The sequence below is a fragment of the Pseudoliparis swirei genome, chromosome 22 (assembly GCF_029220125.1).
Source record: "Pseudoliparis swirei isolate HS2019 ecotype Mariana Trench chromosome 22, NWPU_hadal_v1, whole genome shotgun sequence".
In the NCBI taxonomy this organism is placed as follows: domain Eukaryota; kingdom Metazoa; phylum Chordata; class Actinopteri; order Perciformes; family Liparidae; genus Pseudoliparis; species Pseudoliparis swirei.
The window spans coordinates 5,761,127-5,833,215 of NC_079409.1; the positions used below are offsets into that span (position 1 = coordinate 5,761,127).

Here is a 72,089-nt window from a genome sequence, read left to right on the forward strand (position 1 = left end):
GGGCATCCGTGTCTAAAATGAAATGTTTCATATATATGAAATCTCAGGGCTCTGATATAATGCGACATTTAAACCAACACGACCAGAACGAGGACGCCATTGAGCGTCGGCCTCTCTCGTGTCTCTGAGTGAGGCCGCCGCCGCCAGTCGCCTCGCTTTTCATGCAACATTCTCACCGCTTTCACATCATAACAACGTTAAATCACTCCCTGATTTTCAGTTTCACTTACAATACTGTTGTAAAGTTTGGGGTCACTGAGAAATTTCCTTATTTTTCAAAGTAAAACACTGTTTTTATCAATGAAGATAACATTAAATGAATCATAAATACTCTCTACATAGTTAATGTGTACATGACTATTCTCTGGTGTTGAATGAAGTCTCTCCAGAGGTGTGTAGAGGCCCATCTCCAGTGTTCTAATGGTACATTGTGTTATCGCCTTAGAAGACTAGCGGAGGGGTAGAAAACCCTTGAAAACCCTTTTTATGTGAGCGCAGCTGAAAACAGTTATGCTGGTGAGAGAAGCTATACAACTGGCCTTCCTTTGAGCGACAAGAAGAACAACATTAATATTTACTTTAAAAATCATTATTTATAACCTCGTCAATATTATATATTCATTTAAAATTTATTTGATGAATAATTGTGTGAGTTTTCATGGAAAACACCAAATTGTCCGGGTGACCCCAAACTTTTGAACGCTCGTGTGTCTTTAGATCCCGGCGTCCACCACTTCTCACACTTCTAAAAAGCTAGCCGGGCTTTTGTTCGCAGGTTACTGCCGCGCCGCCGCCGCTCAGCACCTGTGCTCATGTTCAAAAAGCCCGGACGTGTTATCCACTCACACGCCTCACCGCCTCCACTTCTTGTCTCCGCATGAGGAAGTTGTCCCCCTTAAAAAAAAAAAAAAAAGGCCCGTTCACTCGGCATCAGATCCTTTACGGGCCTTTCATGCTTCGCTGTAGTTTTCTTTTCTTTTTGTGTGTGTGGACACGGCAACGGGATCATGAAAGAGCGCAAACGAGTCATTGATGGATCGGATGGAGCAGGCTAAGCGTGAGGCTTGACCCCGCCCCCCCTTCTCCCACTCCCAGGGCCTGTTCCAGAATCTCAGGCCTTTTAATAGAGGGCAACTCATTCCTCCGCTCCGCATCTTTGATGCTGAGCCCGTTTAACAATGCGTCCTTTCTGTTGCCGGGTAAGAATTGGCCAGCAGGGTTCCTGCGAGAGGGGAAAATGTAAACAGGGGGGATTAGCCGGACTAATGGCCTCCGACTTGTCGTTGATGTTAATTAGCGTTAATTAGGACCTCCCTTCATTTAGCAGGTTGAAGGACTGAAAGGCTTCGGAGGCGGGCCCCGCTGGTGTGTGTGTGTGTTTTTTTAACAAATGTCCCCGGCTTTTCATGTTTACGCACACAAATTCTCACGCACATGTTTTCACGCTGGCACGCACAAGCCGGTGGGGGGGGGGGGCCTCCTCGTTAATTTTCCCGCATCTCGTTGGCTCCGCTCGCACTCATCCGCCGGGCGGCTTCCCTCTGTTTGCTCGCCGCTCGTTGGCGGAGGCCGTTTGCTCTCGCCACAATGACTCCCTTTCACCGGGGTTGATCTCTGCGGCGAGTCCGCCTCCTTTTTTCTTTTTCTTCTTTTTTTCGAGTGGTCAAGAGAAGAAGAAGAAGAAGAAGAAGAAGAAGAAGAAGAAGAAGAAGAAAACCACCATTCCACCTCCACTCTTTGCACAGCCCCCCCCCCTCTCCCCCCCCCCCTCCTCCTCCTCCACTGATCCAGGGGGATGACAGCGGTAGGATTTGGGATCTTATTTTTTGTTTTGCTTCCAAGGTTCCTCCACTGAGACGTAATCGGCCACTTTGTCGGGTCGGTTAACCCCGTATTGTCCCGGAGGCCCCTCAGAGCTCCGATGCCATTCAGCATGATAGTACCCCCCCCCCCCCCTGCCTGTGGTGGCAACTTTCTGTGCACCATGTACATGTGCAAACACACATGCATTTAGGAAACAGGGGGGGGTCCTGCATGCTACCTGAGGCTTGTTTTTACACCCCTTCAAACTCGCTCCCTCTCAGGTTGGACGTCCCGGCAGGATTCGGTGGTGTGAAATGGGGGGGCACAGCTTTCTGCTGGTGGGAGTTAAGAGAGAAGACATGAGGGAGGGGGGGACGCTTCTCTCTGGCCCAACACCTGGTATCACTTTATTAACCCTCGGCTGTCTTGACCCCTGGGAGCCGAGGAACAGCAGGGCCAAAGGGGGCCGCGAGGCAGTGAGAGGGGAGGGGGCTCAAGGGTGCAAGGGGGTGTATGGACGTCACCGCGCGGCCTTTGAAGGGGGAAGCAGAAGCCCCCCGCGTCGGAGCCCCTGCGATGACTTTACCAGTACTGTGACCCCCCTTGACCCTGACTCCCCCTCTCTTCTGCCCAAACCCCCCCCCCCCCAAAACGACCCTCCTCTCTCTCTCTCTCTCTCTCTCTCTCTCTCTCCCCGCGCAGCTGCTGGTTCCCATTGGCCCGCCGTGGGGATGGTGGACAAGGAGAGCGAAGGAAAAGAAGGGGGGAGCGGCAGCGAGGAGGGGGCTATATGCAAAAGGTCAACTGTTGGTCAGAGGTTTTTTATTGGGAGGGAGGGAGGGAGGGAGTGGGAGTATGCGTTAAAGACCACCGTCTGAGATTTTAACTGCAGGGAGGGGAATGTGGCCTTTTTCCACCCCTACACACGGTGGAGCAGCCAGAGGACGGGCTCCGGGGGCCGGCGGACAGGTCGCCCAAGTCCACAGGATGTGTGTGTGAGAGGCCCCGGGGCCCCGCGGCGTCATGGCCGACACGCCGCACGGTGACCGGCACCGTGGAGGGAACGCACTCGGCTCATTCAGGGTGTCGGAGATCTCTCGGGTCGCGTGATTACCGTCGGGTGGCAGAAGCCGGCGGACATTCCACCGGAGGGACGTCACTCTGGAGGATTAGCCCTGATCCAATCAGAGGCTCCGATCGGTGTGAGGCAACTCTGAAAAAAACAAACAGATGATCCTCTGATTAGTGGCTGGCACGGCGGATCCGGGATTCACCGCCGCAAATAGAAGCTGTAGGAACAAGTTAGCCCCTCTGACCTTTCCTCAACATCACCATCAAGACGGCCGGCAGCCTCACCTGAGCTGCAGAGAAGTCAGGGTTCTTAAGGGTTCTTCAGAAGGCTGTGTGGTTCTACGAGGAACCGTCACCTACTGAAGAACCATTTATTCATTTGAGGGACCTTTAAAGGTTCTTTGAAGAACTATTAAAGAAATTGGTTCTTTAGAGAACCCTGGTTTGAAAGGTTCTTTGTGGAACCATAAATGGTGCCTTAAAGAACCAAATTATAAAGGTTCTTTGAGACACCTTTAGAGGTTATTTGAAGAGCTCTTTAAAAAAAAGGGTCTTTTGAGAACCCTGGTTTGAAAGGTTCTTTGAGGAACCAGAAATAGTGCCTTAAAGAACCATTCTTTGAAGGTTTCATTGAGACACCTTTAGAGGTTCTTTTATTAACTATTTAAGGAAATGGTTCCTTAATGAACTCTAGTTTAAAAAGGTTCTTTGAGGAACCAGGAATGGTGCCTTAAAAAAACATTTTTGAAGGTTATTTGAGACCTTTAGGTTCTTTGAAGATTTTTTAATAGAAATGGTTCTTTAAAGAACCCTGGTTTGAAAGGTTCTCTGTGGAACCAGAAATGGTGCCTTAAAGAACCATATTCTGAAGGTTCTTTGAGAAACCTTTATAGGTCCTTTAAGGAAATGGCTCTGTAAAGAACCCTGGTTTAAAAGGTTCTTTGCAGAACCAGAAAGGGTTCTTCTATGACATCACTCTGAAGAACCATTTTCGGTTCCCCATGGTTCCTCCGTGGTTCTGTGTGTGGTCAGAGGACAGTAGGGCTGCAGCGTAGAACATGAATTGATGGTGAAATGTTTCCAGCGTGATCCAGTTACTACACAACGACGTCTCAAAGTGTCCACCAGGGGTTCTGAGAGCGAGCCTCTTTCTCATTGGTCGGTTTCTGTCAACCAGAGCTTGAGAGGTTCAATGTCCAATTGTAATTTTGTGACATTCCCAACCAGCTTGTGAGCAAACGGCGGCTCAGCGTGCAACTCACACACGAGTGAAACCTGCAGGGCCCGAGACATCGCATGTGCAACCGTTGGTTTAGATTCTTGTTCACCGATTTCTACCTGGATACACAGCTGTTTATTAATGAGGGAACACCAGTAGATGTTTTGTTGTTTTTTAAGTTTAATGAGTTATTGTGGAATAAAAAAATAAAAAAGTTTCCCCTAATGTCTTCAAAAGAGTCTTTAATGCAGTGGGTAGGAAAAGTACTCAGACCCCTTTTAAATGTTCACTCTTTGTTTCATTACAGCCATTTGCTAAAATCAAAAAAGTTCATTTTATTTCTCCTTATTGTTCACCCAGCACCCCATCTGGACAAAAAAAAACAGAAATGTAGAAATGTTTGTGAATTTAAAAAAAAGAAAAACTGAAATAAATTGAACTTTTTTTAATTTTATCAAATGGCTGCAATGAAACAAAGAGTGAACATTTCAAAGGAGTCTGAATACTTTCCGTACCCACTGTATGTTTTATTTAACCATTTAACTTCATTAGAATTTGATTAACAAATAGATTGACATCTAGTCATCTGTCCATCCTGGAGAGAGGGATCCTCCTCTCTTGCTCTCCTGAAGGGGTCTTCACTTATTTCCCCCTGAAAGGTTTTTTTCTATTTGTGGGGGGGAGTTTTCCTCATATGATGTGAAAGGTCAAAGGTCAGGGATGTCGTATGTGTACAGATTGTAAAGGCAAATTCGTATTTTTTATATTGGACTACACAAAATAAACTGAATTGAATTGAATGAACGAATTAGTTCTCGATTCCTCGATATTATTCATTTTTTTTAAAGAATTACGTTTATTTTGATTTAGTTGAATCCTCCAGATTTCTGCAGGTTGTATGATCAAAAACACTCAGCGGGCAGAGCTGCAGATCGTTGGACTCGCTCCGGAGTCCAATCAGAACCGCCCCCTCTATCTGCGGTCGCTCTTCCCTGTCGCCTAATTTGCTTTCCTTCTCCCCGGCTCCTTATCACGACCCGACCCGACGCGAGTTCTCCGACCCGACGCGAGTTCTCCGAGCCGCGCAGACGGCCGCCGCCGTGTCGAGCCGCCCTTCTTCTCCTCGCAGAGTGAAGATGGCGTGCCCCGGGTCGCGCCGGGCTTTCATCCAGACTCTCCTCCACCAAGACGTCGTGGAAGAAAGGAGAAAAAGAGCGTGGTTATCTCCTGACTCGACGCCTGCGGTGCAGAGTCAACACTGTCCTGCTGCAGCCCGGCGAGTCACGAGGGCGCGGGCCTCCAGCCGGGGGTCCGGAGGTCAACTTCGTGCCTTGATCGCGTGACCGCGGTTTGGAGTAAAAGAAGGCCAGTCAGTAAACGTTGCATCGTGACGGTGGAGGAAGGGCGGAGGAGCAGAGTCTGCTTGGTTAAGGGCGTCGGTCACTGACGGTTTACCAACACCACGACTGACCAGAGGGGGCGCTGTGTGTCTCTGCTGCGGCGTTCAATGGAGGTGAACTTTGAGGTTTTTTTCTTCAGATGGACGGATGGACGGAGAGATGGAGAGATAGAGCTGTTCCTATGTGTTCTTTCATCCTTCTTTCTCTGTAGGCGTCTTTTTATGGAACTGACATTCCTGGAGTGGTCGAAACAGAAGCCCTTGTTTAGAGGCGAAACCCTCCCACCCTATCCCCTTTTTTCATCTTCCTAGTTTTGGAGCCCGGGGGGTCAAAGGTCGGGACCCCCTCCAGCTTCAGAGACATGTCAGGTCATGCAAGCCACATAGCATTCCCTGTATAGCCCCCCCCCCCCGCCCCCTCCCTCCCCCTGCCCCGGCAAAAGGCCCGCTGCCTCTTAACAGCGACCCCCCCCCCCGCTTACACAAGAGGTGTGAGGGTATGTGCGGCTGAGCAAGCATGTGTGTGACATTTTGAGAGATAGTGAGTACTAGCAGTCACTTGAGGATTTTATTTTACGCTGTTGAACGTAAATTCTGAGACTCTAAATTCATTTATATACGTACACTACCGTTCAAAAGTTTGGGGTCACTTAGAAATGTCCTTATTTTTCAAAATAAAGCACTGTTAGTTTCAATGAAGATAACATTAAATGAATCATAAACACTCTCTCTACATAGTTAATGTGTAAATGACTATTCTCTGGTGTGTAATGAAGTCTCCACAGAGGTGTGTAGAGGCCCATCTCCAGTGTTCAAGTGTTACATTGTGTTATCGCCTTAGAAGACTAGCGGAGGGGTAGAAACCCCTTGAAAACCCTTTTGATGTGAGCGCAGCTGAAAACAGTTATGCTGGTGAGAGAAGCTATAAAACGGGCCTTCCTTTGAGCCACAAGAAGAACTACATTCATATTTACAATAAAAATCATTATTTATAACCTCGTCAAGGTCTTGACTAGATTTTATATTCATTTTGCAGTTTAATTGATCAATAAAAGTGTGAGTTTTCATGGAAAACACCACATTTTCTGGGTGACTCCAAACTTTTGAACGGTAGTGTATATAAATACATATATGTACATATATGTACACATTTATATACATTTATAAAAGTCAAATGGAAATGGGTTTCCTATCCAGTCCGACTGGAACCCGATCAACCCGTTCCTCAGAGTTCTGACACGGCGATGAATCTAAAGGCAAAAGTAAATAAACACGAGACGCCGGATGATTTGTATTCATGATGTTTTCCTCTTTTTCTATGTGGGAAGGTTGTACATGTTCCTGTGTGAAATGATGAACTCCAGTTGGTTCATCTTGTCAACAGAGCCTCCATTACTCTCTTTGTGAAGCACACGGAAACACTTTCATGAAATAATGCACAAATAGGAAATAAAAAGGCCGTAAATTAAAGCGCGGCTGAATTAAAACTGTCAGGGAAGTAATTAGGAAAACACCATCATTCCTCCAAACGGGGGCCAGAGTTGAACAGAAAATACGCGTGAAATGAAAATAACCGTACGCATCGCATGCCAGATATCAAAGGTCACGAGACTCGCCGGGGCCTTCTCCTCCGCTCGCGTCCTCTCCGCTGAGTCAGCGAACCGATCCCACCGGGAACGCCGACATGAGAAATGAGGTTTTTGAGATGCACAAACAGGGGCGGAGATGTAGTGTGACCCCCCCTTCCCCGACGGATAAACAAATAACTAAATAAATCCTGGGGACGCTGGGGGTGAGGGAAGCTCCCCCCCCCACCACCCCCCCACCCGAGGGGTCAGAACAGGAACAGATAAATCTCCCTTAAAGACGCCGATGCCTCTCCACAGTTAACCTCTTAATCAACCCCAATCGGACGGCGGAAATGGAGCTGACTCGACGAAAACTGTCATCTGCGTGCGTGTGTGTGTGCGTGTGTGCGTGTGTGCGTGTGTGCGTGTGTGTGTGTGTGTAGTTATGTGGGGTCTTTCACTCCTGCGTTTATAACAGCGAACAGGAAGGAAATCTCCCGATGTCGACCATCAGATTCACGTCATATTTAGCATTGACTCAAGCGGAGAGTGTTGCATTGTGGGTTTTGTTTTGTTGTCAGGCCGTCCATAAATTATCAGGCCAAGCGTTGATGGCTGCCACATTTCCTCTGCAGGCCGTTCGGTGGCGGTCGTGTTTACCACCCTTTGCCCCCCCCCTTCTGGAGTGATGTTGCACGGTTTGATATGATTAGAGAATTCAAGCTGAATCTTTCCCAGAAAAAGATGCTAAATACCCGTGTGCAGCGGCCATTTGTCCAATAAATCTAAATAATACTGCCACTGGCGCTTCGTGAGTTTGTGGTTTACGCAAACAACAGAAAGTTTTGTCCACTCAGGATTCAGTTATTCTGATTATTTATTAACTAAACAAGCAAACAAACAAACAAAATAAGAAAGGAACTCCTAACGCTGGTAAAAAAACAACAACCATAGGCCCACCCAGGTGCATGCTGGTCCTGTACCTGCCTTCTCCTACATAAAAAAACAGTGTTACCCAATTAGCGAACAAATGAACAATCAAAAGACTAAATATATCAACAACGAATGAAACTAAACTAAAAACTATCACAAGAAAAATATATTCTTATACATCAAAACAACCTAAATAGGAAAACAACCTGATTAAACAAGTATACTTGTCATTAATATAACTAAATACTAATATTAAATAAAACAAAGTTCCGGTGCTCGGTGTTTGTTTGACTTTTGAAAGTTCTTTTGAAAAACACATCGACATCTTTAAAAACTGTTTTATGACAAAACACTCACATCTTTTTTTAAACCTATCTTTTAAATAAAAAGAGGAAGCTCACTCTGCTCAATGGAACTGGTTCTGGTCGCGTTTTGGCCAAGAAGAGGATACTGGCCCTTTAATAGACTTCAAATATATATTAACCTATCTCTTAAAGCACAGGTGTCAAACACGAGGCCCGCGGGCCGAATCCGGCCCACCGCGTCATTCTTTGTGGCCCCTGACGACATGAAAGACACCTGATCACCTTTTCTTTGAGAAATTTAAGAAAATGATCCCGTGCTTTTATTTTGAAGGTTTCAAATTTAAATGGTTTGTGTTGTAATATTAGAGAAATGTTCATATGTACAATTTTTCTACACTGAAATAAACAAAAATCAAATGCAAAGAGAGTTATTGAATGATATATTTGAGTAGTTTATAAGTTTATATTAATGAGTAACTGACAACGTTTACTGAAGTACTTTATCGAGTATTTGTACTTCACTTGAAGTATTTTCATTGTGTGCAATACTTCTCCTCCATTGCATTTGTCCGACAGCTTTATTTACTTTTCAGGTCACAACGTATCTCTCCAAAGTGGGTTTATTCTGTGAGAGAAGAAGAGTTTATTTAAGTATAATATATATTATATAAGAATAGGAATATGATCATACTTCTTGAGCCAGATCACATCTTTGTTTAGAGACATACAAACATATTATTATCTTTTAGAAATAGTTGCATTGCTGTGGATTAAATTACCAGAGTTAATATAAAGTAGTCAAATTTAGCACAACTTTAAACATCATTGGCAAATAAAATCCAGAAACATCATATGACATTGAGAGGAACATCTATGACAACTTTAAAGAACATTTAGCTGATAATGCACATTTTTACTGAAGTAAATAATCTGAATTATTCTTCCACCACTGAACAGAACCAGCTACACAGTGGTCCAATACTTAATATGTAATGAAATAAATACATGAATAAATAAATAAAACGTAATGTCGTAAAGAAGGAGTGACACAAACACAGTGCTGTCTTCATTAATGTGTGGACATCACATACATCACTAACCCTGCGGTTGATCCTCATTTAATTAACCCCTTACTGGTCAAATGCATCATAAGCCTCAGCTGTATAGAATTACACTCTAATTATGACCCCCCCCCCCCCCCATCTCTCTCTCTCTCTCTCTCTCTCTCTCTCTCTCTCTCTCTCTCTCTCTCTCTCTCTCTCTCTCTCTCTCTCTCTCTCCCCCCAGACCCTGAGGTGCCCTTGGCCACTGCCTACAGCTCGTGGAATCTCCTAATAGCGACTCACGGGGCTAATTGGGAGACAGGTAAGGTTACATGTGACAGCAATTAAGCCGCGCGGGGCCAACCCCGCGGCCCCGGGCAGCAGCAGCGGCCCGCCTCACCGCGGAGCCTCACTGGGGGGGGGGGGGGGGGGGGGAATAGCAGTTCCCTTATTTCTCTCTTATATATATATATATATATTATTTTTTAAAGTATATATAAATATATTAAACGTATATGTATCAATATTTATATAAAAATATTGATATGGAAATATATAAATATGTATGTTTAAAAATTATTATATTATTCTTATTAATAATACTCGTTTGTGTGTGTGAGTGGGTGTGTGTGTGTGCGCGTGCGTGCGTGTGTGCGTGTGGTTTAGTGGCAAAACATACACCGTGCATACATCCGTCGTGAAGTTTGGTTATCGGCCTATACCTACCAGAAATAGATCGATATAGATAAATCGATAGATGTGTGTGATGATCTATTTCGCAAGTTTATTGAAATAATTGACATGATGTAATTAATGTTAACTACATTCATGACATATATACATATAAATATATAGTCTGCGATGTGCACCGTGTCTGTGCTTTAAGGGTTAAAGCTCGGCGGAGGGATACCACGGTGAGGTGACTCGCGCTTTGGTGTTCGGGTTAAATTGTCCAGATGACATTTAAAGTGGGTCTATAAATTATGGTGGAGACGCGGTCCCTCGTGATCTTGTTTTAAACCCACGTCCCGAAAGTTTTAATCCAGACATAAATATAGACATATAAACATACATATAAACATACATACTGTGTAAGTTTATATGTATGTTTATATGCATGTTTATATGTATGTATGTATGTTTATATGTATGTGTATGATACACATATACACATACATATACACATACATATAAACATACATATAAACATTCATACGATGTAAGTTTATATGTATGTTTATATGCATGTTTATATGTATGTTTATATGTTTGTGTATGATACACATACATATAAACATACATATACACATACATATAAACATACATAATACGCATACTTTTAAACATACATATAAACATACATATTCACATACATATACACATACATTTAAACATACATATAAACATAAATATAAACACATGTGTTATAGATCCGTGCCGTGGAGAGGGGAGGTGTGAGAGCGTGTCTAAACACATTATCACTTTTCCAATCCTCGGTCCACAAGGGGGGGCGGTGGGACCCGCGACCCCCCTGACAGCGGTGTTGCGTTCACGTGACAAATCAAGACCCAATCTGGGGGACTTAATCAGGTCCCCGCTGCTCTCGGCGTGAGAAAAAAAGGAAAAAAAGAAAGAATCCCCATTAGAGAACAACACGCCACCGTTAATTACGCGCACTGGCCTTTTGTGCGTCACGGCGCAGGGACACAGCACACCGGCAGGAGCAACACTTTCCCCTCTGGTAAACGGTTTAGGGTGTTTAGAGTGTTTTATGGCCTCTTGGTGACGAGTTTGGCGACTTGTTTTGGGACTTGTTCGATTATTGTTCGACACGGTTTGATCGTGGCTCGGTTTGAAGTTGTTCACTATGTTAAAAGTCTGGATGCATGCTCGTGTGGATGATACATCATTGCGCATGTACCGGGACAGCTGAGATGAGATTGATGGCATGAGAGATACACAACTGTTGGTCAACTGTGACCTTCAGTCGTGGATCAGAGGGCAACACAATAAACAACATGGCATTATAATATGTCATGTCGTGAAGTAATAAATACCTGAGAGCCAGACGCTCTGGCCAGCATGCACACATCATGTCATATATAGAGAGATATATAGAGAGAGATGCTTTTAAATGTACTCTGGTTGGAATAATATTTTGCATTTAAAGGCAACTCGTGTTTTCTCTGCACAACAACGTTAAAAACAAGTTGAAGTCCTTCGTTTGAAACTTCCTCCTCCTCTTCTTCACTGAAAGGTCCTGTGTAGGATATGAAAATGCAAATAATGATCAGTTCGAAACGTTTCTTCTTATAGGAATAAGCTGCATGGTGTCCCACAAGTATCCTCCAAACTAGTCAAAGAAACATGAGATTTAAGGAGAGAGGAGCCCCCCACCCCACACACACACACACACACACACACACACACACACACACACATCTCCAGATGAACGTTAAATAAATAACCTTTATCATTCTGCAAACTGAGGGTCAAACATTTAAATAAAGCATCACAGAGGAACTTTAAATCCTTATTATGAAGATATATAAGAGGTAAAGCCCATGTAAAAGTTTTAAAAAAAATAGATGCAGCACCAATTGTTTTTAAAAGTTATTTCTAATGTCATGCTCACATGTTGTGTAGGTGTGTGTGGACGCACAGCGCGCCCCTCTCATCCTCTCCGGGACCCTGACGTCGCCACTTTAAAGTACTTGTACGACAACAAACGCTCCTGTCAGTCAACCGCGTCCCTCGTCGCCCGCCGTCCAATCAGAAAGCTCCTTACTTCTTCTTTTTTTAACAGACTTTAGGGGGCCAATCACGGACGGCCCTGCGTGTCTCCCCCTCTCCCGCCGAGGGGAGGGCAAATGACCTTATTTGGCCACCATGACCTTATATGGGTCGCCGCCAGGGGGCCCGCGGAACGAGGCGAGCCTGCCGGTGACACTTTCCCCCAAATTGTAGCTTTGCCTCTCGGAGATGTGGCGGACAGTCGGAGGGTGAAGCGAGACCACGAGAGCGGCAGCAACCGATTTGTCGTGCGCGGTTAACGGTCTCCCGGCTGGAGCTTCTGCTTCTGGATATTTAGAGTGCGCGTGTCCGGTAAACGTTTCAAGATCAGAACCTGAGTGCGACAAGAAGAACCCGGCTGGGGGGGGGGGATCGCACCGGGAACTGCGCTTCAACACTGTCTCCAAGAGCTCCACCGGGACTAAATAAAAACCCGTCACGGGACGACATGCAATGCGGTCGCTCGGGAGGCAGAACTGATCTCGCGCGAACCCGAACGCGGTAGGCAGAGCGGCGGAGAGGCGAACCGGTGCGGTCGGTTGTGTTCCGCCGTGTTTCCACATTCTAGAAGACGAAGAAGATATCGATTTATTGTTATTATTATCTCTCTCTCTATATATATATATATTATTTGTTGACGTCTCACCTAACTGGACTGACTTCCCCACGAGGTTCCACTCTTGAAGAACAACGTGTTTATGGATCGCTGCGCAGCGAGGCTCACCGGGAGTTGTAGGCTTCGCTCTCCTTCTGCATCGATCATGTTGATACCTCGCTGCTGCTGTGAACTTTGGTAGCTGTTTGCACACCGAGCCGCAGTGTAGCGCACCGATCCGCGTTATAAACAAAATACACGACCAACACACGCAGCTTGACCCCTGCAGAGGAAGCGGGAAGCGCCTTTTTTTCTTCTTCTTCTCGCCCTCCTCTTGTTTTCCTCTCCCCAAGAGGTCGGGACGGATCTCTACCTATCTCACTCTCTCTCTTCCTTCTGTGATTTTTTAAAAACAAAGACCAAAGTGTTTGGGGATAGCATGGCAATGGTAGTAAACCAGTGGCCAGAGAACATTTCTGCAGATCCGGGGTCCCAGCTCCAGATATGCGGCCAGGAGCCCGGCGGGGCGCCGGGAACCCCCAACGGCTCCACCCCGGGGAACGACGCACTTTCCGGGGACAAGATCCCCAACGTGGACTGCATGGTGTGCGGGGACAAGTCCAGTGGGAAACATTACGGCCAGTTCACCTGCGAGGGATGCAAAAGCTTCTTTAAGCGCTCGGTGAGGCGGAACCTCTCGTACACCTGCCGGGGGAACCGGGACTGTCCCATCGACCAGCACCACCGGAACCAGTGCCAGTACTGCCGGCTGAAGAAGTGCCTCAAAGTCGGCATGCGAAGAGAGGGTAAGACCATAGGTGTGTTACGGATGTCCGCGTAAAGTTGTGGCACATTTGTTTACTAATTTGTGTGTGTGTGTGTGTGTGAGACCTAATGTGCCTCAGTGTAAAATATCCATCTTAACAGGCCATTAAAGTCTCGCGCTCCGCCGTAAAATATTTTACTGTCTCAAAAAAATAAGCAACCAACTTCTTCACATCGCCGCTGCTTTACACGTGCAGCAAGAACACACGTGACACATGTTAGAGGACACACTTTATTTTTGTTTTATCATGACACATTTAAACTGAACCCACATGCGTTTGGACTCAACGTGTCCATCTGAATAAGCGCGCGTAATAGTTTGTGCGTAAAATACGCGCCACGTTCCGCGGCGCCTGTTGATCCTATAACGTGTCACACAGTTTGTATCCACTGTTGCTATTATGGGTAAATAATCAGCCACCACCTGCGGCAACGACACAATGCTTACTTCACATTCTTTTTACCAAATCCCAGCGCCATTCACGCTGGTGGCTGCGCTCTGTGAAATCCCTCCTTTGTCCCCCCCCTCCTCCCCTCCCCTCCCCTCCTCTCACCCCTGTTTTAATTATGCTGTTTGCTCACCGACACCCAGAGCCGCTAGAAGAGGATGCCGCTGCATTTGTTGTATTGTGTTGGATTAACAACGGGTCAGTTAGCCGCAAAGGGGAGCGCCGGCGACCTGTCTGCGCAGAGGAGCGCTTCCCTTATTGAGTATCACTCCGCAGCGTCGTGCCTTTCACTCTGGAGATGGACATGGGGAATATGTATTTATTCCTTCTTTTTTTTAATGTTCCAAACCCCCAAATGGGGCCGAAACATCTGTGCGTTCCGCATCATGCGTTCGTTTTTCTTTTGTTGGTGCATTTTGGATTAGAGGAGCTCGTGATTTAGAGGCGACCTATTTTATGATTTAAAAAAAGGGAGAGAATTAGTTGTTTTTGTTTTTGTTGTTGTTGTTTGTTGGTGTTGGGAATTGATGGAAATGCACAAAAGCAACGCCACACACCTTCACGCAGGTGGATCGTAGGCAACAATTTTTTTAAAGAAAAGAAAAAGTCCGTTCACGCTTCTCCTCAAAGTCTTTATCGAAGATGTCCCTTCGCGCCCCGTTTGTTTTCTCTCAAGAGGACAGAATGGGGTCAGCAGCAGCATCCCAGTGAGCCATCTTGCTCAAGGACACTTCGGCAGGGCATGTTTTAAAGACTCAGAGTGTCTCCGCGACCCCTGCGCCCTTTGTTCTGCGCCCTGAGCCCACATGTAAACACAGCAGAGACGGTCCCTCGAGGGTTCCCCGCGTGTGCACTGCTGTGCCTCTCGATGCGCGCGCACGTGTGTGTATACTGTATATACTGTACACACACACACACACACACACACACACACACACACACACACACACACACTCATCTCGTGTAAAATGCCCGCAAGCAACGCCAACACGTTGGGGCTGCTTTCCCCTGAATGAACCCGAGCAGCATGTTTTTTGCAAACACACACACACACACACACACACACACACACACACACACACACACACACACACACACACACACACACACACACACACACACACACACACACACACACACGCGCACACATGAATTCATCACACTTAAAATGAAAGTTCAACTCACCAGCAGAAATTATATCATTTGAAAATCAATTTATTCCTCCTATTTATTGGAGGTGAAAGCTATTTTTAATGCAGATTATGATTGTAGACCTTATATTGCATCAAAGTTATCACTTTTCTTTTTTCTCGCATGTTCCTTGAACGCATCATATAGTCTACGAGTCACGAGGTTTCTCATATTAAGAATAACGATGCTTATTATCATATTTTAATCATTTAGCCTCTTAAATAATTTTTAATTAGGACTTCTTCTACTTGGCAGACAATATTTATATATATTCAATTTGTGATAATCCCACAATAAAAACAACAACAACAAAGTGCATTGAAAGGCCAGAAATTCTTCAATTGGAAAGAAAACCTTTTGTCTTCATTTTTAGAAATAATAAGGTTTAAAAGTCCTTATCTGCTCATTAGCTTTTTCCTTTTTTTTCTGCAGCTGGTTTAGAGTTCCGTTAAAGGCTTAAACGCAGAGCAGGTCAACTTCCATTGGCGGAGCTCATATGGTGCATTCGAGGTCAGAGGGATTAAACCGTGTCCTTAAATCCTCTTTTGTGGGCTGACTTCTGTTCTTCAGCGATCATTTGTCTATTTAGGACCTCGGCTGGCAATTTGGAAAAAAAAGGGAGAGAATCCCCCCAAAAAAGAGAGATTAACGACATGAAAAGGTTCCATTGGGATAAACGTGAAGAAGTGATCATAATTCATTAGAAATATTGAGCATGAATTAAGTGAATCACCAGTCATCCAATTGACCCTTTAGCGATTTAATCCAGACTCCCATTGTTCCCCCTGAAGTGAGTCACAACCAACACATCTGAATATGTGTGTACTCATTAATATAAATTATTCATGAAAGTGTGAAACCAAATCTTCATTGTTTCATCGTTACATCTTCAGTGATTTAAACGCTGCTTCCTTAAATCCCCACTGAAACTGTAGCACCCCCCCCCCCCCCCCCCTGAGGACACAAGGCATGTTTCCTCTCCATTATTGAACAGGTTCACGGCAGGCTGTGTGTGTGTGTGTGTGTGTGTGTGTGGGGGGTCATGTTTATGCTCAGTTTGGAGCGTCAAAGTAAAGGCGACCCGATAGCGGAGGTGTCTGTTTGATGGATAAAGAGTTTTTAATCATTTAACCCTCCTGTTGCCTTCGGGGTCAATCTGACCTCGTTCAATGTTCAACGTCTCAAAATATATGATTGGCATCATGGTTTTTTTGCTTCATATGTCAGGTCTTTTTCATAATTTACACGCGTTTAGTTTGGGTTGTCTTGGATGATGTTGAGGTCACGATATCACATATATAATCTTCAAAAATCTTTAGGGCCGACATCACCATGTCGTTCTCTGATGGTTCACACGTGGGGGAGGGGACATATGGTTCCCATGAAGATATAGTTCACACAACATGGACAACAGCCTTCTAAACACTTATTGTTATTTATTTAAAGGGCTATAACACACGTAAAGTACCCGACACTTACATTTGGGAAATCATTTGATTTATGGTCATTATCTGGTGGTTTGAATTGATGGAGTCACAGGTAAACGATGATAGAACATTTGAAGGTAACAGAAGAGTTACATCTATTTTTTATGTACTGGTATCATATTGTCCACACTGTACCCCCCCCCCCCTCACAGCATCACTGAAACATGACTTTGCTGTTTTCATATAATATTTAGCTGAGGGTTTGGCGAGTGGGCCGCCGCTCTGAGAGACGCCGGGTAGAGCTGCTTGTTCTTTTTGCTTCTCTCCTCCGGAGGAAGACGTCTGACCTCCCTCTGCAGGCGTGCTGCGAGGAACATCGTATCAATTGTAGGGAGACTTCAAATTGATGCCCCGAGGCAGCAGACACATTTCTGTGTTGGCCTCAGTGGGAATCAAACCCCCACCCTCCCAAAACACTCATTTCTCACCACTGACCCTCGTCTGGTTTCTCTGCTTCTACGTTGAAGCGGAGAGGAAAAGAGAATCGGACTGAAGGATTGCTTCTCCAACCGGAGTGAATGTTTTAATGTTTGAAGCGGCAGCTGAGGACAGAGAGGGAGAGAGAGGGAGAGGGAGGGAGAATGTGGGAGGGAGGGAGAGAGGGAGAGGAAAAGTGGGAGAGGGAGGGAGAGAGAGAGAGACTGTGATAGAGGGAGAGAGAGAGGGAGAAAGTGGGAGGGGGAGAGGAAGAGAGGCAGAGGAAAAGGGGGAGAGAGGGGGAGAAGGGGGGGAAAGAGGGAGAGAGAGAGAGAGAGGGAGGGAGAACGTGGGAGGGAGGGGGGGGAGAGGAAGAGAGGGAGAGGAAAAGGGAAGGAGACTGGGGGAGAGAGAGATAGAGAGAGGGGGGTGAGCGGGAGAGGTGAAAGGGAGAGAAAGAGGGGGAGAGAGAGAGAGACACAGTAGTAGTGGTAGTTTCTTTACAGCTCTGATGAATGCACCGCCATGAGAATGTCCCCTTGTCGGCCCGTATGTGTGTGTCTGTGTTTCTGTGTGTGTGTGTGTGTGTGTGTGCGCGCCCTGTATCGTGCCCCAGCTGTGAGCTACACGCCGACACGCCGAGTCAGTGATAGTAAATAGTCTGAACATCGTTGTCAGGAGTCGGTATCGGTGAAGGATGTAGGTCACCGCCAACACACAAACAACACACAGCAGGGTCCAAATGTCTCTCTCTCTCTCTCTCTCTCTGTCCAGTGAGTAAACAGTGACTAATCTAGTCGTTCCCAAACTCTGGCTCGGGACCCCGCAGGAGGGTCCCAGGGGATCTCCTGAGGGTCGCAGAGTTAAATTTACTTATTTATTTTTTAACATTTGAGCCCGAATGTTCGATTTCCTCCCGATCGGGACGAGGTCAGGCCGTCATCCCGCTCACGCTCTCCTGTTGCCTTTTCCGCTGTTACCAAGCAACCACACGGAATAGGAAGAAATGATATCTGCCAGCTGTGATTGGTTCATGTGGTCCCCCCACCCCCCCCCCCCTTTTCCAAAAAGTTACGAAAGTTAAAACTATTTTTATCTCGGATCTCGGGGAGCAGCTGCCGCGTCCTTTAAAAAAAAGAAGAAGAAGAAGCACTCGTCGAGATATCACGCCACTACACGTTTAAAAATGTTAATTCATGATCTATAAATCCTGATAAGAGACAATTTGTTAATTTAGTTTCTCATTTTTCACGAGTGAGTCCCTGAAAGACACTTTCTTACTCCCTCGGCTCTGAAAACCTTCACTTTACTTTATCTATGAACACATTTAAACACTTGACCCTCGCCACTGTAGTCGTCGTTACCCGTAAACGACTCCATTCACGAATCTTTCATAATCACGAGGTACCACACGGGAGCCTCGCTACCATCTCCAAGGCCTTTTAATATTACACAATAGATGATTCATGATGTTTGGGATTTATTCAAGCGAGACGACGTCCTCTGGAAGGTAAACGCTTCCTGCTCACATTCCGATGTCACGTGACCCTCTCAGGTGCTTCAGTCCATCAACTCCAGCAAACGGACCGACTCCCGACTGGTGAGACGCTTTGAGTGGCTCACCCTGTTTTTTTGTGGCGTGACACTTGGGTCTCTTGTCATAACACACACACACACACACACACACACACACACACACACACACAGAGAGAGACACACACACAGAATCTGTCGGGAACATTTAACCCCAACGAGGCTTCTCTCTCCTTCAGTCTGCTACTCATTCATCCTCTATTAACGGGCGGTGGGGGAATCTGTGTGCATTCATATTTGAGGTATTTAGTTTGTACATATCTGGAAAAGTATTTTTTTAAACATTTAAATGCATGTGGATATTGACCAGTCATGTCTCTTTCAATGAGGCTCCTCTCTGACCACAGTTATAGTATCAAAGAGTCCTTTTTCCCTTTCTGGCCGTGCAGATATACGATAGTTTTGGTCTCACAGAATGCCAAGAAAACGTGAAAATATGTTGTTGTTGTTGTTGTTGTAGTTTGTGGGAACTTTTGTTGCCCCAAAATAAAACGATTCATTCGTTCTCAATAGCAAACGCCTCTGAAGCAGCTCGCCGTGAAGCTAACGCAGCTCGCCGTGGAGCTAACGCAGCTCGCCATGAAGCTAACGCAGCTCGAAGTGAAGCTAACGCAGCTCGAAGTGAAGCTAACGCAGCTCGCCGTGAAGCTAACGCAGCTCGCCGATGACTCACGTCTCCCTTTCGAGTGGATGGTTTTTGGGAGCTGAGCTCCGTAAACAAAAACCCACTATCTCTGTATCTCAGTGGCAGATATCTCATATCTAGCAAAAATATAATAAAAAAATGGGCTGTTTACCACTTGAGATGGATGGGAGTAGATGTTTTGGGTGCACTGGCCCTTTAAATGTAAAAGAAAACAAAAGCTTCAACACTAAAATTGGCTTTTTTAAACTCACTCTTTAATTTTTTTTACTGTCTGATGATAACAACAACAACGCGTGGGCGTAGCCCTGCTGTTGGAGAAAGAGAGGGGGGGGGAATTGTGTGTTCAGTATAAATAAGGACAGTGTGAGTCACTGAGTTTGGGGTGAATTTGCTTCGCTAATTAATTCAGGAACTGAATCATCAAAGTCTGAGAGAGAAGGACTGAGGCGAAGAAACCAAACCTCCTTCCTGGAGAGCTCCTATGTCTCTCTCTCTCTCTCTCTCCCACTGTTTGCCCTCTCCGGTTCTTCTCTCTGCCACATACCTCTTCTCTGTTCCTTCATGCTTCGACTCACGACTGAGGACCGAGTCCGACCCGTTTCCAGCGTGCCGACGGCCAGTGAGGTCACCTGGTCGCTAACGGCAACCCTTTAATACAAACACACTATCGTGTCGCTTTTGCTCTATTTCTTTTATTTGTGGGAGGCAATAACACTTTTTCAGAGGTCCCATCTACACCGAGGTACGACCTGCGTACCATTAAACAACGTATTAAACGCTTCAATACTTTTTGTTACCACTAGGGGGCTGTGGAAACGAGCTGTAAACACAACACTGACATATTACCACTTTAAAAACATTGATGCACACGTCGGAGCGGTCAGTAAAGACAACGCCCTCTTTAGCCGATGTGTCACTTCAAACGTTCCTTTATTTGCAGAGCAGCAACAGAAACATGAATTAAACAGAAAAACCCTCGCTTTGTCTTAAATGCAGTTCTTAATATGTGGTTAAATGCGGTTCTTATTTTGTGGTTCTTAAATGCGGTTCTCTGATTTGATTCTAAATATCCAGATTCTTAAATGTGGTTCTTATTCGTGGTTCTCTAATGCGGTTCTTAATATCCGGTTCTTAAATGCGGTTCTTAATATGCGGTTCTTAGATGAAGTTCTTTAATGCGGTTCTTAGATGAAGTTCTTTAATGCGGTTCTTAGATGAAGTTCTCTTATGCGGTTCTTAGAGGAAGTTCTCTAATGCGGTTCTTAGATGAAGTTCTCTAATGCGGTTCTTAGATGAAGTTCTTTAATGCGGTTCTTAGATGAAGTTCTCTAATGCGATTCTTAGAGGAAGTTCTCTAATGCGGTTCTTAGAGGAAGTTCTCTAATGCGGTTCTTAGAGGAAGTTCTCTTAAGCGGTTCTTAGATGAAGTTCTCTAATGCGGTTCTTAGATGAAGTTCTTTAATGCGGTTCTTAGATGAAGTTCTTTAATGCGGTTCTTAGAGGAAGTTCTCTAATGCGGTTCTTAGATGAAGTTCTCTAATGCGGTTCTTAGAGGAAGTTCTCTAATGCGGTTCTTAGATGAAGTTCTTTAATGCGGTTCTTAGATGAAGTTCTTTAATGCGGTTCTTAGATGAAGTTCTCTAATGCGGTTCTTAGATAAAGTTCTCTAATGCGGTTCTTAGATAAAGTTCTCTAATGAGGTTCTTATACGCGGTTCTGGTTGAAAAATAGAGCTTAAATCACAGCGGTAAAGTTTATTGTTTAAAAATAAATAAAATAAAATTGTAAAATGTCAAAATGAATTATAAAGTCGTGGTGATCGTTTTTAAATGTGTGATAAAGATGACATCGTCTTTCCTGGAGAACCCTGCTGACCCTCTCTCTCTCTCTGGAGCGTGAACTCTTTGTTTCCACTAACTGAACTCGCTCTTGCGGAACAAGACGGGGCGAACTCCGTGGCCCGTGGACTCCACCGGCCGCCGTGTGGTCTCTTAGCAACCAGCAGAACGTAACGCATCCCGCCGCTACCTCTCGCCTCCCGAGGAGCAGCTCGAAGCATCGATGGAGTTCGAATCCTCAAATTATATCTGAGGAACCATTCAAAGACAGATAGTGTGTAAACAAGTCTTTATCTCCGCAGCGCTCCTGGTTTACACATTAGCTCCTCTCGGCCCGCTATCTGATCCTCCGGGAGCTTTGCCCTGCTGCGGCGCAGTGACCTGCAAGTCAAAGGTCAGGGCCGCAATAAACCCCGCCCTCTGAGCGGGATCCCCCTCATGCGCTCACAGGCAGGCGGGTACAACTAATGTTTTTTTTCCACTTTTACGGTCGTGTGTTTTTGATATTCAGAGTTCGTACGGCTATGGCAAACCTGGAAAAGTCCTGGAATTTTAAGATGTTTATTTCCAGGCTTGGGGAAAAAAATGATCCCAAAAGTTTTAAAAAAGTCATGTAAATGTGTTATATTCACATATGTGCATTTACGCTGAGTTTTAAATAATTAATGTGCTTTTAAAAGAATGATGCTCAAAATATAAGCCGGCGTACAGACGCTCTCTTTCATACTCGCACATTTTCCTCACTGCAAGTGAACGCACCGTAACTGAAAAGACATACTTGTTTATTCTTTTAATCTAAACTATCGTCTCTTATTCATTTGAGTCATTTAAGGTTATTTACTGTATGCTTTTTCATGTGATTTCACAAAATGTTTGATCATGTAAATTCGGGTTGACGTCCTGGCCACTCATTGGTCCTCACGTGCATGACCCCTGTGTATTGTATTGATTGCAGAGGTCACACGGGTTCATGTTCTCCGATGGCGGCTTTACAAATGTACAAAATCTACATATAGAAGCGCCGCCGTCGGACCGAGCTGATCCATAGAGCGCCGGCGTGGCCCCGGCTGCACCGTGACCTTTCGGCCCGGCGTTGACGGGCCGTAATTGTATTTATCCGATGTAATTCCACTAACAGTCCGCCACCCCCCGAGGCTAATCCGGGGCAGCCGGGCGGCGAGCGGCGAGCCGTGCACTCACCATTTGCTGAAGTGGCGTTTTGAGGGGGAAAAAAAGAGTCGCCGCTGTAAATGTCCCACGGTGCCTCCTGTGCCTGCACTCCCCCCCCCCCGCCCCCCTCCCCCCTACATACATGGGGTGATGGTTTTTTTGTTTTTGGTCTTTTATTTAGTGATTTTTTTTGGGTATCCGAATAATTTCATTCGCCGGAAAGAATGACTGTACGTCGAGATTTTCCTTCGTCCGCCGACGAACTCGCCGCATGGAGCTGAGCCACAGAGAACCAATTAAAAAGCAGGAATCGGCTTATGGCAGACACCCAAATCTGACTCTACCCCCCCCCCCCCCTCCTGTTATTCTCGATCTCTCTGACCCTGCTTTCCTTTTTTGTGGTCTTATCCTCAGGCATCTGCTTCTCTCTAATGTCATTTCTCTCTCTCTCTCTCTCTCTCTCGCTGCTCTCCTCCATGTCAAGATACTCCATCTCTCTGCACGTCTGTCTGCATCTCTTTCTCTCTCCATTCTTTTGGATCTTTCCATTATCACTCCTTGCTCCCTTTCTGCACTCTTTCTCTCTCTTTTTCTCTCTCTCCCTCTCTCCTCTCTCTCCCCCTCTCTCTCTCCCGCTCTCCTCTCTCTCCTCTCTCTCTCTCCCCCGATCTCCATCTCTCTCTCTATCCCCCTCTCGCCATCACTCTCTCTTCCTCTCCCCCTCTCCCTCTCCCCCTCCCACCAGCTTCTCCTATCCCCATCTCTCTCCCTCTCTCTCTCTTGCCCTCTCCATCTCTCTCCCTCTCTCCCTCCCTCCCTCTCATCCAGTCAGCTGTAGGCGAGGAACAGAAACACAGAGTGATGTGCCTCGGTCCTCAAGTGCTCCGCCTCCCTCTCTCTCCCTCTCTCTCTCTCTCTATCTCTCCCTCTCTCTCTCCCTCACAAGTGCTCCGCCTCTCGGCCCCGAGTGACCCTCACAATGAGGCTTTTGAGAAGTCAAGTGGATCGAGCCTCCCGCAGGATTAATCGCCAATCGATTTGAAAGCAGATTTAATGGCTGTTAAATTTGCATATCGGCGTCATGAGAGGCAAAGAGGGGGGGGGGGGGGGAAGCGGGTCGCGGGGGCACGTCATTGAATCTGGGAGAATGTTAAGCCCCTCCCCTCCCCCCCCCACCCCCGGTGAAGGTCAGGGACCGCGTGTTTCACGGCTGTGTCGACGCATGAGCGAGGAGCCCAAAAGAAGGTCGTAGAGGTCATCGAGGTCGTAGAGGTCGCGTGGAGCAGATTCTTTGGTTTTCCAGCTGACGTTAACGAGCCGGAGCAGAGTGACAGTTTGGGGTTATGGACTCGGAGACGTGGACCAGCTGGGACAGACGGGGTTTTTATGTCCTCTCGGGGAACACGACAGAAGCGTTGCTCTAAAGTGACACGTGCTGCAGTTCACCCCCCCCCCCCCCTCCCCTCCTCGATGTGATGACCGCTGCCCCCTCGTGAGCGCAAGAGGAAGTCGGGCGATGTTGTTGAAGACGAGGTCAGGGTCGCACCCCGTTTCCTGTTTCCTCCCCGACGGTCAACGTTATTTTCTCTGGACCACGACCGCGCCGAAACTCAACCCCACGCATGAAATGACATCACACGCCATCCAGCCGACGCCATTCATGTGACATTCACACACTGTGCGTCTTGCTCAAGGACACGTCGACTAGGGCGGGGGATTGAACCGCCGACCCCCAGATTGAAAGACGAACATGCTCACGATGAAACTGGTTTATTTTTCTATTTTTCTTCGTCATGCTTAAAGGGATTCCCTGTGTGTTTAAAGAAGCTAACGCACACGTAGGTCTTGTGGTTTGTGAAAACCGCCCGGCGACAAAGACACGGGCGAGAGACGCTGCCGCGGTGACGAGGAATGTCCCATTGCGCAACACCTCTCCACGGCCTGTTTGCGAAGGGAGGACGCGGGTTGACACAAGTTCGAGGGGGGGTGGTGAGGGGCGGGGGGGATTGAGGAGGTGACAGGTTCTGGAACTTTGAACACCTTCTTTTTTTTGTGCTTGAAGTATATATATTTTTCCTGGCCTTCTTTTTTTCGCCCTCGAGTGATTTGACCTCTCGGTGCGTTCGCTCGACACGGCGTGCGAGGTGACGGGTGATGCTCCTCCTCCTCCTCCTCCTCCCTTTTCGTTTCACCCCTCTCTCCTCCTCCTCCTCCTCCACCTGTCTCTTTATGTAAACCACGGCTCTCTATCTGAAGCCTCATCTCAGATTATATTCAAATCCGGTGAACTCTGCACCTTCTCTCTCTTTAAACTCCCCTTTCTCAACTTATCACCTCTCCACCTTATCTCCACATTTCACCCTTTTACCTAATTTCTCAGCCCCCCCCCTCACACCCCTCCCTCTCTGCATTCTCATGCCCCCCCACCAGCACCCCCACCCCACCCCTCTCTAATGAGTCAGACAGTGGGGATGATTGAACAGGTGTTTTCCAAATAATCCTTTTGAACACTCGCTGCATCATCACCACACGAGGGGGGGCAGGGGGGGGGGGCTCTGCGTGCCCTTTTCTCCTCAGGCTGAGCCATTTGCTAGGAGAGGGGAGGGGAGGGTGTGGGGGGGTTACCCATTCATGTGTGGTGCGTGCGTGTGTATGTGTAACACATGTACGGTGTGAAGAAGTGGTTGTCATTACTCATTGAAGAACAGCAGTGGGGGACGACGACGGTCTTTCCACTGGTCCGCTGACATATTTAGGAGTCAGAGAAATGTTCCACACTTTTTTTTGCCTCTTTGACCTCATTCTGCACCCCCCCCACACACACACACACCCCTCCCACTAACACATTTGACATGCCCAATTTTACTCTTCGCCCTCCTCTTCCTTCTGTTTTCCGCTGCAGGCCTTTTGGTTTCACTCCATTTTACATGCAGGCCGGTTTGGATGTAGACCAAGTTTTGTGTGTTTCTCATTTTAAAGCTCCTAAATAAGAACATGTTCAAACTAGAACGGGCACTCGGTAGAGCGCATACCTTCGCATATCACAAGATTGGGCATTGGATTATGAACATTTTGGCATTAGTTGCATGCCAATTGGATAAAAATTGACCGCGCTATGGTAAATAGAAGATTTTGACCTTTTCATGACCTTGACCTTTGACCCGATCGATCCCAAAATCTAATCAAATGGTCCCCGGATAATAACCAATCATCCCACCGAATTTCATGCGATTCGGTTTAATACTTTTTGTGTTATGCTAATAACACGCATACAAATAAATAAATAAATAAATACACGGCGATCAAAACATTACCTTCCTCATTTTCAATGCGAAGGTAATAAAGTGCGCTTTTTCGAAAGACATCGATGAAGACGAACACAGTTTGGGGTGACTTAGAAATGTTCTTATTTCTCAAAGAAAAGTGTTTTTATCATTGAAGATAACATTAAATGAACTAGAACGGGCACTCGGTAGAGAGCATACCTTCGCATATCACAAGATTGAGCATTGAATTATGAACATTTTGGCATTAGTTGCATGCCAATTGGATAAAAATTGACGCTATGGTAAAAAGAAGATTTTAACCCTTTCATGACCTTGACCTTTGACCCGATCGATCCCAAAATCTAATCAAATGGTCCCCGGATAATAACCAATCATCCCACCAAATTTCATGCGATTCGGTTTAAAACTTTTTTTGTTATGCGAATAACACGCATACAAATAAATAAATAAATAAATACACGGCGATCAAAACATAACCTTCCACATTTTCAATGCAAAGGTAATCATAAATACTCTCTACATAGTTAATGTGTAAATGACTATTCTCTGGTGTGTAATGAAGTCTCTACAGAGGTGTGTAGAGGCCCATCTCCAGTGTTCTAGTGGTACATTGTGTTATCGCCTTAGAAGACTAGCAGAGGGGTAGAAAACCCTTGAAACCCCTTTTTATGTGAGCGCAGCTGAAAACAGTTATGCTGGTGAGAGAAGCTATAAAACTGGCCTTCCTTTGAGCCACAAGAAGAACTACATTAATATTTACAATAAAAATCATTATTTATAACCTCGTCAATGTCTTGACTAGATTTTATATTCATTTGAAAAATAAAAATGAGAGTTTTCATGGAAAACACCAAATTATGTGGGTGAACCCAAACTTTTGAAGCGTAGCGTAGATGAAGACGTTCGCAAAGCGAGAAGAAAACAGAAACACATTCACATATTCATGGTTTGAAATTCTAATCTTGACCCCCCCCCCTCCGCGTCTTGTTCTCCATCAGCTGTTCAACGAGGACGCACATCGAACTCCCAGAGCAGCCCGGGCCAGTACCTGACCAACGGCACCGACCCGTACAACGGCCAGCCCTACCTGTCCGGCTTCATCTCCCTGCTGCTGCGCGCCGAGCCCTACCCCACGTCCCGCTACGGGGCCCAGTGCATGCAGGGAAACAACCTGATGGGCATCGAGAACATCTGCGAGCTGGCCGCCCGGCTGCTGTTCAGCGCCGTGGAGTGGGCCAAGAACATTCCCTTCTTCCCCGATCTGCAGCTCATGGACCAGGTGAGACTTTGACGACTATATTCACATCTGAATATCCAGATCTGAAGGTTCATGTTTAATATTTTGGGGGTTTTATCGCTCTTATAGTTCGATCAGAAGATGGAAACCACTCGTGCGTCGGCGTGAGCTAGCGGCTCGTTAGCGTAGCTTAGCATACGTTCTGGAAACGGCTGAACTGGCTCTCTCCAAAGATAACAGCATCGGACCCCGTTACAACTTCATGATTCATGATCGTCTTGTTGTATCTTATTAATTGGATGAGGATAAGTTAATTTAAAAAAACATACAATGAAATTAACCTTTTATAGGGCGCTCATCGACATACTTTGAAATTCAAAGTGCTCTTGGAGGACATAACAATATACTTTTTACGGTTGTGAGGTAATATTTTTGTTATGGTTTTTAGGTAGAATATGAACTTATTTGGTTCCTTGTCCGTTTGTGATCAAATTAAATAAGTTACCATATATGGTTCCTCCGCCCGATAAAGGGGTTACGTTGGCGACTCGTCAGTCGAACGGTTTCTTTATGGCATCTCGCCCTCTCATCACACTTAATTCTTATTCTAAATATAATTTTTTCTTTTCATTTATTTAGAATCATCGTCACTCGGTGGCATATAAAAAAATAAATGTTGTTGCGTTATTATATATTTATTAACCGGATATCGAGGCTGCATGTGTGGATTCATCCCAGCTGTAAAGTCTTGAACCCGACCTTTAATTATTCACGTGCACTTCGACACATCACAGATATGTCACACTCTGCACCCTGTACACCGCTAACGTCACGCTAACGTCACGCTAACGTCACGCGTGTTGTCTGTTTTCTATAATCCCCCTTTTTAAAATTATTATTTTAAACTACCGCTTTCAAACCACTCTGTTTACACCTGACATCAACACACATCTTAACCTTTTAATTAACCATAATTTTTTATTTATTTAAAATGTTACTTTGTTGTTGTTTCTGTGTGTCTTGATTACTCAGTGTGGACAAAATAATGTGAACGCCTATAAAAAAGAGAATTTGCACCGATTATTTTAAATGCTGCTACACAGGGGAGTCAGATTCCCATTGCAGGCTGTCAACCACCTGTTTATATGTAAAACATATACAAATCAGCATTTTCTGAAGCAATTATGCCTTTCAAAACCTTATAATATTGTTTTTTTTAACCTACGACCGCTAATTTGCGTGAATGATTTGAACTCTGTGGCGTTTTCCTGTTGTGACCGCGTCACACCCGTCACTATGCGGCCGTATCGTACATGAAAAGCACATTTCCTCCTCCTGGTGCCGTTACACAGCTTCCCACAGCCTCGAGTCATATTCATGACCTTTTGAGAAGCTGCAAACGTTTCATCGCATTAATTCTTCTTCTCTCCGTCGGTTCATGAAGGTGCTCCCTGTGAGCCGTGAGCCGGCTCCTCCTTCAGTGAATGAATATATTGTGTTGGGGAGATGTGTGTGAATGGTTCTACTGTCTCCAGATGGAGTCTCTGTTTAGTCTTTTTATAATGTGACTACATTATGACCGTTTCCACTGGATGCTCGATGGAATGTGTTGTTGAAACACAGTTTGATTTGACCTTTGATCTTCTCAAACATGCCGTCACATTTTTAAGCATCATGTGACACGTTTTAATTTAATAATCTGTAAACATGCATTAAGTATTTTTTTTATATAAATTGCGATGTTTTATTTATTTTACATTTAGCTGACGCTTTTATCCAAAGCGACTTATAAACATGTTATAGACGCAGCTACAGGGAGCAACTCAGGGTTACGTGTCTTGCTCAAGGGCACATCGACTAGGGCAGGGATTGAACCACCAACCCTCTGATTGAACTTCGGACCTGCTAACCACTTCCTTCCTTCCTTCCTTCCATATAATGCGTTATTTCTGTCTCAGTTGGCCTCCTAAAATCTCCTTCCTTCCTTCCTTCCTTCCCTTACATTTAGCATTTAGCTAACGCTTTTATCCAAAGCGACTTACAGTCTCGTGACATTCACACACCGTAGACTCAGCTACAGGAGCAACTCAGGGTTACGTGTCTTGCTCCAGGACACATCGACATAAATTTCACATATTAACCACTCGACGCCGCCCGTTTCCTCCCTAGGTGGCGCTGTTGCGCATGTCGTGGAGCGAGCTCTTCGTCCTGAACGCCGCCCAGTGCTCCATGCCGCTCCACGTGGCGCCCCTGCTGGCGGCCGCGGGCCTGCACGCCTCGCCCATGTCGGCGGAGCGCGTGGTGGCCTTCATGGACCACATCCGGGTCTTCCAGGAGCAGGTGGAGAAGCTGAAGGCCCTCCAGGTGGACACGGCCGAGTACTCCTGCCTCAAGTCCATCGTGCTCTTCACGTCCGGTGAGTCTGAAAACGAAGCGCGCGACGCGTGAGGCGGACGCAGGACTCGAGGAGCGCCGGATGGCTGCGGACCATCGAAAGTTTAGGAGTAATTAGAAATCCTAGGATAAACTTTTTTAAATATGTGTTATCACCAGTGGTGTATATTTTTTTGTACTTAAGTATCAAAAGTAATTTTCTGATCACAAGGTCAGAATTTTGAGAATTATTAACACTTCCTAACATGTCACTGTCAACACTTCTTCAGCTCATTAATAATTGTCTCATTTACATAACAGTGTTATCACTGCTCTCTAAGATCTCTGTGAGAACAAGAAACAACTTGGAAATCTTTTTAAAAAATCATATTGGAGAAACCGTAAGCCGCGTTCACTCGGGTGAGTTTACTCGCAAGGGGCGGGGCTTATCTCCATGGAAACAGTTATAATTTCATTCATCCAGCATGGAAGAAGTAACCGCTAGTTCTGCTTTATACGTGTTGAGGACATCCCACAAACGTCTGAACAATGCCCTCGTGTTTGGGTTCATAATAATAATATATATATTTTTATATATATATTTATTTTTATATATATATTTATATTTATATATATATTTATATATATATATTTTTAATATATACATATTTATATATATATATGATATATTTATACATATATCATATATATTTATATAATTATACGTATATATTTATACATATATATTTGTATAAATGTATACATATATATATATATGTATATATATAAATATAAGGAGAGGAAGAATTAAAAAGCATCCTGCCAGACAGTTCAAGGGATGCAGTTTATAATGTGACAGTACTTTAAGTTAAATCAAATATTAGTCCACTTTATTCATAATTTTCAACAGAAAACAGTTCTCCCACTTGATCTTTATCCTCGACTCCCAAAGGATTCTGGGTAGATTCCGGTGCCTGTGTCCTGTGAGTAACTTCACTATTGCTCTGGCAGATGGGGGGGGGGATTCCCCGGCGGGTGAGCTGACTTCCGCTGGCGGGAGGGTTCAGCTAACAGGGTTATTCACGTTGACAGGGACACTTAATCACGGGGTATCAAAGCACATGTAAACGGCTTAACCTGAATTTAAGAACCGGCCAATAGGAGCGCTCGCTCTGTGATTTCAAAAATAGCTTGATGAGAATGAACCATTTAATGTAAATAACTATGTGTTGAACATTTATCACGAGGTTAGAAGTTCAAAGGGAACTTTACAATTTTACATTATGTCCTCAGGTCAGTTTGTTTACGTACAGTCTGAACTATAAAAAATAAGAAGGAGGAGGAGGAGGAGGAGAAGAAGAAGAAGAATGAGGAGGAGGAGGAGGAGGAGGGAAACAATAAGAGATGTAGAAGGAGGAGGACAAAAAGGAAGGTGGAGAAGAAGAAGAAGAGGAGGAGAAGGAGAAAAAATAAGAATGAGTAGGAGGAGAAGAAGGAGGAGAAGAGGAGGAGGAGAAAGAAGGAGAAGAAGGAGAAAAAGAAGGTGAGAAGAAGGAGGAGGAGGAGAGGAAGAAGAGGAGGAGGAGGGAGAACAAAGATGAAGAAACATCTCTTCCCTCTGCTGCGTTCAAATTCAGTTTGAGACTCACGCGCTTATATTATATATATATATATATATTATATATATATATTATATATATATAATATATATATTATATTAATACATAAACACCCTGTCACCTTTTCACCTCCGCCGAGGCCGACCTCTGCGTGACCTCTACCTCTGCAGCAGATCGTGTCTCATTGGCTGCGTATGCAAATGTTCCGGTCCTCCCCCGGTCCCCCCCCCCCCCCCCGCCTCCAGCTGCCTGTCATGTGACCCACAGAAGAGTAGCGGCCTCTTTAACAGCTTCACTGAAATCACGTCAGGAATATATATATATATAAATATATATGTTCTTTTATTCTTTTCTTTTTTTAGTTTACGGATTAAACTGTAAGATTTTCACTTGAATCTTTGACGTCACTTTTCGTCGAAGTTGAGATACATATGATTTTTTTTATTAACATTGCACCAAAATAAAGTTCAAATAGAGACGGATACATTATATACAGAGAGAAATAATAATAATGTAATCCGAACCGACCAATCCATCTCCTAAAAATAAAAAAATGGACGCCATGTGCTAAAACAGCTTCCTCGTGAAATCTCGCCATCCCTTTCTGTAATCTTATATTATTGATGATGACGTAACTTCTCGCCTCAGATGGACAAAGAAAGCACAGACGTGGCTATTCATAGCCTAAAAACATGCCCTGAGCTTCACGCCTCCTCCCCGCGCGGCGCCGTGTTCTCCCCGCCGCGCACGCCATCTATTCAAAATATGCTGCTGCGGCCTCCGGAGGATGAGATGAGGATGAGATGAGGATGAGATGAGGTCTCGCTGCGGCTCGGACCCAGTTGAGCTTCATCCCAGCCGTCACCGGCTCCACCGCGCTGTCACATCCGGGACGCTTCACACGGGGATCATTGCGCTGCGACCCGGGGGGAAGGAGCCGCCGCCGAGATGCGTCTCGCCGCCTGTTGTTTATTTCCTCTCCGTTTATTGCGTTCCTTCTCTTCCGCTCCCGTGCGCGGCTCGTCGGCTTCGCTCGCCGTGTTCCTCTCCTCTCCTGCATGCCATCTATTATTGAAACCAGTCATCCACCCCTCCTCCCTGTACGCTCCCCAAACCCCAGACCCAGAAACCCCCCCCCCCCCCCACCACAGGAGTTAAATTATGCATGCTGGTTTTCGGTGAGGATTCTCAAAACGTGGCCCGGCCCGTGACCTACATCACCCCTGCTGCCCCGGGCGTCCCATGTGACTCCAGATGGACCCGTGTGGACGCACTGCGCAACAACAACAAAACTGCAGATGCCAAAAGAAGACGATAGGAACACAGACATGTGAATTTAATAGAGACAAGACGTGCTCTCTCACACACACACACACACACACACACACACACTAGGGAGACCCCGTTAGTAAACCTGGCTCCGTCTCTCGCCTCCCTCCGTGTCCCATCAGGACGCATCAGAGACCCGGGCATCTCAGCGCTGCCGCCCTGATCCTTCACCCCGCTGTGTGTGTGTGTGTGTGTGTGTGTGCGCGCGCCCGAGGATCAGACAAAGGAAACACGGCGTGTAAGAGCGGCGCCCACTGAGCTGTGGCTTCGGCACGCTGTGTGTGTTTCTAGCTTTACTGATCCCAACCGGGACGCCTTGACACGCAGGAGCCAAAATGGCGGCCCCCAACAAAAAAAAACTACCCCCCCCCCCTCCCACCCACACCACGAGTGGAAGGGAAATACAGCTGAAGCGGGAGCATTTATTCACTCGTGACGATGAGAATGGCGGCCGCTGAGGGAGGGGAGGGGTCGACACATAGTTTTTTTTCTTCTTAAAGATGGCGTGAATTACATTTTGTTTGTTGTTGTTGTTGTTGTTGTTGTTGTGTGGAGCCCAGCAGGATTTACGCAGGGGACGGGTCAACGTGTAAGTCGACAAAGGTGTCGGGTTAAAAAAACGCTTTCAGATCGTCCTCATCGGAAAGCTGTCCCTCAAAGGAGAGGGTTCACCGGGGGGTCGAGAGCCCCCCCCCCCACCCCCATGTACAGCAGGAGCGCCGTCGCTCCGTCTGGAGTTCACACGTCTCTGACCCCCTTTCGCTAAACCCCCCGAGCCTCCCCTCTGCACACGGAGGGTGCAAAAAGTATCGCGCTATCGTGTGTGTGTGTGTGTGTGTGTGTGTGTGTGTGTGTGTGTGTGTGTGTGTGTGTGTGTGTGTGTGTGTGTGTGTGTGTGTGTGTGTGTGTGTGTGTGTGGGGCGGGGCGGGGGGGGTTATGTGTGAGGAGGCAGGCAGAACATGACCTCCGAACGTGGCGGTGGAGACGCATCTCTGCAGTGACGACCTGGATTTACTCAAGTTTACATATATATATTTTTTTAAAGAAGCTTTTAATTATATTTTATTATCTGCTTCCATCGAGATGAGATTGAAAGCATCTGGTCAACCTCACGTCGGGGTTATTGTCACATTTAAAAATAAAATAATACTTCATCAAAATATCTAAAAAGGCACAAAATAAATAGATACAAACAAAAAATCAAATATAAAGCAAAGAATTATGAGAATAATTAACCTTGAAGAAAAATAATGCTGCTTTTCCGAACTAAATCATGTTTAATCTTAAATTTAAAGCCAATGAAAAGAACTCTTGTGATTATTAAAATGTGAATTTGTTGTCGTTTGTAAAAGATAAATAACTTAAAATCCGACGCAAAACGACTTTAAGTTCCCCAAAAATAAAGAAGCAGTCAATAATGTTATTGGTAAAATAAAATAATCAAAATTCCCATGTAACTCCGTAACGCTTCATTCTGGTCACATGACGTCTCTTCACCTGTCCTCCCCTGTTGCTCTCCTGAAGGGTTCTTACCTTCTTTTACCCCTAAAAGGGTTTTTACTATTTTCCTGATCTGATGTGAGAGGTCAAAGGTCAGGGATGTCGTATGTGTCCAGACTGTAAAGCCCTCTGAGGCACATTCATAATTTGTAATATTTGGCTTTGTAAAATAAACTGAATGATGATGATTACATTTAACAACCCCTAAATCTGTTAATTAATCATATAGTTTAATTAAAGGAATACATATTTATATAAATGTTTCTTCTTTTAATCAAACTGTGAAAATAAACATATGAATATAACAAATTTCCATGACTTTTCCAAAACTTTTGAGATTTAACTATTTTTCCAAGGATTTCTCCGGGCCTGGAAAACTATTTTATGATTCCAGAACTTTTCCAGGTTTTCAATGACCGTACGAACCCTGAATTTCATTATTGTGCTTTATTTGGTGTTCACACTCAACATGGATCTCCTCCAGCCGAGACATGAAGCGCTTATAAGAAAACTGTCTCTAAAGCCCTCTGAGGCACATTCATCATTTGTGATATTTGGCTTTATAAAATAAACTAAATGATGATGATTATCAGGGTTCGTACGGTCATGGAAAACCTGGAAACGTCATGGAATTTTTTTATGTTAATTTCCAGGCCTGGAAAAGTCATGGAAATGAGTTATAATCACATGTTCTTCTCTCCCTCCCGCTCCCTCTTGCTCAGTGTGTCTCATGTATAGTTATCCCCCTGCCTCCCTTAATGATAACGAATACCACAAGTGTAGTTTTTTTAGGTTGCCAGGTTGAGGCAGGTAATGGGGGGTTCACGGCCATTTGTTCGCAAGCTCAAGCAGCCAGCTAGCGCCCCGCCTCGGCGCCTCTCTCGGGCGCGAGTTACAGTCAGTTGCAGTAGTTCTCGGCGCCCGCGGTGCAGCCAACTGGCATGGTTGGGGTTCTGTACAGTGCTACAGCAGTACACACCAGCACGCCAACCACACCACACGTCCCAGTCGAACCCAGTTTGCTGCTGCCCCATTAACACCCGGCGGAGCCGGATCGGGGAACACCCCCGTTATCGGGCGGCGACCAGTCAGACGTACAGGCCGGGCGAGAGCGGGGGGGTCGAGCGGGCGCTCCTTGCCACGCGGTTGAAGCTGCTGGGCTAAGGATCCAAGGATAAGCGGATGACTGTACATTGACGCCGAATGACCTTCGAGCCGAAGTCACACGAAGTCACTAAAAATAATTAATCTATGTTGTGTTGGCTTTGGTTTATCAATCGGTCGTACGCAATTTCTTCGGGCCCTCTTAAATTTGCAGAGAGACTAATTGTACAGTCGAATGTCGCTCTTCAACCGCTGGCTGGTGGTGCCCAGCTAAGCTAAGGTGGTGGGGGACACGAGACAACAACTGGAAAGAAAACTGGATCTGATTCTGGGAGGATGGACGATCCGCATTTGAGATGCATTGGACCTGGATGCTGCACTTTAATATAATATGACCACCACCGGACCCGGAACGAACAACTGAGGGTTCAGATCAGACGGAGCAGAGTAGACAGAGCACACCCTTCCTCTGAATCTTATCTCTTCCCATTTCTGACTTTAGACTTTAGAGTACTTTTCTGTTAGTCCCCACTTCACTTAACAAAACAAACAAAAGTAAAACTGCAACACAGAAACTACAATAGTACACCAAGATAAGTCGTTAACATAACACATTCAAACAAATACCCTCTATTAAATATGGTCCTTAAATATCTCCCTCATATTCGTTCTACTGAATTAAGTTGTGTTTGTGAATCAGATAATATAATTACTTTAATGATTTTTGTTTGAAACATGAAACCTAAACTGTCCTGAAAGTTGACTGAACTGTCTCACTGAATCAACACTCCCTCCAAGTTAATAGACCGGTCGAGGTCACCAATCGGCCGAGGAGGTGGAGGTGCACTTTGAAAATCGCTCAACCAAAAATACACTCCACAACATTTGAAACACCTCATTTGAAAGTCTTGCCTCTTTTCAGTCATCACACTACAATTAAAACACTACACTAATTCCAATTTATAGATTCTGTACCACCAGGTCATAATATCTGGTTATTATCTGAATTCTCAGAATTTATATATTTGGTTTATATCTTTTTCTTAAAGTTTTATTTGTATTTTGTTTATAAATTGCGATAATAATGATTGTGTTAGTAATGCATGCTTCTCTTGTGGATTGTTGACAGTCTGTTGTCTCATAGGCTTTGTGGCCACTCACTTGAACCACTTCACCACAGAACTTCTCATTTAGCTTTCTTTGTGACATTGGAGTACTTTTTCATTGACCCATCTCCTCTTCTGCCTCTCTCGACAGACACCTGTCTTTTATACCAAGTTTACCTACCTGCGTACTAAATAGTCAGGTTTTCTAACTACAAATGCTAACTTTCCTAGATGTCTAAATTTAAATTCCTCTGTATATTCTTTAATTGATTCGATCTGTATTTCCCAACCCAACACGACGGTCTGTTCAGTCGGAGTCCTGTGGAGATCATTTTGTCCGTGATGAATCATCTTGTTGTCTGAGAACAGGGGAACCTGCCCCTGAACCTCTGAAGAGACTGAGAAGAGGAGGTTTGCCAGGACCCTGGTATAAGACCCCTCAGCTTATTCTCAAGAATCAAAAGCGAGCAACATACGCAACGCTTGAAAACTAATCTCAAGAACTCGCTTCCCGAATAGAGATAGTCTTAAACAGATAAGACATAATAGAAAAAGAATAGCTCCGTATATACTCATCAATAACTGAAAAATAAATAAACCTCAGGTTCTTCAGCACTGTAGCCAGGCTGGACAGAGAGTCACAGCTCTGACAGAGCAAAGCATTTTAAAGCCTAGTTATAACTATTGACTTTAGTTTAAATGACTTTGAAAAGATTAGATTGAAGATTTTAAAGATTAGATTAATAATGCCCATCTTGCCCAATGATCTGGTGCTCCTGTCGCTGGCCAATCTGGCGTCGTATGCTGGCTTATTAAATTTGGAGTATGCTTCCTATTTTTCCTGTCTTCAATTATTTTACACACCGTCATGTTTAATCGCCTACCTGTTCCTTGTCAAGGTCCCTTAAGGTATACCTTCCTCGTAAAGCTCTTGCTTTTAGCGCCTCTATGTTATTAGACCAATGTGTCAACCACGCTCCACACTCCTTCCCATCCAAAGGTGGCTGGCATTACTCTTGAATTGAAGAAGCTCACTCCAAGTATTGGGTATTGCAACACTGACCCTATCCTCCCACTTCCTCTCCAAGAAGATCCTGAGAAAGTACGCAATCAGTTTAAACACTTTCTACATCATAATAGTTTATTTGAGAAATTTCAATCAGGATTTAGAAAACCAAGCAGCATTCAGGCACTCTCTGAAAAATTACTGTTACACTTAATGGCAGCAGATAAAGGATCTCCTCTCTGGTGGGTCTTCATAGACCTTAGTGCATTGTTAGACCAATTACTACTATATCCTTTGTATTGTTACACTGAGCACATCGAATTGGCATTTGTAAGTAATTTTAATTTGTCTATTTATCATTTTATTCTCAGTTTCTATTTTTAAAATTGTAAATCAGCACAACTTCATTTTCACTCATAATTACGGTTCTCCACAAGGCTATGACTACAAACTTATTCAGATTTACATACCTAATTCCCTTTATCTTATCAGATCGTGAAATTACCTCAACCTTGCGCAAATGAACCTGTCAACATCTTATCGATAAAACCAAGATGAGACAACGGCAACTGTAAATTCAAGCGTTACCTTAAAAACATAAAGCATGTCTTAAATCCAAATCTGCTGATTTAAACTCCAACTCAAACATGACCGGCTAATTTTTGACCACCCTGAGCAGATCATTTAAGAATTATCTGGTCATGGTATTGCTTTATCTCCAACCGATCTGTCCAGAATCTGTGTAATGAATCTTTAACTTGTGGCATCGGCTTAAGCATGAAGCAACCTCATGCTTTATTTCATCTAACTTTCATTTCAAAATCAGGCAATAATAACTCAAAAAACCCAACAGAAAAATCTCAAAAATTGCATCAAAATTGACCCACGTCATTAGATTTTCAAGACTGGTTTCAGCAGCTCGTATTAGCAGGCTGCTCTAATAAAGTCTTAGCCCTCCAGTTTTAGGAAGTCTGCACTGCCTCCTCCTAAAAAAAGAGATCACATCACAAATTTCTCTCTTGCTCACTAAGGCTCCTGCTTTCTCCAAAGAATCACTTCACTTTACTTTTCCTCTTAACCCTCCTGATTGGTGAGACGCCCATCATATCTTTGGAGAGCTTCACGGGATATCTTAAGCTCACTAGAGAGCTACGCCAGCTAAATGCGACTGCTCTTGTGTTAGAGAGCAGCTTCTAGAACCAGAGCCAGAGGAGCCTTAGTTATCAAGCTCCTCTTTATGGGACCTTCTTCCATTTCAGTTAGGCAGACACAGTCACCCTGCTCGCTTAGTACCCTTAAGACCTTCCTCTTGACAGAGTTTTATAGCTTTAGGGGATCATTTTTGATGCACCAGCCTCCTTTTTTGCTTGCCTGCTGCTAGGCTTATTTCTCCTTTAGAACCACTATGTGCCTATCTCCTTTTTCCCGATCCTGACGCTTTTTTGCTCAATCACATCGCTACTAATCTCACTTTCTCTAAGATCCTTTCCTCGATTATTGCCCATCTGTACGTTGACCCGGGTCATCGGACCAGATCCCTGTCATAGACTGGCCGCCTATGATCGGGAATGATGCCATGACCCTGCCTGATCCTACGCCTGACCCGTGGACTCCTCCTCCCCACTCCCATCTGCCATACTGATCGTGGGACTGCGGATCTCCTCCTGGACGTGGATATGAACTATGGATAACTATTGTCTCATTCACTCAATGTATTTGACTCTAAATCTACTTGAATGTACCTTCTACATTTATTGCATCTGTCCATCCTGTATCTGAGAGGTTGCTCTGCCTGTTTTCCTTTTTCCAGGTGGTTATCCCCTTTAGATCCTGAAGCATTATTTGGCCTTTTCCTATGTTTGTGAGTCTTTGATTGTAATGGAGAGTTTTTGATTTAATTTGAATTTACGCCGAGTTTTAAATAATGAATATTTAGAAAGAAAGACGCTCAAAATATCAGCCGGCATACGCTCTCATACTGGCCGCGCAATTTTTATATATATTTTGTTTGCGTTTAATTTAATGTATTGTTTAAATACTAAATGTTCTCACTTTTTCATGTATAAATCGATATTTCAGTTAGAAATTTGGTTTAAAGTCCTGGAAAAATCCTGGAACTCCATTGGTCAGAATGTGTAAGAACCCTGGTATGAATGTTAGCTACTGAATGGGTGAATGATGACAAGTACAGGGTTCGTACGGTCATGGAAAACCTGGAAAAGTCCTGGAACTCCATTGGTCAGAATGTGTAAGAACCCTGGATTATATTTAACAACCCCTAATCTCTCCCTGCAGATGCCATGGGTCTGTCAGACGTCACCCACGTGGAGAGCATCCAGGAGAAGTCCCAGTGCGCCCTGGAGGAGTACGTGAGGAACCAGTACCCCAGCCAGCCCAACCGCTTCGGCCGCCTGCTCCTCCGCCTGCCCTCCCTGCGCATCGTGTCCTCGCCGGTCATCGAGCAGCTGTTCTTCGTCCGCCTGGTGGGCAAGACGCCCATCGAGACGCTGCTGCGCGACATGCTGCTGTCGGGCTCCAGCTACAACTGGCCCTACATGCCCACCGTGCAGCGCGACCGGCCCATCTCCCTCCACTACAACGAAAACGGGCCCTGAGGGTCGGCCGAGACCACGGCGACGAAGAGGAGGAGGAGAATATGCACGAGGCTGAACGTCCGTCTCACTTCTCACCCCCCCACCCCACCCATTATTCACTTCAACTCCTCCCTCGCTCATTCCCAGCTCAACACCCCCCCCTCCTGCTCCCCCCCCCCCCCCCCCACAACACAAGCCAGCCCCGATCATCCAGCCGCCGCAGAAGAAGAGAGCCCCCTGGAGGCTCGTCGCGGTACGTCGGCCACGGCGTACGCGCGGTCCGTGGGTTATTGCGCAATCGTTCACCAGCAGGTCTGTTGGACTCCCTTCAGATGTCAGTCTCAAAAAAAAAAAAAAAAAAAAAAAAAGACAACTGGGGGTTAGGGGGGGGGGGGGGGGTGGCAGAAGAAGACAAAAACAGTGGTTTCGTTGTTGGTGCTACATTCACAGAGGCTGCCGACGAGCTTCTCGGCGTGTGTGACGAACACACCGAGCGAGGGCTTTGTGCCGATGGGGACTCTGACAACCGAGAGAACAACCCCCCCCCCCCCCCACCCTGTATGATATTCACTTTTTGGGGGGGGGGGCGGAGAGAAAGACAGAAGCCATTAAAAGAAGACAAAATGCCCCAAAAAATGTCTTGGACGTTTGCAGAGGACGTGTTTCAATGTGTTTGTATTAGCACTGTTTATATGGAGAGGAGTCATGATTGTGTCCATATGTACAGTATATTGTTGATTCATAGGCATCTATAGCATATTAGGGTTCAATGGGAAAAGCTCAGGTTCAAAGGGTGAGACAGACAGACAGACAGACACACGTTCAGTTCTCAGCAGCCGGTGCCAAAGCTGAACAAGAAGAAGCGTATCGTTTGGATATGTTTGTGGTCGTGTTGGTTAAATGAAAATTGTGCGTCTATAATTTGACTATATACTTGTTTTCGGGTCTCAGGGGCAGAGAAGGAGTTTGTAAAAAAAAGATAAATGAAAACGATAAAGCCTAGGCACTTGCATTGTAAAGTAGTCAGACTTACACTTACATGGAACCACAGCACTGGTGGGTTGTTGCTGCCCTTTAGACATGTTCATCCATCTTCACTTATTAAAAAGGCCCGTTAAAATGTGTTTGTTTTCACAGTGAGTGACACAACGCATCCTAATTTGGGGGGGGGGGGGGGAGTTATCGTCTCGATTGTCAACATTGGACCTTATGAATTGGGAGAAGGGGGAAGGGGGGGGGGAGCATTTTACAAAACTAGCTGTACTTGCCTTAGAACAAAGATTTTGTCACTGAGCATTTATCTTATGACTGTGCCATAATCTCTCGTTACCTGTTATAACAGGTACTTATGTCCCGTCGGGAGAGGAAATGAACTCACGCCATGTTTAGAGGATTCATGCGCACGAAAAGTCTTCAGAAAAGTGACGCTGACTATATGGAAATCGAAAAAAATTTAATCCATCGACATATTTCTGCTTTGACATCTGCAGCACTTTCAATTTTTTTTAGACTTCATGCGAGTTCTCTTCCACTTCCTGGTGATGGTCATGTAGGGAAACCCCGCTGACTCATCATTTGAGCTTATCGTACCGATATCTATAGAGAAGAGCACCACTAACCTCTAAGAAACCTCAGCCTCTGTTACAATGCGATCCCAGTCGGACTCATGACTGTGACTTTTAGTTTAGGACTATTTTAAGTTGTTGTTGTTGTTTTTTGTTTCTTCCCCTCGGTGGAAGCTCGTCTCACATTTCCAACATGGCACTGTGGTATCGACGTTGGCATTGGAAGAGCCGTCTGGGACCTTTTGTAGAAAGCCGTCTGTTTATGAATGAGTTCACGGAAAGCTCCTATGAGTTTGTTTTTATCCCCTCTTCTTTTGTTTGGAAAAATATGGATTATCCATTAATTGAAATAAAAAATTCTGTTGTTCACAGTTTGTTTTCTGCTGTCTTTTAACTGACGTGTGATTTCAACCCGTAATGGCAAAGCAGAGCTCACTCAATGAGTTTCAGTATTTAGTCTCTGATGTAATGTTTATTATCGACTCGGAAGTCTTATCTTCTACACACATTTGACAATTAATCAAAACAACTATATATTTGTTCTGATATAATGTAGTTTTCTGATAAGTGCTTCATGTCTCAGCTGTAGGAGATCCATGTTGTGCATACCAAAAAAAGCACAATACAAAAAAAATACCAAGAAAAGCACAATAATGAAATTCAGGGTTCGTACGATAATGGAAAACCTGGAAAAGTTCTGGAATCTAAAAAAAGTTATTGGAAAAAGAACTCAATCCCAAAAGTTTTGGAAAAGTCATGGACATTTGTTATATACATATGTTTATTTACACAGTTTTATTAAAAGAATAAACATTTATATAAATATTTATTCTTTTAATCAAACTATATAATTCATTTGTGTTATTTAAGGTATTTACTCATTTATACACAGAGATTTCACAAAATGTTTGGTCATGGAAATTTGGTTTAAAGTCCAGGAAAGGTCATGGAAATGTATGTATATATATATGTGTATATATATATGTATGTATATATATAATATATATGTATATGTGTATATATATATGTATATATGTATGTATATATACACATATTTATATATACATATATATACATGTATATATATACATATATCATATATATATATATATATATTTAGTAATAAATAAATAAAAGTTACGAGGTTCATTTGAGAAGGTTGAAATCAGGGACTTCCGGCACCACCCGGCTGACACCAGAAGTGACCCGAATCAAACACACCTAAGGATGTGCGAAAAAAACAAGGTGCATGCTGGGTGTAGCTCCTTAGCTAGCATGCTCGTGGAGCTGGATTCCCTCAGGTGTCTTCAGCACTTTAAAAACACGACTACTGAATCATGCTGTGAAGAAAGAAGGAGCGAGGGAACGTTTTACCGGAAGCAGACGGCGGAGGACTTAGCGGTGCACGCGATGACGTCACACAACGACGTTCAGACAGGTGAGTCCAACAACGAACGATCGAGGACGTCAACGTGACTGTGTGTATGTGTGTGTGCTCGTGCATGTGCAGACTGCAACAATGCCTACACAATGAATGTATTGTTATTTTTGCATTAAACACAGGAACTTTTAAGCTTTGTTAAACCACCAATAAACATTTATTATTAATCCTAAATTACTCGTTAAGAGTACAGATTAATAAAACTAGTCGAAAAATACAAATAAAGACTTAAAATGTATCGAAAAATACAAATAAAGACTTAAAATGTATCGAAAAATATAAATAAAAACATAAAATTAATCGGAAAATATAAATAAAGACATAAAATGTATCGAAAAATACAAATAAAGACATATTGTTATGTACATTATTATAGGTTAAGCAACACATTGATGCAAGATATTATTCTTAAAGCCCCATAATGTGGTTTTTCGCTTTTAGCGCCCCCTTCAGTTTTTGAGATATTTAACGTTTACTTCAGTGTCGTAAATACCCAGTTACGATAGATGCAGCCTCGCATACACTTGTATTGATGACCAGACGAAGTCAGAAACCAAGAAATGATGTCAACCGATAAGGTAAGAATATTCAAAGATTTTACATAAATATGACTGCATAGTTTTATTCATTGTGATATCGGAGATGAATGCTAACATAACCAAAAGAATGACAACATTTAGTTTAGATGAAATACCGATCGCATTTTCAGCCTATATACGTTGTTTTCTAAATGTTTGAATGTGGAGTACGTGTGATCGAATACAATATTGTTGATTTACACCAAAAGCTACATATTCATAATTTACATTGGAACGTGTAATTCATGACAAGAGACTTCGCTTGCTTCGCCCTTATACTGTAGCTGCGAGCGTGGACTGGCACTATATGACATTGCGTAATCACGAAGTACATCCGCCCCAGAGCGGGCGGCTCCAGAATCTTACATAGCGGAGTTATTTCCCCACAGACCCCCGATGGCAATGGCGGAGGCGCAAATCGCCATATTAAAAGTCATTGTAGCAGCACCATTTTTTTCAAGCTGTTATTTTAAGGTACAATTGTTGCATAATGTTACTTTAAATGGCTATTCTGCATAATGAGCCATTTTACTTTTATATTTAAAATTATATCAAGACACTTGTAGCAGAGTATTTTTACTCTGCAGTATTGCTACTTGCACCATGGGTCGGGCAGTGTGATGTTGTTTACCTGTTTACAAAAGTACCACAGTGACGTTTACCCAGGATGCATTAGTATTTTTTTGTTGTTGTTGACACTTTAAGTACATTTACTTGAGTAAACTAGACATCAGAGCCACTGGAGACTTTAAAGTCACCTGAGGAATGCCCACTTTCTAAATGGCTCATAGGTTATGAGAGTGTTCTATTCCACCATTATTATTCATTTGTTGTTTTCGATGTGGACGACTCTCGAAGGCCAGAACCGAGACGTCCTGGTCAACGCGGTGAGTGGCGCTCTGAGATCTGTGGGCTGCAGAGTTCAGGGATGCTCGGTCCATGTGGAGTACGCTTCTTCTTCTGCTGTTTCCCTTGCGGAGGTTTCTGTGGTTGCCATGGCCACACACACACACACACCGCTTCGCCTTCTTCTCCTGGTTCTGATGCGTCCCGTGTGATGACCGTGGGCTCGTCTTCTTCAGCACATTTGCTCATCTGTCCGTGGCGTCTTTGTTATTTCTCAGATTCCGTCGACATCATCATCATCATCATCATCATCATCATCAAGGATAAATAATAATGCTGCCGCTCGCTGTCGGTATGTCTTTGTCCAGAGGAGCAATTTGATTTCAATGAGGGGGCGTGTGTGTGTATGTGTGTGTGTGTGTGTGGGGGGGGGGGGGGGGTCAATGCCGTGGATCGGTCAATGATTTTAAAGCAAGTGGGGGCCGCCCCCCCCCACCGCACTCACACTGGGATGCAACCCAAATGTTGATACAGGCCTGCTCGGTGCGTGACAGAAAGTAAGCAAACACCACGACCCTGTGTGTGTGTGTGTGTGTGTGTGTGTGTGTGTGTGTGTGTGTGTGTGGGAGAGGAGGGGGGAGGGGGAGACACGGCGAGAGAAAGAACACACATGGTCTTTGACCTTTGGGTTCAGAGTGTGTGTGTGTGTGTGTGTGTGTGTGTGTGTGTGTGTGTGTGTGTGTGTGTGTGTGTGTGTGTGTGTGTGTGTGTGTGTGTGTGTGTGTGTGTGTGTGTGTGTGTGTGTGTGTGTGTGTGTGTGTGTGTGTGTGTGTGTGTGTGTGTGTGTGTTTGGCGGTAGTCTGAGCGAGTCCACGAAGAAAGACGGGGACATAGACGAGTACAGGTTTGTGCATTTTGACTCTGAGACCTTAAATGTAATGTGTTACCTCCCCTTCTCACCACACACACACACACACACACTCCCACACACACTCCCCCCACATGGTAACCTTGTGCCCCTTACACCCAACTCTCCCCTCCTCCAACTACCTCCCCCAATCCCCACCCTCCACCCTCCCACTGACATCCCTCCTCCCTGTGTGTGTGTGTGCATGTGTGTGCGTGTGTGTGTGTGTGCATGTGTGTGTGTATGAAGAGTAGCCGATTGACTTATGCCTTCATTTCGGAGCTGTCACTCCTGGCCAAACACCATGACCCCTCAACCTCCATTTTGGAGGCGCACTTCTCTTTTTTTTCCTCTTCACAATATGAATAAAAACACATGTGGCCCAAAGGTGTGTGTGTGTGTGTGTGTGTGTTTATGTGTACAGGTAAATCATACCGACACGGCTCCTTTGAATGGCAGGAGCCGAATTACTTTTGCACTTCAATTTTGCACACCTGCCAAATGGCCGACGCCGGCCAGCATGAACCATAAAAACACCGAATATGTCGAGATACAAATCAACGGCGTGAGATCAGAACCAGGCGTCACAACCGCAGCTTATTTCTTTGTGGTATGAATTACTTTGCATTTATTACACATTTTACTACATTTTTGCACTAATATATGGGAATTTGGTGCTTTTAGTCCAGATGTTTTGCTTTGTTGGAACAACTCGTGTTTATTTTGATTCATAAAAAACATGGACGGATGAAAAAAAACAATAATTTGATAGAATAGGTGAATGTTGTTGTTTTAATGGCATCATTTGCATGTTAAGAGATTAAATGATTATTCTAGCTTCACCATTTCTTTTAGACTTATTTAGAAGAATTCACCTGCGTAAACATTATTAATCAGTTATAAAACTCATTAATGTGTAATATGGTGAAAGTCAAACCCCCCCAAAAAACATTAAGTACCCTCAAAATGTTATATAATGTCCGAGAGCTCAACATCGATATATAAAAAAATATGTTTTTATAAAATGTTGAACAATATATCTCGAAAAACCAAAGTGATGTTCAAAGACGACGCCCACGCCTGCGATGCTGCCGATGGAGCGCGGCGGCCATGTTTGTTTCTAAACGGGTGACTCGTGTTGACGTGAGGGTCAATACGACGGCGCTCAACATTCCCGCGACAACGAGGCGTCCTGAAGGCGTCGGCGACCACCGCCGCCGATCGGCTCGCAACCAGAGGTCGACATGACAGACGCATCTGATGCATCAGCCGGCGGGCGCAGACAGTAATTGTCCTGGGTCCATGTCACAGCCCCCCCCCCCCCCCCCCATGAAGAAACACGAGGGATGCTCTTTTGACGGCGATGACATGGGCGCCAGTCACTTGCATTTAAGGCCGCCGCCGCCGCCTCGATTTGATTTGACACACTTTCAATTTGGCGAAAAAATGGCCCCGGCGAAGACGAGCAGAGGGAGGAGGGAGGCCCGCGAGAGCAGCTCGCCGCGTGGGTGTCATCTCGAGGAGGCGAGATTTTTTGTTTAATAATAATAAAAGACATTTTCAAGGCGTGTTTTTGTTTCTAGACGTGCACCTCCGAGGGGGGATGCGGCGCCCTCAGATCGATAGGTGGGATGTCGGAGTGAATTGAGGTCATTCTTTTGTCTCCCGCTTACTGGGAACACCATGGAGATGCAGCGGGGCTTTAAGGGAAAGGGGGGGGGGGGGGGGCAGTCGTCACGGTGACCCTCGTCATGTCCAACGTGTTCCTCCTGTCCTGAGAGACGGCGGCGAGGGATCAATAACCTGATATGATGAGGCTGTTGTTGCATAATTCCATCTAAATGTTAAGCAGACGGACGGCGGAGCCTCTTTTCTGTTCTCTGCTCCGCTGAACACGCAACAAAAAAATGCATATTTTGGCGGGAGTGAATATTGTTGCCGCGGTAACCGGGGCCTTTAAAGACGGAGCGACGGCTCGCTCTTCGGAAAAGGAATTTTGGTAATTTATCCAGTAAAAAGATTTTAAAGTATTGAGAGGTCTGTTTTTCTTATTGTACGGTGTGTTTAAAAAAATATATAAATATTCGTCAGATTAACCAGATCCAGACAGAAAATGTGAAATGTGAATAATCCCCAAAAAATGTGATGAAACACTTTTTAAAATGAAAACATGAAAAAACAATGTTTATATTTTAATTATTTAACACATTTTTAAAAAATCTGAGGAAAAACTGAAGGTGACGAGCAACACAACCCAAAATAAAGGCCCATGATGCACTCTGTTTCCACTATGTCTGCCGTGTGTCATTGTCACACTTACAGCACGCTCCGCTGTCCGCTAATGCCATAAGTAATAACCAAAATAATCCATTTTTTTCATCTATAGTTCCTCATAATCTGAACCTTTTAATTGTATTACTTCTCTTTTCTCCATTATTTCTGCCAAATGACTGATCCTGTATTGCTTGTTCATATTTTTAATCATACATGCATCGTTGTAGATGGAATAATAGCTCAGGGCTACTCACACATATCAAAATAATCCCCCAATTCATTGTCACTGTTGTTGTTTTTTTATATCGAACATACTCGTTGCTATTCTGCTGTCTTCAGTATTTAAAAAAAATATTGATCCTGTTATTTAGTCAAATTCCACGTATATGGCCAATGAAGCTGATTCTGATAATCCTCATTCGCAGAGTCTGCATTCCCATTCTCGTTAAAAAGCTCTGGAGTTATATTCAGCGGCATAAATCGAGTGGTTATTCTCCCCAATCTTTTGCTGTTTTCTTCAACCACTGCTTTTGTCACGCGGCATAAAAATGTATGCCGCGTGACAAAAGCAGCCGGAGTTCTCAACCACGAGAACGACGCCGGAGCCAAAGTTCATTTAAAGTTTCATTAATTTCCTCTTTGTTTTCTCTTCCTCCGCATGATTTATATTCCTCCGCATGACAAAAGAGGCTGAAACTCTTCTTCCCCGAGCGCCGCCCTCCAGACACTTGACATATAGAGCAATGCATCTCCAGAAGCTAATATGATAATGAATTGGATCTGTGTCTCCATGTGTGGGCCAGAGAGAGGAGACTCTGTTTGTGTGAAGATGTCCCAAAAGCAATACCCCCTTCTCCAGAATCAACAGATTCTGGAGAAGGGGGTATTGCTTATAGCATTCCCAGATCCCCCTGAAATGAAACGTTCATTTTTCCATAACTATCATCTCCGGCAAAGCATCGCGGGGGGAATTGGATCTGTCTCTGGAGCCGAATTACTTTTACACTTCAATTTTGCACACCTGCCAGAAATGGCCGGCGCCGGCCCGGCATGAACCATAAAAACACCGAATATGTGAGAGATACCGTCAGCGTGAGATGAGAACCAGGCATTTCTTACATAGCTTATTTCTTTTGTGGTATGAATTACTTTGCATTTATTACGTTTACTACATTTTGCACCCTAATATGGGGAATTTGGTGCTTTTAGTCCAGATGTTTTTGCTTTATTTGGAATAACTCAATGTTTATTTTTGATTCACCAAAAACATGGGCGGATGAAAAAAACAATAATTTGATAGAATAGGTGAATGTTGTTTGTTTTTTAATGGCATCATTTGTATTAGAAGTTAAATGATTATTCTAGCTTCACCATTTTCTTTTAGACTTATTTAGAAGAATTCACCTACGTAAACATTATTAATCGGTTATAAAACTCATTAGCTATTGTAATATGGTGAAAGTCAAACCCCAAAAACATTAAGTACCTCAAAATGTTATATAATGTCCAGAGCTCAACATGATATACTAAAAAAATATGTTTTTATAAAATGTTGAACAATATATCTCGAAAACCAAAGTGATGTTCGAAACCCGGCATACGCCTGCGATGCCGATGGAGCGCCTTGACCATGTTTGGCTGGCAAAGGGTGACTCGTAAGTTGACGTGAGGGGTGTCAATACGACGGGCGCTCAACATTCCACGCGATAACGAGGCGTCCTGAAGGCGTCGGCGACCACCGCCGCCGATAAACTCGCAACCAGAAGGTTTATGACGCAACAGACGCTGTCTGATGCATCAGGCCGCGGCGAGGCGGACAGTAATTGTCCTGGGTCCATGTCAGCCCCCGCATGAAGAAACACGAGGATGCTCTTTTGACGGGCGGCGACATGGGCGCCAGTCACTTGCATTTAAGGCTACCGCCGCCCTCGATTTGATTTGACACACTTTCAATTTGGCGAAAAAATGGCTCTGACGAAGACGAGAGCAGAGGGAGGAGGAGTCTGCTGAGCAGCTCGCCCGATGGGTGTCATCTCGAGGGAGGCGTAGTTTTGCGACAATAATAATAAAAGACATTTCAAAGGCGTGTTTTTGTTTCTAGACGTACCTCCGAGGGGATGCGGGCGCCCTCATGGATCGAGCAGGTGGGATGTCGGAGTGAATTGAGGTCATTCTTTTTTGTCTCCCGCTTACTGGGAACACTCATGGAGATGCAGCCTGAGGCTTTAAGGAAAGGGGTAGTCACGTCGATGACCCTCGTCATGTCCAACGTGTTCCTCCTGTCACTGAGAGACGGCGGCGAGGGATCAATAACCTGATATGATGAGGCTGTTGTTGCATAATTCCATCTAAATGTTAAAGCAGAGGCGGACATGGAGCTCTCTCTTTCTGTTCTCTGCTCCGCTGAACACGCAGAACAAAAAAATGCATATTTTGGCGGGAGTGAATATTGTTGCCGCGGGGTAATCCGGGAATACTTTCAAAGACCGGACTGACGGCAGCTTTCTTCGGAAAAGGAATTTTTGGTAATTTATCCAGTAAAAAGATTTTAAAGTATTGAGAGGTCTGTTTTTCCTTATTGTATTTATACGATTGTGTTTAAAAAAATATATAAATATTCGTCAGATTAACCAGATCCAGACAGAAAATGTGAAATGTGAATAATCCCCAAAAAATGTGATGAAACACTTTTTAAAATGAAAACATAGAAAACAATGTAACATATTTTAATTTTTAACACATTTTTAAAAATCTGAGGAAAAAACTGAAGTGTGACGAAAGGCAACACAACCGCAAAATAAAGGCCCATGATGCACTTGCTGTTTCCACTATGTCTGCCGTGGTGTCATTGTCACACTTATAGCACGCCTTTCTCCGCTGTCCGCTAATGCCATAAAGTAATAACCAAAATAATCCATTTTTTTCATCTATAGTTCCTCATAATCTAAACCTTTTAATTGTATTACTTCTCTTTTTCTCCATTGATTTCTGCCAAATGACTGATCCTGTATTGCTTGTTCATATTTTTAATCATAGCATGCATCGTTGTAGATGGAATAATAACTCCAGAAAGGCTACTCACACATATCAAAATAATCCCCAATTCCGAAACTGTCACTGTTGTTGTTTTTACCCATATCGAACATACTCGTTGCTATTCTGCTGTCTTCAGTATTTAAAAAAAATATGTATCCTGTTATTTAGTCAAATTCCGTATATGGCTAATGAAGCTGATTTCTGATAATCCTCATTCGCTTGAGAGTCTGCATTTCCCATTCTCGTTAAAAAGCTCTGGAGTTGCTATTCATGGCATAAATCGAGTGGTTATTCTCCCCAATTTGCTGTTTTCTTCAACTGATTGTGCTTTTGTCACGCCCTTGGCATAAAATGTAGGCAGCTGTGACAAAAGCTAGCCGGAGTTCTCAAATCACTTACGAAACCACGCCCGGAGCCAAAGTTCATTTAAAGTTTCATTAATTTCCTCTTGTTTTCTCTTCCTCCGCATGATTTATATTCCTCCGCGCGATGACAAAAGAGGCTGAAACTCTTCTTCCCCGGCGCCGCCCTCCAGACACTCTGACACTTATAGAGCAATGCATCTCCAGAAGCTAATATGATAATGAATTGGATCTGCATAATCTTCCATGTGTGGGCCAGAGGGAGACTCTGTTTGTGAAGATGTCCCAACTTGGGGGTAATACCCTTCTCCAGAATCAACAGATTCTGGAGAAGGGGGTATTGCTTATAGCATTCCCAGATCCCCCTGAAATGAAACGTTCATTTTTCCATAACTATCATCTCCGGCAAAGCATCGCGGGGGGAATTGGATCTGTCTCTCCACTCAGATCTCATCAGGCGTGAGTCGGAGAGCCGCCCCTCTCCCACAGAAATGGGAAAATGTACATCATTGAGGTGCAGACCAAAAAAAAAATGGCATCCCCCTCCCTGCTCCCCCCACCAGCGTTCCTCTTATAAATACTTAAAGAGGGCCGCTGACTCCAATGTATGGCAACACCATCAATATTGATGTGGGAGAAAGTTCCCCCAAAGCCGCCTCAGTCACAGAACATTAATATTAATAGTGTTGTGCACCAGGCCCGGACGCTCTGAAAGATGGTAATGGCAGCCGGACCGGGGGGGTTAGAGGTCAATGCCGTGGCTGCATATGGACATGGCTGTTTAGCTGTTTAGGCCATGGCCATCAGCGCCCTGAGAAGGGCGCGTCTGGGCTCGCTGAGGAGCTTTGACTATATCACTTCATTTGATTTGATTCTTCTAATGAATTCATCCGGCCGAGGGAGATTCGGTTCAATTCAGTTTATTTTGTATCGCCCAATATCACAAATTACAAATTTGCCTCAAATGGCTTTACAATCTGACCTTTATTTTCCCATCGGATCGGAAGAACTCCCCAAGAGATAGAAGAAAAAAAAAACCTTTCCTGAGGAAAAAAAAGTAGACAAACCTTCAGGAGAGCAACAGAGGAGGATCCTCTCCAGGATGGACTGGAGACAATATTAGACGTCATGCCCAATAGAAGGAATCATGATAGGGCGTATGGTGGTAGTAAACTGCGGATAAGATCCAGACCTCAAATGATCCATCAAGGCAGATGGGTAGAGAGGAGGAGTGGGCGGGGCATCAGCAGCGCCATGGCATCAGACCCAGTCAGGTCCGATGGACCCTAAGGGACGTGAAGTCACAAAGACTCTGGGGAGGAAACAGAGTTAGTAATGTGTGATGGAGAGATGAAAATTCATCCATCAGGAGAGAGGAGATGAGAGAGGTGTTCAGTGTATCCTAAACGTCCATAAGGAGAGAGGAGAGGAGAGAGGGCTCGGTGTATCCCTGGTCCCATAGGAGAGGGAGGAGAGGGCTCAGTGTATCCTAAGCGTCCATTAGGAGAGAGGAGCTCAGTGTATCCTAAACGTCCATGGGAGAGAGGAGAGGAGCTCAGTGCTCTGAAATCCATAAGGAGAGGCTCAGTGTCTACTAGGCATCCATAAGGAGAGGAGGGAGAGGGCTCGTGTGCTCCCTAAGCATCCCATAAGGAGAGGAGGGAGCTCAGTGTCCTAGCGATCACATAAGGAGAGAGGAGAGGAGAGGGCTCAGTGTCCTAAGCGTCCATAAGGAGAGGAGGAGGAGGGAGGGCTCAGTGTCTCGCGTCCATAAGGAGGAGGAGGGCTCAGTGTCTCCTAGCGTTATAAGGAGAGAGGAGAGGGCTCAATTAACCCACTCCTAAGCATGCCAGGAGAGGGAGAGGGAGAGAAGACTCAGTGTATCTAATCCATAAGGAGAGAGGAGGGAGAGAGGGCTCAGTGTCTCCCTGGCGTCCATGGGAGAGAGAGGGCTCAGTGTATCCTAGCGTCCGCCAGGAGGAGGGAGGGCTCAGTGTGTCCTGGCGTCCATAAGGAGAGAGAGGAGGCTCAGTGTGTCTGGCGTCCCCTCAGCCTCTCAGCCTGCTGGCATCTCGGTCTGGACAGGTGAACCTGGTTTAAAACTCTAGCTATCAGACCATCAAGAGGAAAGTCTCTTCAGATCACGTGAGGTGGCCTTGGTGTGGCCTCCAGGACTGAAGCTGGATCAGTTTCCATAGAATGGGATTCTTAAATGTTTTGCACTTCTTTTTAGGTCAGTGCAGCATGCAGTGCTGCACTGGCCCTTAAGACACATGGTGTAGGCCTCATTGAATCCCCTCTCTGTGCAGATTTTGTATCATCTTTTCACAACTTTAATTATATTTATTTGCTCATGACTCTGATTCCGTGTTAACCTTCCGGCGCACCGTGCAGCATGCAGCAGCACCAGCATCTGTAGCATGCGTTATCGAGTTCCAATCGGTAATGATATCATGGCTCTGTCCTGCAGTGTCCTCTGCTTGTGCAAACGGCGCTTGCTGGAACATTTTCTGGGTCAGTAAGTTAAATATTTTAGAGGGTTTATTTTAGCGCCGTCTGTTTCCGCTTTGCGTGTCTGTGTGTGTGTGTGTCTGTGTGTGTGTGTGTGCGTGTCTCTCTCACTATCTGCGATCACTGCAGGCTGCATTTGACCACTAAGTCATCTTCACCCCTAGAACATCAATTGGTGTGTGTGCAGGAGGGGCCGCCGACTGATAGACGACGCGTATCCGGCCTCTCACGTTGTTAAAAGTACTTTTATCGTCGGCGGTGACGTCATACTCCCACCAAATAATCTGCGCTTTAGTTTCCATCGAGATGCATTTGAGCTAGCTTTTTTGTTTACAAATCAATAATCATTAAACCCTAGACACCGTGCAGCTCCTCCGGGAACTGTCTGTGGATCAAAGGCATAATAATTATCTTCCTTGACAACTCTGTTTTTATCTTTTTATGTTGCTCGTTTCCCACAATCAGTCGCGTGTGAATATATAATCGTTGAAGTTTGAATGTGTCATTCTGCGGCAACTTAAAGCGGCGAGAGTTGGAAATCAGATTAGCCGAACACAGCGGAGACCTTGGGCAAAACTGCCCGAAGAAATAACGGTACCCTGATGTGTCACTAGAGGAACCCCATAAATACCACCCCATAACGTTGAGAAGTAAATTTAATAGTTTTCTTGTTCTTTGACATGTGACCCTTCAGTGATACCATTCTACATGTAGGTATACACAACAAAATCAATATATTTCATTTTTTAAATTATAAAACTAATAAATAAGTTATGACATGGCTATTAAATAACCAAAGAAGAAATAAGAATATAATAGAATATGATTGTCTGGTTTGTGACTTTGACATTTTGTTTTTTGTTTAAAATCTATAAAAAACACTGAATCTGTAAGACTACTGCCTAGCAGTCTTATTACTGCCTAATAGTCTTATTGTTACACCTATTAGTCTTGTATTGCCTATAGTCTTATAACTTTGCCTAATAGTGCCTTGTGCCTAATAGTGTTATTGTGCAATTTCTACAAAATTGCTTATATCTAACAATGAAAAATCTGCTAAATATATTTTAAATTATTTGAAAAAATAACAAATAAGTTAAAATTGTTAATAGTTTAAATAATAAATGACAAAAATAAATACAATTGAATACAATTGTCTGATTTATATTTCTGTTCAGAAAATCTAAGAAAACACTTTGAATCTGGAACTACTGCCTAGTAGTCTTGTGTTACCTAATATTCTTATTATTGCCTAATAGTCTTCTGACCCCACACTAATATTCTTGTGTTACTAATAGTCTTATTATTGCCAGGCCGTACTTTATTATTGACATTTTTTTATGACAATTGCCATATACTATAAGCCCTAGTAAGTATATTTATTATTTTTGAACAAAAAGGTTAAATGTTATTTCACAAGTTATAAAAAGTGCCCTAATTTATTTTAAATGCTCCTGGATTTCAGTCATGGGGCAACAACTGCCCAAAACATATGTAATGCCTCCCATTGGATCACTTGCACTGGCATTGGCGGTCTGGGTGGGGACAGGCGTGCTATGACAGTTGCAGTCGAGGTGGCCATTGAGCTGTGAAAAGCGCATAAGTTTTCCACAGATTATGACGGAATGATTGGAAGCTGCCCGGGGCAAGGTCCCATGATAGTTTTTGACCTTACCCACATATGTGGAATCAATGGCGGCCTCATTTGATGACCTCCAGCCGCTCTGCAACACATCCGCCGCTCTGTTTCCTGAGACAGACTCTACAGTATCCGTGCTCACATCCCTCTGCTTTCTTCCTCTCTTTTTCTTCTCTCTCTCCATCATTGCACTTTTTCCTGTTCGTTTTCCTCCATTTAAAGAACAGCATTATTGGGGGTTTTTATACACATGGCTGCCTTCTTCTCGTGGAAAACGTAGCTATGCTTCTTTTTGGGAGGCGAACTTGAATGGCAAAACGAAGTGAAAGCTATAGTAAATTACAGTAAATTAAGGTAAATTACATTTATTTATCTTGGCGAGTTATAGACTTTATATGAGAATGAATAAACTTCTTTACAGGAGGACATTGGTCTTCCACTTCATCATTTTGACTTTTCACAAGGGCAACAGATTAAAAACAGCTCCTGCTGACACTTGTTGTGGGGCTCAAATAAACCGATCTTTACTGTGAGGGGGTGAGTGAGAGAGAGAGAGTGGGAGAGAAGGTAAAGTGAGAGGTGAGGAGAGTGGGTGAGTCCAGTAACTCCAGTAAGTGAGTGAAGTAAGTGAATAAGTCAGGTGGTGAGTGAGTGGGGTCAGCAAGTAAGTACCCAAAGTGGAAGTAAGTAAGTAAAAGTGTGTTGTATCTTTTGCTCACTTATCACAGACAAAGTGTCACTAAGTGCAGTTCAGTGAAATTAAAACAAATTGCTAACAGTAAAGAGCAGTTAGGACAATACACTGTAAAAGATGGAGCAGATAAAAGGCGATCTCACCCGTTCTCAAAAAAGAAACTCAACCTAACATTACATCGACAGCGCTGCCACAGGCCCTCCATTGTGCCTCTGCCAGACGGTGGCACTGGGCCCCTTCAACCTTCTCACCTGCAGCATTGTTGCTGCCCGCGAACTCAGCGCCCCGGCTCTAATTGAGAGTTCAGGACAGTTCTTTTCTTGTTCGCTTTTAATGGGAGAATCACTGACCGGACTTTGAGGTCTGGCTGGTGGTAATTGGTGCTTCTAGCGATACTGTGTGTGTGTGTGTGTGTGTGTGTGTGTGTGTGTACAATTTTGCTGGTTGTGTTTGGACAGTGTTGTCCATGTGTGTGCGCTCCTAAGCGTCCATAAGGAGAGAGGAGAGGAGCTCAGTGTATCCTAAGCGTCCCCCTCAGCCTCTCAGCCTGTAGCAGCATCTCTCGGTCTGGACCAGGTGAACCTGGTTCAGCTCTAACTATCAGACCATCAAGAGGAAAGTCTTCAGTCCACGTGAGGTGACGGTGTCGGCCTCCAGGACTGAAGCTGGATCTGGTTCCATAGAAGTCCGGATTCTTAAATGTTTTGCTTCTTTTCGTCAGAGTGCAGCATCACAGTGCTGCACTGGCCCTTTAAGGACACATGGTGCCAAGTGACCTCATTGAATCCCTCTGTGCATGATGTTATCATCTTTTCACAGCAATTATATTTATTTGCTCGCGACTCTGATTCATTAACCTTTCGGCGCACCGTGCAGCATGCAGCATGTAGCATGTAGCATGCACGTTATCCCGAGTTCCCGTCGGTAATGATATCATGGCTCTGTCGCCGCGGTGTCCTCTGCTTGTGCAAACATGCAACACTGGGGCTGTTTTCTGGGTCAGTAAGTTAAATATTTTAGAGGGTTTATTTTTAGCGCCGTCTGTTTCCACTTTGCGTGTCTGTGTGTGTGTGTGTCTGTGTGTGTGTGTGCGTGTCTCTCTCACTATCTGCGATCACTGCAGGCTGCATTTGACCCACTAAGTCATCTTCACATGCCCCCCCCCCCTAGGTTTTATCAATTGAGTGTGTGTGCAGGAGGGGGCCGCCGACTGATAGACGACGCGTATCGGCCTCGTTGACGTTAAAAGTACTTTTTATCGTCGGCGGTGACGTCCGTGTCTCCCCGCAAATAATCTGCACGCTTTAGTTTCCATCGAGATGCATTTGAGTAGCTTTTTGTTTACAAATCAATAATCCATTAAACCCTGAACACACCGTGCAGCTCCTCCGGGAGCTGTCTGTGGATCAAAGGGCATAATAATTATCTTCCTTGACAACTCTGTTTTTATCTTTTTTTATGTTGCTCGTTTCTAATCGATCGCGTGTGAATATAATCGTCCAGAAGTTTGAATGTGTCATCGCGCTTAATAAAGCAGCCGGGGTCAAATCAGGTGTCGGAAACACAGCGGGGCAACGGGCAAAACTGCCCCGAAGAAATATAACGTTGCCCCTGATGTCACTAGAGAGGGCAACAAATACCCCATAACGTTGGTAATTTAATAGCGTTTTGTTTTTGTTCTTTGTTGTGTGTGACCCATCGGTATTTCCTGTTCTATGTAGGTATACACAACAAAAATCAATATATTTCATTTTAAATTATAAAAAAACTAATAAATAAGTTATAACTAATAGCTATTAAATAACCAAGAAAGAAATAAGAATATAATAGAATATGATTGTCTGATTTATGTTTGTTGTTGTTTTTTTGTTTAAAAAATCTATAAAAAAACACTTTGAATCTGTAGACTACTGCCTAATAGTCTTATTACTGCCTAATAGTCTTATTATTGCCTAATAGTCTTATTATTGCAATTTCTCTGAAATTGCTTATATCCTGTAATGAAAAAATCTGTAAATATATTTTTAAATTATTGAAAAAATATGAAATAAGTTAAAATTGTTAATAGTTGTTTAAATAACAATAAATGACCACAAAGAAATAAGAATACAATTGAATACAATTGTCTGATTTATGTTTTCTGTTCAGAAAATCTAAGAAAACACTTTGAATCTGGAGACTACTGCCTAGTAGTCTTATTATTGCCTAATATTCTTATTATTGCCTAATAGTCTTATTATTGCCTAATATTCTTATTATTGCCTAATAGTCTTATTATTGCCGAATAGTCTTATTATTGACATTTTTATGACAATTGCTCATATACTATAAGCCTAAATAAGTATATTTATTATTTTTGAACAAAGGTTAAATGTTATTTCACAAGTTATAAAAAGTGCCCCTAATTTATTTTAAATGCTCCTGGATTTCAGTCAGCGGGGGCAACAACTGCCCCTTAAAACATATGTAAATGCCTCCCCTGCATTGGATCACTTGCACATGGCATTGAGCGGTCTGGGTGCAGGGACAGGCGATGCTGTAACGGTTGCAGTCGAGTGGCCATTGAGCTGTGAAAAGCACGCAAGTTTTCCACAGATTATGAGAAACGGAATGATTGGAAACTGCCCGGGGGCAAAGGTCCCATGATAGTTTTTGACCTTACCCACATATGTGGAATCAATGGCGGCTCTGTTGTTGACCTCAGCCGCTCTCTGCAACACATCCCGCCGCTCTGTTTCCTAGAGACAGAACTCTACAGTATCCGTGCTCATCCCTCTGCTTTGCTCCTCTCTTCTTTCTTGTCTCTCTCCATCATTGCACTTTTTCCTGTTCGTTTTCCTCCATTTAAAAGAACAGCATTATTGGGGGTTTTTTATACACACGCGCTGCCTTCTTCTCGTGGAAAAACATGCTTCTTCTTTTTGGGAGCGAACTTGAATGGCAAAACGAAAGTGAAAGCTATAGTAAATTACAGTAAATTAAGGTAAATTACCGTTTATTTATCTTGGCGAGTTATGAACTATATGAGAATGAATAAACTCTTTGAGAGGAACTGACTGGTCTTCACTTCATCATTTTGACTTTTTCACAAGGGCAACAAATTAAAAAACAACTCCTGCTGACACTTATTGTCGAGGAGCTCAAATGAAGCCGATCTTTACTGTCAGGGGAGTGAGTGAGAGAGAGAGAGAGTGAGTGAGAGAGTGAGAGAGTGAGTGAGTCAGTAACTCAGTAAGTGAGTAAGTAAGTGAATAAGTCAGTGAGTGAGTGAGTAAGTCAGCAAGTAAGTAAGTAAGAGTAAGTAAGTAAAGTGTATTTATCTTTTGCTCTTATCACAGACAAAGTGTCACTAAGTGCAGTTCAGTAGAGAATTAAAACAAGTTGCTAACAGTAAAAGAGCAGTTAGGACAATACACTGTAAAAGATGGAGCAGATAAAGACGTCTCACCCCGTTCTCAAAAGAAACTCCAACCTGGCAACCCCATCGACGCGCTGCCACAGGCCTCCATTGTGCCTCTGCCAGACGGTGACATGGGCCCCTTCAACTTCTCACCTGCAGCATTGTTGCTGCCCGCGGAGCTCAGTGCCCAGTAATTGGGGGGGGGGGGGGGGGGATTCCAGGACGAGTTCTTTTCTTGTTCGCTTTGTGGGAATCACTGACCCGGACTTTGAGGTCACAGCTGTGGTAATTGGTGCTAGCCGATGCAGCTGTGTGTGTGTGTGTGTGTGTGTGTGTGTACAGTACACTCTGGTTGTGTTTGGACAGTGTTGTCCATGTGTGCGCTCTTGTTGCAGCGTTTTGTGTGTTTTTTTTCAGTGTGAGGAAAACACCGATCTGAAGAACCATTTCCTTAAATAGTTCTTCAAAGAACCTATAAATGTGTTTTAAATAACCTTCAAAACATGGTTCTTTAAGGCAGTGGTCCCCAACCTTTTTTGAGCCACGGACCGGTTCCGTGTCAGAAATTATTTTCACGGACCGGCAATATAAATGACGTAATAAATATGACGTCATACAATTATACGAAGGGCATAAAGTGCCAAAACAACAACTCATCATTACGCTGAATTCGTGTGAGCCGTGCTTGTTTACCTGCAACGAGCCGCTAATGGAGACGGCGACACAGACGTGTGTTTGGTCCGCTGCTCCTAACCGAGTTCTGGTCGCTGTCATTAGAACACCGGCAGAGTTGTCACTGAAATGTGCCGCCAGCAGAGGGTTCGACGCGTGAGACTCGCCTGCAGCGATAAACCCGAACTTTAAGACTCCTGAACGCGGCTCAGACGTACACAAAATAAGATATTTTTCCGACTGATTAAAAAAAAAAATTATTTATTCACTTTCTTTCCGCAGCCCGGTTCCAACCAAGCCGCGGCCCGGGGGTTGGGGACCCCTGCTTTAAGGCACCATATCTGGTTCTACAAAGAACCTTTCAAACCAGGGTTCTTAAAAGAACCATGTCCTCAAATAGTTCTTCAAAGAACCTATAAAGGTGTCTCAAAGAACCTTCAAAACAGGGTTCTTTAAAGAACCATTTCTTTAAATAGTTCTTCAAAGAACCTACAAAAGTGTCTCAAAGAACCTTCACAAAAAGGTTCCTCTAAGGCACCATTTATGGTTCCACAAAGAACCTTTCAAACCAGGGTTCTTTAAAGAACCATTTTTAGAAAAAAATCTTCAAAGAACCTTCAAATTCTTTAAATAGTTCCTTAAAGAACCTATAAAGTTGTCTCAAAGAACATTTAAAACATGGTTCCTTAAGGCACCATTTATGGTTCCACAAAGAACCATTCAAAACGTTTCTTTAAATAGTTCTTCTAAGAACCTATAAAGGTGTCTCAAACAAAACAAAATGGTTCTTCAGTAGGTGATGGATCTTCATAGAACCACAAAGCCTTTTTAAAGAACCATTTAAGAACCATTATAATTCTGTGTGCATGTCATGATAGGTGACCTCCCCCCCCCCCTGACCACCTGTCGGTCTCCACCCGGCCTGGGAGACCTCTGCCGGCCTCCATGACAGTTGTCGCGGCGACAGCCCCACCTGTCACGGCCTCACTGATGGAGTGGAGGAGGTGTAGTCGCGTACGGCCTGAAGCATTCGGGTCCTGCTCTCTCGGTCTTCTAGTTCTTCAGTTTCAGACCTGAAGACTACTCTTCTTCGGGGGTATTGACTCGTCTCACGTCTGGCCGGTACACTTGGAGTTGTCCTAAAAGGTTTACGCCCGGGTCGTTGTCATGGACACTGAATCGAGCTTCCCAAAAATGTAAAAAAATTGTTAACTCGCAATGTTAAATAAATGTATTTTTTCTGGCTTTTGGGGGGAAAAGATGTTTTTTTGTCCCGATTTGAGTCAAAAGACGAACCTAAAATGCATAATGTACAGATATATTCTTCTATATAAGACCCTAAAGTATTTAATCCAGTCAAAAAGATAAAATCATTATTACATCACACGGGGGAAACGTCCAAAGATGAGTCGCCAAAACAAATGTGTATTAAAATGTACTTTCACAGTGGAATAAATACGTATTCTTCAAAGATATATTTATACACAAGCATGCAGACTGCTTGATGTGTAAGCACGGTGATGGAGGTCGTATGTTAGATATCGCTTTATTTCAAGATGGCACACACCACGAATTTTGGACAATAATGCAAATAAATAACCATTTGAAACCTGACTCGGTGAACACCAATCTGCTCCACAATCTTTATTATTTGGAGGCATTAACAGTGTAATAGCTTGTTGGTGTATGATGCACACTGCTAGTGTTGGTACATATTAAGGCAGTGGGACACGGGGTCTCAAAGCCATCCCTCCAGGGGCCGGCTCTGACCTTTTTTTTGTTGCATCCGATGTGTGTGCGCTAACACAAGCAACACAACTGGTCCTGGCAGAACTCTGTGATGGCCTGCAGGCTGGACACCCGCGTGTGGTCCATGTGTGACACACACACACACACACAGTGCCCCCATGACCTCTGGCTGACCCCCCCTCCCTGTGCCCCCCCCCCCCCCAAAACAGCTTAAATGCAGAGTTACAAAACAACCAGGGATCAATCCAAAAATCCTCTTTTCCTCTTATCCCTACACGGCCGTCTTAATAACCATCAGCGTCTGAAACACACCGGGGCAACGGGCAGAATGGCCCCTCAGAAATATAAAGACGGCAAACTTCATTAACCTTGACAAAGGCAGCGTATATCGTCTGTTCTAACCTTTCACAATAAAAGCCCTAGACATATACACTTTCTTTAAGACAGGTGGCAACCTCCAGCTAGAAAAAGTGAAGCCAATGCTGAAGTACCTTAAAGTTGTATTATTTCTACTGGCCACCAGGGGGCGACTCCTCTGGTTGAACAAATTAACGAAGATACTCTAGAAGTCTATAAGAAAATGACTCTCTATTTCTCACTTGATTTATTTAGATGGAAAACTTCATTAACCTTGACAAAGGCAGCTTATTCCTTCCCTTCTAACCTTTCACAATAAAAGCCCTAGACATATACACTGCTTTAAGACAGGTGGCAACCTCCAGCTAGAAAAGGTGAAGCCAATGCTGAAGTGCCTTAAAGTTGTATTATTTCCACTGGCCACCAGGGGGCGACTCCTCCGGTTGAACAAATAAATCAGATAGTCTAGAAGTCTATGAGAAAAAGACTTTCTCCTCACTTGATTTATTAAGACGGCAAACTTCAGTAACCTTGACAAAGGCCAGTTCTATTGTGCGTTCTAACCTTTCACAATAAAAGCCCTAGACATATACACTGCTAAAAAGAAAATCCAATCAATAGGTTACAGTGGCTTTACAATTAACATCAGCCAGACAGCCAGACGCTGCTCTAGGTCAATCGGATCCATGTATTGGTCGCCTGCACAAATCTATCAGAACCTTTCATTGAAAAGCTGTCTGCGCAAAATTTGCATGGCTGCCGATATAAATAGTTTGATGCCCCCAGTGTGTGAAGGTCTTAAGATGTCTGAATGCCTTTTTAACCTTAAGCAAAGCACTTTTAATTGCCGACGTGTGCTTTATAAATAGACTTGCCGTCCCCCACGCGCGGCTCATCATAAACAGACTCCACACAAACAGTCACTTTCTGTATTTCGGTCAGAAATTCCAGTAAAAAAGGAACATTCAAACATTTTAAAAGTAATGCGGAAGGTCGTTTATTTAAATATATCGTTTTAATTGTCGTAGTATTTGGTTAAGAAACTGGATGTATTGTTGATGCTGTCGCTCGTTAATTATGGATTTGAGAAACGCTGCCTCCAGCTCCTTCCATTCTTTATAAAAAGAGCTTAAAAGTGAATTCACACATTGTTTCCGTGAGCTTCGGCGGGCCTTTGATCAGCGGATGCGATTGGTCGGCTGCGACACGTGACGTCGTTTATCAGCCCAAATGAGAAACTACAGATTTGGGCCGAACGACGTCGAGGTGTTTCCCCGACATTGATTCCGATGAGTCTTTACGAACACTTGTTTTAAAATCAATACAGTAGAGATCGAGCGAAACATATTTACCTTAAAGCTCGCGTCGCAGGGACTTCTGTACCCTTTCCCTTGTCTTCTGGATTTAACGATGCTGACGATAATGAAATAGAAAATCGTTCACCGATCGGTTTTAAGCCAACCGTGGAAAAATTATATAATTCCAGTCACAACTTTTATATAATAATTAACTGTAAAATGTTGCTGAATGCTCTTTGCTCCAACCTGTCAAGTTAATAACGGTTTCGGAAAAAACCAAGATGGTGACGGCTAAATTGCCGAACTCGAGGCTTCAAGACCGGTAGTCCACAAAACCTACGGGTGACATCACGCTGACTGCGTCCACTTCTTTACACTTCTATGTTTAAACGCCTGTGTACTGAAGAGATATTCTGAATAATGTTTAACCATCAGCTCTCGCATACGAGACCTTTTCCTTCTTCTGTTTTTATTCCAAAAAATTAAACATAGCAAACCACCGACCGTGCCCTTGAATGCACCACTCATCTAAAACAAACGCACACAGTGAGCAGTGAGTCTCGACTTTAACTCCGAAGGTTGAACCGGAACCATCTGCAACCAAAACGAGGAGCCACCCGATATCTCTCACGATATATTCTTATAATTTACTCTTTTAAATCTCCATAAATGAAACCCTCGATCCCGCTTGTTGTTTCTTGTACATCTTTTCTTAACGCCGACTTATATCTCACGTCAAGCGGTTAGAATATTGCTAAGAGATGCTGCAAATAAACTCAACCGGGGGTTTGGGGGGGCATCACTTCTGCCTGCGGAGAAACTCTTGTGTATCTTAAGATGCCGATGTGCCTCCTCAACAAGCAGCGTGGAGATGCCCTTGCCCCCCCCCCGCAGCTGTAGTATGTTGTATCGGCTCCCTGGAGTGGACGTGTGGAGGAAGCATCGCCGTGAGGCATGCCGATAAATGCTAATGAGCGCTGCTCTCGGGATAAATGTGGAGAATCCTCTCCCTCTCACGTCGGCCTCACCGTTTCCCTTTTAAAGTCCATTTGTAGGGAATACTTCCTCTCCTGGCCCGCTGCATCGTACCTGAGGGGCATGAATAAGTCATCGGAGGGAAGTCTTCATACCAGCAGACGGCTGAATGTACAAACTGAAGAAGAAGAAGAAGAAGAAGAAGAAGAAGAAGAAGAAGAAGAAGAAGGTGAGAGTGTAGTTGTGTCCCGTGAGGAGAGAGAGGAGTGAGACGTTCACTCCGTGTTTCTGTTGCCATGAAACATTTCCTTGGTGTGTGAAGAGCGTCGGACAAAAGGCAGGAGCACAATTTACAGCGGTTCAATTTTCACACCTTTCTTTTTTTAATAATTTAAATTAACAGATTATATATTTAATGCATTTTTTTCCCTGTCATGGGGGAAAGTTCTGAAGAGTCATTATGGGGCAAATAAAGCATTTCAATGTGAAGACTGCAGCGAGGCAGGGGGGGGGCGTTACAGTTCACCTTCTATAGCGTGTGTGTGTGTGAACACGCCTCATCTTTTTTCGCTTGTCTGAACTTTTCGTCCAATCAGATTTGAGATGACTCGCCAGTATTTTTTTTTAGGAATGAAATAATGAAAATAAACAATTAAATAAAGAAGTGGAATTCAAATCATGGATTGGAAGGGGAGGGGGGGTCTGGGTACAGCTTTAAAAGATCTCACAAAAAAACTAAAATCTCCCCCCCCCCCCCCCGCCACCCCTCTTCTGCCTGTCATCACTGTGTGTTGTGGTGACCGGTCCATGACCCCACGGTGCATTCTGCTGTGCCTCTGACATGTGCGCATGTATGCATGTATGTATGTGTGTGTGTACCTTTTTTTTCTTTAGCCTTTCTTTTTGTCATGAATTCAAAGCTCTGGTGGATTAGTGGATGTGCTCGCTGTAAAGGTGCGGAGGTCAAAGGGCAAGGTGAACATGCATGTTCAAAGGATCAGTGTGTGTGATTTTCACACCAGTAGATTGAGCGGACATGTGATGGAATTATCTGCTTGTAACATTGTGTGTGTGTGTGTGTGTGTGTGTGTGTGTGTGTGTGTGTGTGTGTGTGTGTGTGTGTGTGTGTGTGTGTGTGTGTGTGTGTGTGTGTGTGTGTGTGTGTGTGTGTGTGTGTGTGTGTGTGTGTGTGTGTGTGTGTGTGTGTGTGTGTGTGTGTGTGTGTGTGTGTGTGTGTGTGTGAGTGAGTGAGCATCATCCTGTGGGCTATAGCTGTTGGGTTTAAAGCTTCCAGGGAGATCTGTGACCGAAGATCCTCAAGTTTAGAGTTCATCTTCAGAGAGAGAGAGGTTCAACTGGCGGTCAGCGGGCCACGTTAGAGCGGCCTTATTCTCTCTCTCTCTCACTCTAATACCAACCCCCCACACTCCCACACACACACTATCCCTTTCATTACATACAGCTCTCTATTTTACACAAATTCTCCCCCCTCTGTTTTTTCTCAGCTGATCGATTGAATCACTCAGGCGGAAAAAACACAAGTATCTTTCATATATACTGTGTATATATACAGGACTGTCTCAGAAAATTAGAATATTGTGATGAAGTTCTTTATTTTCTGTAATGCAATTCAAAAAACAAAAATGTCATGCATTCTGGATTCATTACAAATCAACTGAAATATTGCAAGCCTTTTATTCTTTTAATATAGCTGATTATGGCTTACAGCTTAAGAAAACTCAAATATCCTATCTCTAAATATTAGAATATCATGAAAAATTATACTAGTAGGGTATTAAACAAATCACTTGAATTGTCTAATGAACTCGAAACACCTGCAAGGGTTTCCTGAGCCTTGACAAACACTCAGCTGTTATAAATCTTTTTTTTTACTTGGTCTGAGGAAATATTAAAATTTTATGAGATAGGATTTTAGAGTTTTCTTAAGCTGTAAGCCATAATCAGCAATATTAAAAGAATAAAAGGCTTGCAATATTTCAGTTGATTTGTAATGAATCCAGAATGCATGACATTTTGTTTTTTAATGCACAGAAAATAAAGAACTTTATCACAATATTCTAATTTTCTGAGACAGTCCTGTGTATATATATATATATATATACAGATATATATATGGCTATATATGGATATAAAGATATGTATATACAAATATATATATGTATGTATGTATATATATTATATATATATATGTATATATATATATACAAAACTACCCCTACAAAAAATGTTTTTAAATATGTATATCTCTTATTTTTTAACAAAGGTTAAATGTTATTTCATAAGTTTCAAAAAGCGCCACTAATTTACTTTTAAATGCTCCTGGATTTCAGTCAGTGGGGGAAAAAATTAGCCCCGAGAAAATATGTAAATATTCCTCCCCTGGTATATTTACTCTTTATTCTAGCAATAAACTATCTGTTGTCGCTCAGAACAAACAAATAGTGAAGAAAAATAAGTTTTTTTTAATGCAGAAAGCTCTTCACTCCCTGGTGTTGAATTGAGTGTTTTCCACTGGTTTCACCTTTTTTTACACACACACGCACACATGCGCGCACACACACACACACACACTCAGTAAGGCAAACAGCTTGTCACTAAATTCTAATGTGTTGGCTTGACTCAACGTTAATCCTTTTTTTCATTCTGTTTTTCCTCCAGTCTCATTTATCCGCATCATATAAATAAATAAAAAAGCCTAAAAGCTTTTTTGTTGTTTTTTTGGGGGTGTTTTATAACAGGAATTTTGATGAGGACATACAGTCCCTTTTTTTCTCCTTCTTCTGCTTGACTTGGCATGTGCCGTGAGACCTGATGACCGTTACTGCAGAAATGTAACCCGAAAACCTCCCTTTGTCTCCTGCTGCAGGGGGGGGGGGGGGGGCGATGACCTCTTTCAGCCAGCTGACCTCAAACAAAGTGGCGGCGGGGCTCGAGCGGCGAGCTTTTTTATTGGCGAGCGGCGCCGCTCAAAGTGGCCGATCTGACCCCGCTGACCAGATTAAAAACCAAATGCAGCAAATCACATTAAACGCCACGGAGCCGCACGCCGCCGCCACACGGAGGCTCCTCTGCTCCTCAGTCAATGCTATTAATAGCACGAGTTGTTCTGGTTACGACTAAAATGTTTTCACATTCATCCATTTAACATAGTTATGCTGGTTGATTTAATTTCAGCCTGTCTGGTGTAATGTAAGATTACTAATTGCCCGTTTGAACCGGGACAATCTTTTTTTATTTCAGCAGCTGTTTCCGGGCAGTTTAGCCAAATGCCTCGAAGGTACGGCTTTTATTAAGGATTTAGCTTCTGATATATCTCAAAAATAAATGGTTTGAATCCCTTTAATTGACCAGATGTTCCAGAGAAATCAATTAACTCCATTTGAATGTATAACTTTTTGAAGATTAACTATTAATTTCCTGTTGTTTTACAGGCCTTTCTCTCCCCTTCCTTCTTAATTATGACCTCCAGGTTCCTCTTGGGTCGCCAAATGATTATGCTTTGATTTTGTGTTTTAATTATTAATTACTAATTCCGGGTCGTTTGCTTGTTCACAATTATTATTATCGCCATTTTTAAATCAGGGAATTAACGGCTTAATTTAAATAAAACGTAATTTTTAAAACAATTGAAAAGTTACACTTCATGTCAGTTTAATGCAATTTATATATATATATTGTTATGTATATATGTATGTTTACATGTATGTATACGTGAATGTATACGTGTATATATGTATGTATCCATGTATATGTGTATATTTACATACATGTTTGTATAGTTGTATATGACATGTATATATGTATGTTTACTTGTATATATGACGTGTATATATGAGATGTATGTATATGTATATGAGATATATGTATATGTATTTATGCATGTATATGACATGTATACATGTATGTTTACATGTGTATATATGTATATATACGTGTATACATGATGTGTATACATGGCATGTATAAATGACGTGTATATGTATGTATACGTGTATATATGACATATATGTACATATTAATTCATACGTATATACTTATAAATATGTGTATATATGACATATACATATATGTAAGTATAAGTGTATATATGACATATATATATGTATAGGTGTATATATGACATATATATGTATGTATAAGTATATATATGACACATATATGTATGTATAAGTGTATATATGACATACATATGTATGTATAGGTGTATATATGACACATATGTATGTATATATTTGACATATATATGTATGTATAAGTATATATATATGACATATATATGTATATATATGACACATATATGTATGTATAAGTGTATATATGACATGCATATGTATGTATATATATATGGATAAGTATATATATATGACATGTATATGTGTATATATGACATATATGTAAGTATAAGTGTATCTATGACACATATATGTATGTATAAGTGTATATATGACATATATATGATTGTATAAATGTATATATGACATATATATGTATGTATAAGTGTATATATGACATATATATGTATGTATAAGTGTATATATGACATATATATGTTTGTATAAATGTATATATGACATATATGTATGTATAAGTGTATATATGACATACTTATGTATGTATAAGTATATATATGACATATGTATGTATAAGTATATATATATGACATATATATGTTTGTATAAATGTATATATGACACATATATGTATGTATAAGTGTATATATGACATATATATTCATGTATAAGTATATATATGACATATATTTGAATGTATAAGTGTATATATGACATATATATGTTTGTATAAGTGTATATATGACATATATATGTTTGTATAAGTGTATATATGACATACATATGTATGTATAGGTGTATATATGTAGTTCTTTGTCGTAAACCTTTCACACACAGGTCACACAACACGAGGTGTGTGTGCTTTACGTGTTTTTATATAAGTTATTATAATAAGTGACTCTATGCAGACGCAGCGTTTTGCATAGTTGGACCGAACCTCAGCTCAGCGATGGCGCCGGCGTCAGCAGCTCCGCTGACTCTCGCTCTGCATGAGAAATCGAAGTGCAATCCCGTCGTCTTTACGGCCGCTGCACCGCGACCTTTGTCAACCCCGACGAATCAAGCGAGAGACGTTTCGTACCACGCCGCCCCCCCCCCCCCCCAGAGCCCGTCCTATTAACTGAGTGAGCAGCGCGGCGCGGGGGTCACACTTAAGTAACCTTATCTTGTAATTGGGTTCAAGGTTAAGTGACCCTGGAGCACGGAGGGCCGGGGGGTTAAGGTCACAATGTCAGGCAGAAGAGGGGGGGGGGGGGGCTTTTAATCACTGATGGGGCTGGAAATCAAGATCTGCTATCTGGCTAGGCCGGGACCCTTATTCAAGCCGGGGGTCCCGCATGCTTTTAACCTCAGAGCGAATCGATGCAGACGGGCAATTGGGCTAATATTCATCCAGCAGATGGGAAAATTATACGCGAGTCTGCGTAGCTGGGAGAAGGAGAGGAGTCACTCTGACTCCCGATAGAGGGGAGTGCTGATCACTTTCTCTCTCCTCACCCCCCCAGCCCCCCCCCCTGTCTCCCCCTCTCTAGTCTTTATATCACCTTTCTCTCCCCTTATTTATTCCTTTACTACATTTTTGTGAATGTCATCTCACTATTCTTTTTGTTGGGACAAGTATCCGGTCAGAAATTACCATATATATATATATATATATAAAAGAAATGTGTATTTATATATATACAGGACTGTCTCAGAAAATTAGAATATTGTGATAAAGTTCTTTATTTTCTGTAATGCAATTAAAAAAACAAAAATGTCATGCATTCTGGATTCATTACAAATCAACTGAAATATTGCAAGCCTTTTATTCTTTTAATATTGCTGATTATGGCTTACAGCTTAAGAAAACTCTAAAATCCTATCTCATAAAATTTTAATATTTCCTCAGACCAAGTAAAAAAGATTTATAACAGCTGAGTGTTTGTCAAGGTTCAGGAAACCCTTGCAGGTGTTTCGAGTTAATTAGACAATTCAAGTGATTTGTTTAATACCCTACTAGTATACTTTTTCATGATATTCTAATATTTAGAGATAGGATATTTGAGTTTCCTTAAGCCAGCCATAATCAGCAATATTAAAAGAATAAAAGGCAATATATATTCAGTTGATTTGTAATGAATCCAGAATGCATGACATTTTTGTTTTTTGAATTGCATTACAGAAAATAAAGAACTTCATCACAATATTCTAATTTTCTGAGACAGTCCTGTATATATATATATATAAAATAACGTGTATATATTTTGATCTAAATAAATGTTTATATATATAAATACATATATATAAATGTATATATATATATATATCTATATCAATAAATGTGTATATAGATAGATATATACTTTATTTATCCCCAAGGGGAAATTTGTCGTTACAAGTAGCAGCACCAATAAACCAAACACACAAGAATAAAAACAAAACACAAATATAAAAAACAGGGATGAAAGATATAGAAGTATACAAAGTAAACAAAACAAAATATATATGTACTTATACAACACACATGCATACACAACACACAACATCAATGACAAATCAAATCAAATTCAAAAATAGACAGTGTGCAAAATGCAGAGTGTGTATATGTGTGCAGTGCAAATGAAATATGTGTGTAGTGTAAACAAATGAAATGTGTGAAGTGCAGATCAACATAGTGTGGATATGAAGTTATTATTATTGCAGTTATTGCGATCTGGCAAGAGGTGATCTGTTGTAGAGCCTCATAGCCGTCGGCAGGAATGTTCTCCTGTATCTGTCCTTGTGGCAGCGGAGCGTGAGGAGACGTCTGGAGAAAGTCCTCCTCTGTCCCTGTAGGAGGTGGTGGAGAGGGTGGTCCGGGTTGTCCAATATGGACACAAGTTTCTTCAACGTCCTCCTCTCCACCACCTGTTCCAGGTGCTCCAGCTGGCAGCCGATGATGGAGCCAGCCTTCCTAACCAGTTTGTTGAGACGGCTGGTGTCACCGGCTCCGATGCTGCTATATAAATGTATATATACAAATGTATATGTATATATATAAATATAAATAAATGTTTATATATATAAATAAATGTATATTTATATAAATGTATATGTACATCTATATATATGTATATATTCACACAGTAATAATTTGCGATCCCGCTGAGCGGCAGCCATCACAGGGAAGAACAAAGCATTGTAAACGGAGTTGTGTGATCATCAGTGGATAAGAACATCATCCATATAGTTTCACATACAGACAAACGTCTCGTGAAAGAAAAGCAATCTTTAGAATTCTTCACATCTGCCCCCCCCCCCCCCTCGCCCCTCCCCGTCCTGTCTTTTCGAGAGGGAGATGGATGACCAGTGGTGGTGGGGTTCAGGCAGCATGACCCAGAGACCTATCCATTGCCAAGGGCGAGGAAATAGCCCAGATTAAAGAGCTTGTAAATAATGGCCCATAAACATCTGCCTGTTAGCCCGGGCCAATTCATCTCAGTCTCCCATCTGGTCCTCTCTCTTTTCTCTCTCTCTCTCTCTCTCTCTCTCTCCCCCGCTTTTGATTTCCTCATTGCGAAACGGCCCCACGGGGCTAAAATGCATCATCAGACCAAAGTCAGTCATATTCCAACACAAACAAACACGGAGCTTGACCCTCGGGGTCGTGTACAGTTCAGATCCCCCAACAGTCGCTGGCACCCCATGACTCAAGCTCAGAGTAAATAAAAGGAAAACATCAGCTCTGTTTTCTTTTTCCTCGGGCTTCCGTCCATTTATTAAGAGCCGTGGTGTGTTTTGCTTTTCTTAGATTAGCATAAGGCAAAAAGCGAGCGTATGAAAGTATTTATGCATGAATTTAACCCCCCAATTATTTTTCCATGATTACGGTTGTACGGTCTCAACCCTCCATCGGGGGCTTTTGTTAGCGGGGCCTCATCAGAGCTCCTTCCTAATGAGTGATTACGCGCTGTTGATGTCGGAGCTCCCAACATCTGCTCCGGGGACTGGCCACTTGCCCTCTCTCAGATCTCCCGTGAAAAGACCCCTGGCCCCGGCACCTGGGCCGTGGCCCGGCTGCAGGTGGCAAATTAGACCCAAACAAAAGGGTCCGGTTGCGGGCTGAGCTCTGGCCCACAGGCCTCGTGAGCCGGTGTGCATGCTTTGTCTCTCGTGTCACATCCCAGGTTCAAACGGCTTCGCCGAAGGTCACGCTGCAGGGAGAGTTCAGG

The 72,089-nt window shown here is 43.6% G+C and overlaps 1 protein-coding gene across 2 annotated transcripts; it reads left to right on the forward strand.

Annotated features, from left to right (window-relative positions):
- Positions 1–12,518: 12,518 nt before the first annotated feature.
- Positions 12,519–39,665, forward strand: nr2f5 (nuclear receptor subfamily 2, group F, member 5). 2 transcript variants are annotated; one of them, XM_056444594.1, is made up of 4 exons: positions 12,519–13,547; positions 26,631–26,911; positions 29,039–29,285; positions 39,203–39,665. In XM_056444594.1, the coding sequence occupies exons 1-4, from the start codon at positions 13,169–13,171 to the stop codon at positions 39,520–39,522; spliced, it is 1,227 nt and encodes a 408-aa protein (XP_056300569.1). In that variant the 5' UTR covers positions 12,519–13,168; the 3' UTR covers positions 39,523–39,665. The 2 variants fall into 2 exon arrangements, with proteins under 2 accessions (XP_056300569.1, XP_056300570.1); XM_056444595.1 differs by having other exon boundaries at positions 12,519–13,535.
- Positions 39,666–72,089: the final 32,424 nt, after the last annotated feature.

What these genes read in the sequence shown, in the direction of transcription:
- nr2f5 (XM_056444594.1), top strand. Translation starts at nt 13,169, where the DNA reads ATGGCAATGGTAGTAAACCAGTGGCCAGAGAACATTTCTGCAGATCCG. An exon ending in AAGAGAGGGTAAGACCATAG is followed by an intron (nt 13,548 to 26,630) that starts GTGTGTTACGGA and finishes GTTCTCCATCAG; the next exon opens with CTGTTCAACGAGGACGCACA. An exon ending in ATCTGCAGCTCATGGACCAG is followed by an intron (nt 26,912 to 29,038) that starts GTGAGACTTTGA and finishes TTTCCTCCCTAG; the next exon opens with GTGGCGCTGTTGCGCATGTC.